Below are 70,852 nucleotides of genomic sequence, written 5' to 3'. Positions count from 1 at the left end.
ATATATATATATATATTGTATTGAGTTTCATTTTTTTGACAAAATGTATTTTAAAGAAATTTGTACAAACATTATCATATAAATATATAATAATTCAACATAAATTATCATATAATTTTTTTACAAAAGCTAATTGAAAATTAATGTTTTTTTTATTTTAGTTTATAGTAAAATATGAGCAGTAAATTTATTAAAAGAATTCTAATTTTATGAAAAAAGTGGACAGTCATCAACTGTGAAAATAGTTAAGCTCAAAATAATTTTAAAATATATATATATATATATATATATATATAAATTTATAAAGATATTTTTAAGTATATTTTTATATTTTTTTCGATTTGTCATCAAACGCTACTTTAATATACTCTCAATATTAAATTGTGTACACACATTCTTAATAGCACAGTGAATTTTAAGAGTTGTGTTGATTTAAAAAGCATACAAAAAGAAATGTAAGTGAAAAAGAAAAGAAAAGAAGATAAAAGAGATGTGTGGGTGCATGTTCTCTACTCAAAATGTAATTCAAGTTTCATTCATGGTTCTTAAACCGGACACCTCACTGATGAGTATGGAGGGAGATTTTGTAAAAGTATTGGAATTAAAACATAAATATGGGGCCCATTTACTTGCCTTGGAATGGAATATATTCATATAAGTAGGGAATATATTCATTCCTAGCCCATAAAGATGCTTGAAACTCAAGCAAACAGGGCCTTAGAACACAGACCCAACCACTTTTTCCACCGAGTTCTACCTTTTAAAAAACACAGCAAATGAACGAAAAGCGATACTACTTGCTTTGCTTGGTTAATCACAAAAGCATATAGCAATTAACAACCATCATATAAGTACTAACTATATAGAAGAGTATGTTATTTACTTAGGTCGATTTGTTTTATAGTTTAGTTGAATTAAGTTTATTATAATTACGTTTGGCAGAATTAAGTTTTAGAGTAAACTTGTGTTTGGCAATTGTATTACAAAAATAAGTTTTAAGAAATAATAATTATTTGAATAATAAGATATATGAATCTCACACTTAATATATAAATTCTTTTTAGGAAAAGAGAAACAAATCTCACTTCTATTAAACCTAAATTAAGTTACTTGTAAACTTAATTTTGTCGTCAAAATGAAAAAGTTCATCAAACTCAATTCACATTATACAAAATTAATTTGATTAACACTCTAATTAACTTAATATTTTCAACTGTAACGGTAAAAGGGTTAAAAACTATAACCGTCCCTGAACTTTGAGCGAGTTTTGAAAACCGTCCCTCGCCGGAAAATTATCTGAAAACCATCCTCAGACTTTTAAAAACAAATTTGACCCGTCCCTCCGACAGCCTCAGGTCCGGCAATCGCTGACTTGGCCGTCCACGTCAATTAATGAGACCCGACGTGGAATTTTTTTTATATAATCGTCCCTGTACTTTAAGCGAGTTTTGAAAACCGTCCCTCGCCGGAAATTTATCTGAAAACCATCCTCGGACGAAGAACACGAAGAACGCCGAGGCTGCGATGAAGAACTGGGAAGGAAGCTTGGAGGTTTTTTCTCAATCCTTCTCGTTTAACCGTTGAAAGTTAGGATTTTTGTTGTTGAGAGGGTGTTGAATACGAATTGCGAGCAGCATGTGTTGTTGTTGGTTTTGCGAGTTGTGTGTTGTTGTTATTGGTTTCTAATTTGGAATTGAATCGGATTGTTTCTACCTTGTTTCTATTTTAGGGTTTCGTTTGTTCGAATTGACATGTGCGATTAGGGTTTAGTGATGCTTGAAACTTGAAATTTGCTTGAAATTATGCATGCTTGTTCATCACCATGTGTTGCTTGTTCATGACCTGTGTTGCTATGCATTTTGTAGGATGAGTTGAAATTATTTTCAATAGTCTGAGGACGGTTTTCATATAATTTTTCGGCGAGGGACGGTTTTCAAAACTCGCTCAAAGTGCAGGGACGATTATATGTTTTAACCCAATTGACGTGGACAGCCACGTAAGGAGCTGGCCGGACCTGAGGCGGCCCGAGGGATGGGTTGAAATTATTTTCAATAGTCTGAGGATGGTTTTCAGATAATTTTCCGGCGAGGGACGGTTTTCAAAACTCGCTCAAAGTACAGGGACGATTATAGATTTTAATTAATAATTATACATGTTTTTTGTCGTGTTGATTACAAGTTGTGTTGGATTGGTTTTGAAATGAATGCATCTTGTAATGGAAAACAAAAAGAACAAAGGTTGGCCGGGTTTGTTATTCGAGTTGATCGAGAGTCTATTGTGACTTATGACCACAAATGAACAGTGAGTTTCATCGAATAATCTTTTGCTCACACCTTATTTTTGAGTTGGGAAGAGGTGGAGGAAGAGAAAAATAAAAAGAAATGAAAGAAATAAATAGAAAATGAAGGTGAAAATGAGTGAAAATGTGTATGAATCATAACTCATTTCCATTGCTTAAATATGCTTAAATATATTTAAAGTCGGTAAAAGAAATTAAATTGAGTTTCTTGAAAAAAAAAACAATTAAATGGTATTCTTGAATCTTGAGAATAGTTTTATTAATCAAATTAAGAATAAAACTATTTTATGCTTATGCATCACAAATTTTTCATAGTCACCAAACTCACGTGGTTTTCACTTATCCTATGTGTTTTTTTAATCCTACATGTCATTTTTTCCACTCTCCTCTTCCCCTATTCATCCTCATCCTCTTCATCATCTTCCTTCCCCCACCCACCACCATTCTCTTCCTCAATCTCCTCCCACAAAAATTCACCAAACCTCAAATTGAAAATTAAGCTACACCCTTTTTTAGAAAACAAACTTTTTTTAGAAAACCAAAAAACTTGAAAACTTTGAGTCGGACGAGCCAACGTTAACTTGCGTCGGACAAATGATATTTAGCAAGAGTTTAGACTGACGCTAAACCCACCATCAACCTAGCGTCGGCTTCTGGTAAAATCGCGTCGGTTTCAAATCTACATTATAGTTGCTAATGTACTTTGTGTCGGCCATGACCGGTGCAAGTTTGCCAAAGTACGATCCATTGCACAGGGCTTGAGGCTTATTTTCCAAGAATTAATTTGACACAAAGATGTGCCTTACGCAACAATACTCGTAGTGTTGCCAAGTCGAAGCTAACGATTATTGGTTTCTTCGCCCCACCTCCATTACAATCCTTCACCTCTATTCTCTCACTTATCCCTCCTTACCCCTCTGTCGCTCCCACCGTGAATTTCTTCCCTAGACCCTCACCCTCCATTACTCCATGCCTCAATCAATCTCATCCGTGCCTCTTAGGGGCTAGGGCGAAACTTAGATCGATCTTCTCCGTGTCTTCTAAGGCTGGGTTAGAGGTTTGGGATGGGTCAGAGGCTGGGCGGTGGGAGAAGCATTACAAAAGAGGGGAACATATTGAGGTGGGTGAGGCGGTGCAAATGAGGGGAAGGGAGGTTGAGGGTTTACGGAAATGTGAGGGAAATGGATAGTGAATTGGGAATTGAACCGCGTTAAAGGGCGAAACGTGAATTTTTTGCAATTAAAGGGCTTCAACCGCTGACAATATCAAAACAGCCGCCGCTAAGTCTAGATCTTGAATCCTAGTTCAAACTTTTAGTGGCGGTTTCACAGACCGCCACTAGAAAACCGCAGCTAAAGCCCGTGTTTTTTGTAGTGAAATAGCATGAAATAGTACCCATAAATGGTAAAAAGACGCGAATTGGACAGCGATGGAGGGACGAATCGAACGACAACAGAGGGAGTGAGAGGCGGCGTGGTGCTATTTTCCTTGGGAGTGAGGGGCAACCTGTTGGAGAAGAAGGAAGACCGTGAATATGAAGAAAGTGAAAAATGAAAATGTGAAATAAAATTAAGGATCTTGATTTTACATGCAGGATGAGTAAAATTATTAAAAATATATACTAAATAATATATTATTAACTATTATATTTTTGGATTTCGATTTGGGTTGGGTAGATTGTTATTAAAACCGATATCTAATTCGAAGATGATTGGTTGTAATAAAATTCATCTTATCAACTCGTCCGCGCAATTCAACCCGTCTTTTACTATCAGAATGAGTTGGATCGGCGGATTCATTGAATCTACTGGACATCTATGGTACGATCGTAGATATAGAAGAAAACAAATGAATGGACAATTACCCATTATTATCAGTCAAAAAATACCAATTATTACAAATTATGTATTAATGTGATGTATGCGGGGTGGGAATAGGTCAGGTTGTTCGTAGGGGCCTATGGCCTAGCCTACCACGGACCCAGGCCAGGCCAAGCCAAATTGGTAAATAGACAAGGCTTAGGCTTTTTGAAAAGCCTATTTAGTTAAAAAGGTCAGGCTCAAGCCATTCATCAACAAGCCTTCTAACCCTTATAGGCTAGCCAATTTAAGTAAATATGATTAACATTTTTCTGGTACATTGTAAATATGATTATTACAAATATAGTTTACCATTGATGATGTCTATATATTATAAATTTATCATAATATCTTGATATTATAAACTTATTGACATTTTTATATATTTAATTAGCGAATTGACTTATATAATGATTCAAAGTTATAAGTCTATTGAGAAATAGATATATGATGTATTTAAATATCTTAATATGAAGTGTGATTTTAAATTGGCTCTCTGACTCTAAGAAATCAATATAATCTCGTTTAGGTTCATCTATACCTAGTAGCTTATAATATTATAAGTCTGATAAGTTTGTTAGCAAACGTAAAACTCTTGTTGTGAAACAGGTTTTTAAACAGGCTAGCAGGCCAAGCGAGACTTTCAAGAAGACCAGATCAGACTCGAAAAAAAGCCTTTAACAGACAACAAACTAGACTCACATGCTTTAAAATTTTTAAACAGGTTAGACCTATTTACGCAAAGGCTACCTGGACCCAGCCTATTTCCACCATGTATTCGAGAGAGGAAAACAGAAGGAATTTTGAGTCTTAATCATCTAGATTTCCATTGTCTTAAATCAGATTTGTTGTACAGTTGGAAATCATGGATTGGTTTAGATGGTGGGATCAAATTATGCAAAATATAACAGTTTTGGAATAAAAGGCGAGTTGAAAATTATACTACTAAAATAATGAGCGTTTTTCTATCACAATCAGTTTTACGCAGTTGGGTTGGAATCTTCCTTTGATTGTCAAAGAAGAAAAGCATTTGTTCCCATTTTGATTTGGGAATGTATTTACTTTCCTAGCTATTGTAAAATAAAAGGCTTAAAAACTTTGTAAAGTATAAGAAACATTCAATAAATTTAAAATTTAAATTTTACAATCAGTTAAATTTTCTTTGTATATAAGACCATGGATTTTATAATTTCTTTAACTTTGTCCAGTCTAAGGTGATTAGACATAACCTTTTTCTATCATTTTCATTATTTTAAATTAATTATACTGAACATATCATAAAATATACACTAAGTTTAAGTTAGCAACTACATATTTGACTCCTCATTATTTCACTAAAATAAGAATGTGCTCATTTAGCATCGGACGTCGAGTTGGCCGAGCCAACACAACATTATATATGTCAGTTTAATGATCATCATTCATCAGTATCGGTTAAAGTTTCCCTATGATCACCAACATTAACGTTCGTATGTGTAACGACGGCTTAAGCGTGATGTTACTTTTGTCGGTGAACTTTGTGGCGGCGGCAACCGTGACCCTACTTATAAGTTTATGGTTTCATTACACGGTGCTTGAGGCCTATAGCGTCAGCTTTGACCAACTTTAATGTGGCACTGTGCCCAAAGAAACACGTCTTTACAAGTGTCAGCTAGGTCGATGCTACCCGTTCTTGGTTTCTCCGCCCCACCCCCATTATAAGCCTTCTTCTTCCTTCTCTCCCTACTCTCTCAAACCCTACTTCTCACTTAGCTTCTAAGCTCTCTTCCTCCGCCACCCACCCCACGCTGTTCCCATCGGTCGCATCGCCACACCTACGCCCAACTCACCCTCAGTCCTGGCTCCTCCATCCTCCGCCACGCCCATCCCGACCCTCTTCCCTCAGTCGTTTCCCCTACGTCCTTTAATGCCCTCACCCTCGGCCCCTTCGTCATCCACCACCGGGTCCCTCATCTCTTTATCGCCCATGCATCTGTCATCGCTGACGCTATCGCCTCCCACTACCGCTACCGCTGCTGCTACCACCAAAATACCATTACAAATTTTGGATTTATTCATGTTACTGATAATAATTGTTGTTGTTATTGTGTTAGTATAAATTTGGTAGACTGAATGAATAATGTTAGAAGTTATAATGTGTACATGTTAGATTGTCCGCAGATTTATGAAAGAGCTTAGTAGAGACAATGTCGTTGGAGCACCTACAACTCGAGCAAAAAAAAGTTGTCTCTGCTCTTCAGAAACAGATCACGAAAGTGGAGAAAATGATGAATACACTTATAAAAGCTAGAGTTGCAAAGAAACAAAGATGAGAGTGTAGGTTCATGTGCGCACATGAACGATTCATGCACATACCTAGACAAAAGATTTACATTTGTTACTTAATTTATAGCGGACAATCAATTTTTACCTCCATAAAATTAATTTCTTGTGGGAATAGTTTTACAAAAATTTCTTGTAACTTTTTTTGCCGAAATAATTATATAAATGAACTTTTGTGAATTTCTCCAATGACTTCATTTTAGGAAAATTCTGAGAAAAATTCAAAACTAGTTTGCATGAAAGTGGTGTCGAGGGTGTCTCACGCTCCTTAGTGATATGCTAAAAGTGAGTTATATTCTAAAACGGAGGGATGTTGTCAATTACACTGACAAAGAACTAAAATTAAATCTCGCTTCACACCCTAATTAACTCTTTTATTTTCAGTGTCGGGTAGGACATAACGCTAAATCGCTAATGGAAAAATGAATAAATGGAAGGGAAAATTTTCAGTTTCAGGAAAGTGATAAGGGTATGAGCTCAGAATGTTTCACAGAATAAAAAGGTCCCCCACTCCCACACCCCTCTAAAAGGAAGCTCCACATAGCAATACCCTTGTGCATTTGATGTTTACCTCAAATATTACCAACCACAGACTCTAAAGTTGGGTTCCATATTACGTTGTTTTTTTGTGCTTTCTCATCGTGGTAACAACACAATTTTGTTGTTAAAATTTGACTTCATTCTCTTTATTTTGAATATGATGTAGAAATTCTTATCTTGAGGGAGACCTGCATGTAGATACATGTATGTCTCCAATTTGAACTCTCTTTGGTGCCAAAAACGTTTAATTTTTTATAAAACGGCAAAATAAAATCGTAAGTTTTATGCACATATGGATGATTACAAACAAGTCTTCTTCCACCCCATTAAAACTATGTTAGATCCCTCGGCGCTCCTATCAAGAGTGGGTCTCTACTGGCTTTTCCAGCATTCCATTAATGTCATTCTGGTAGTCTGAAGGTATTTTTTCTCTAATTTACCGTTTTAATCACCAAAAAATTACGTAAGAACCGTGCTAACTTTTTATATGGCTTCAGTTCTTATCTATCTCTTGATCTTCTCTTTTCCCCTTTCTTTGTGATTGGATGGTGTGTTATTTAACCCAAACTTTATCATGAGTCATTTAGACAACCCATTTTTAACATGTTATATATGGAGAATTAATCCTGCTCTTATTTATGTAAATATTAAATACAGAAAAATTAATGATTAAATGATGAAACTTGACATCATCAAATTAATAATTATGCTTGTTAAATGTCATATACCCTTTGAAAGAGTTATGTCTTGCAAGAGTTCACAGCAGATATGGGGTAATTCACAAATTGAAAATTCTACTGCTTTATTCCATTATGGAAGTGCAGTTAAAAGTTATATTCTACAACTAAAAGGCCATGCACGCTTATGGAAAAGAGCATGCATACAAATGTATACTCATGATCACTTCCATGCATGTCTTCTTTTGGAATATAGCTATTATTTTTGTACTTCTCATTTAAGAGGAAAATTTGTTCAAGATCCCACAATAAAATGAAGGTGTTAGTTTCAGGGCCATGCTCATGGGAGTATCCAGGATTTTCTTGTTGGGGGAGATATAAGACTAAAAAAATATTCATCATATCGAATATTATATAAATTTTAAATAATAAAAAATTATTTATATACAACTCTTCGTTCTTTCATAGTACTAATCTCACTTGGGAGATATTGTTCCCAAGCTTATTGACCTTCCTTTTTATATATATATATATATATATATATATATATATATATATATATTTCCCTTTTCAATTTTTTATTATCTATTATTGTATTAACAGAGACTTTTTCAGCAATTTCTCTCTCGATATATACATCTATTTTCTGAGAAGATCATTTTCAATTTTGTTGAGAAGCCGAGTCTTAACAACTTTCATTACAGAAAAAAGATCGCTATGTAGATGCTATTGAAACAGGAGTGTTTTAAATAATGAAGCTTTGTGATAACTGAGGGACTCGACTAAAATTTCACAACACCAACATTTGGGGGGAGGGGGGGGGCAAGACTATGACTACAAAAAAATACCTATAGTTAGTGGAAATTTCAAAATTCTTGGGGCGATGACCCTTGCTAGCTGCTCCTTAGATACACCCCTAGCCATGCCCCTCCATGTTACAAAAAAAAAATGAAGGTGCTAGTTCAAATAAATATTTGGGGATTCAGTTGATGATTCGGGGGGGGCAAGACTATGACTACAAAAAAATACCTATAGTTAGTGGAAATTTCAAAATTCTTGGGGCGATGACCCTTGCTAGCTGCTCCTTAGATACACCCCTAGCCATGCCCCTCCATGTTACAAAAAAAAATGAAGGTGCTAGTTCAAATAAATATTTGGGGATTCAGTTGATGATTCGGGGGAATGATTTACTTATGCTCTAAATGATTTTGGGGACAAGGGCGAAATATTATTCAACTTTCCTTATCTTCAGAAGGAGGAGACTCTTCATGAAAGATAACACCAATCTTGCTCGTCCGATTGAAAGAGGTACTTAAGAAATCCAATCTCCCATGTAAAAACAATTAATGCATGAGTTTTAGAATAAGGGAAACAATGCAAATGAAATAAGGTAGAGAACTGAGAAAGATCCAACCAATATCGGAACTCACTTAGCTTCTGGTTTAAGTGAACACTTGGAGATTGTAGGAGAACCTGACATGAAAAAGGCGGCCCTGCACTTTGAAAAAATTCAAGGAGTAATTTCTCATATGAATAAAACTTAAGAATTAGGGTCTTTGATAAAATGACGAAATCAGCAATGTCTTTAATTTGTTGTAGTGCTCGAAACTCTAGCTTCGACGAAAAGATATGTCCCATTGCTCTCACTCCAGGAGGAGGAAACATAAGGAAATATATGCATGAAGGGAGCTTGATATGAACGAATTCATCCTTGATCCATTCTAGCATCATATATCTATCCAGTATTTTCCCTTGCTTCTTATTTTTGAAGCATACGAATCCTTTCATCCCACCAGGCGTTCAGTTAAGTTGAAAAAAAAGAAAGAACAACAAGGGGCTCCTCGAAATCAAGAGGAAATCACAAAGAATTTGGATTTTCTCACTACGCACCAAGAGGTTAGGTGAAGTTGACAATGAGTGACCTAAACGTGTGAAAGGATGAAGAGTTTGAAGTCGGTGAACGAGTTTTCAAGCCTTAGTTCAGAAAAAGTAAGAGAATACATTAAAAATCCGCTAGGAAATTCCAGACATACGCGAGCGTCCATGTTAAGGATGCTAAAGGAATATGAGCTTGATTTGTGTGTATCCTTGGTAACGGAAAGATCGCCAACATCTGCCAAGGAGTTGTAGAGCGACAACTAGTGGATTGAATTTCTTTGTCTACCAACAGGGATTAGAGAAAGAGCTTACTTACTACGTTGGGCCATTTGAAAAGAAGCTGAAAGATTAGAAACATAGACGTTAGAAGAAGCTTCTGTCGAATTTACCACTCCAACCTTCCCCAAAAATGATCTAGATTGATAGCTTGAAAAAGAGTTCAAGCTAGATAGTGAGTTGGTTAATCAGGAATCCTTTGAAAGGAGAGGAATCCCGTATGGACCTTCAGGAATTTGGAGAAAAGGATAAAGAAAGGAAGAAAATAAAAGGGGATCTTCATCCTCGTAGCCATTCTCTTTAGAAAGGACGAGAAAACCATTTTCAAATTGAAAGAGAGAAGGGGGGGGGCAAACGTGCGAAGCGGTTGGAAGAAACTGTAAAAAGTGAGTGGCTTTAAAGAATGAACAAAGAGAAGTGAAGACTGTGAAAAGTCTCTCTCACGAAGCCTGACCTTCGCTAAGTAAGAACATGGAAATGTTACGAGCTAGATCTCGAAAACTGAAGAAACCGGGCAAGAATGCAAGCAAGAGATCTCAGACATTGCAAAGGGGTCTCAAAAAGGATCGGCAGCTTGACATGCCAAGCTGAGGGCCTTCTATTCCATTCGGCTCTGAAGCCATAAGGTTTGAAGGGGTCGTAGTTGAACCCCAAGGGTTTGGTCTTAAGTAAACACCATAAGAGTGACCTGCACGACCTTGTACATGAACGGAGCACCCCGACCCATTTTGAAAAATGTATGAGTGGCCTCACAAAGGGCTAAGATGAAACACTCAAAGCATGAAGGTGCCAAGCTATCCATGCACTCGAAAGCTCTGCTTAAGGACTTCCCTTAAACCTACAAGGACATTGAACACAAAAACTAACCTTAGAAATACTGGTTCTATCATTCATTTACATAACAGGCTATTCATTCTTAGCATTACTTGAGTTCTTCTAAGACTCATGGATTCCCTCATAATTCAAACACTGGCTTGAGCGTCAGAGTCTCTTTTGCAGGTACTTCCCCCATACTCTCATGCCGACCAAGATTGTGGACCGCCGCAGAGCTCAAGGAAAACAGCCAGTCATAATTCTCGGAATAACAAAACCTTCCCATCGTGTTAGCCATCTTTTCCAAAAATTCAATGTTCTAATCTTGAATTAGACCCCTTTTTAGTTTGATCCAAACAAGGTGATCATAAGTCACTAAGCTTGGAGAACATAGCCTAATCATCTCAACTTTATCTGGTAAAATATGTGACCATTTATTCGGATTGATATCATTTCCTCTGGACTTTCAAATTTCCGGATCATTTATCCCCCCCCCCCAATGGTTTAACTTGAATATAGTTAAGTTTCATGGCAAGAATTCATGGATCGATTACCTTACAAAACGTTGCTTCAACTTAATTATCTAACCTTTTACGATATTCGTCATCTTGGAAATACACCAATTTATATCTTGATTTTCACCAATATCATCTTCAATGTTCATTACGTTCTTCTACCTCCATACCAAACTTCTTATAACCAGATTAAAGAGTTCTTTGGGAAGATAGGGAGAATTATTGAATTGTATGTTAAAAAGCATAGAAAAAGTTGGGAGAAGATTCACAATAAGAAAGGTTCGTTTAAGCTCTAAAAGTTAGTATGGGTCATGAAGGGATCAATGCCACTTAACGTAGGCATACAGCCAATTAGTATTGGTTAAGTCAGATGCCAAAATCATCGGCCAACGTAGCGTATGCCTAACAACAATTAGTGGTGGCTAGTGGCAGACACTAAAATCACCAACCAATATAACCCCAACCAACGCTAATGCCATGTGGGCACAACTAAATTTTAGGATGAAATTTAGGGCCGGCCAAGCTGACACTGATGCCCATTGGTTTCTCCACCTCAACAGCATTATAAGCCTATCTCTATCGTTGTATAATGCTCAAAATGTCCATTTCACCTTCCGCTTTTGATCGACCTAATTTCCCCTTATCCTCGGTCGGTGCCCCATCCCCTCGCCTTCCTTTGGAAACCTCCCCCTCCTGCTACCACCCCCTCGTCCGCCACCCCTCTCATACTCTCCATAGGTCCCTCCCTCCGCCATCCTCTCCCTCGACCCCTACCTCCTCCCCCCCTAACTTCTCCCACACACTCTTCCTCCTCCCTCAGGCACCCTTTTCCTCACCCTCTCCTTCAGCCTCTCCCTCGAACGCCAGATTCACCTCCCTCTTCCATATGCGATTCGATCTCACTTTAGCGATGCCGCCATACTAGTAATTTGTCGTGAGCCATCACCCCACTGTCGTTCCTCTATGAGAAACCTTCCCACTACCGCTCTGTCACGCGACAACTCACTCTTGTTTCTTCTTCGTTGCTACTATCATACTATGCCTAGAGGGAACCTCAATTTATGTTGGGAAGCTCAATTTTGTCTTTGTTAACTAAGAATTTTGAACTCATTTAACTAGGTTCTTCATTATACTTTGTTGTTTTGTTGGACTATTCAGCTCACTACACCGCTTATATAATGACATGAAATAACTCTTATAATGATTGTTTTTCTTAGGATCAATTATTTTAATTTGATTATATATAAAAATGTTTGGATTATGTGTAAATGGATATAATAGTTTGTCTTAGAATCGGATAATGTGTGTATGTAATGAAAAAAAAAAATTGAACTAATTAATATGATGGTTGTAGTTTTGGTAGGTTTCTTGTGCTTTGATCTATTGTGTTATCTGAGAAGGTCTAAATTCTTGTCATGAAAAGAAGAATGAACATTAAGTATGGTAAAGTGTGGTTAGAAGATAGTCTTGAGTATTGAGTCAGACTTTCATGACAATATTAAGGATAACTGATATGTCATATAGACTAATTGCAATGTTCAGTTACAATGCGTGCTCGGATCACCAATGACATATGTGTTCCCAATGCTGAAAGGGAAGGATGTGGATCTCCTTGCTCAACTAACAATTCAAGTAGGAGATATTATAATCTCATTTTTGGCTGATGCTAACCGAATTGAACTACAGAACACAATCCAACGTGTCTATTACCCATGCCATGATGCTTGGTCAATTAATTTCTATAGTACACAAGGATATGGCGATTGTTAACTACTCGCAAGTCATGAACCAATGAATAGAAGATTGAGACATGTGTAAGAGTATCCAGTGACACGAGTGAGCAGCTACTTGCCATTCGTGACGTAATTAAGGTGGAGAAATATACATTCAGTTTTTTGAGAACAATCATGAATTTTGGATCAAACACATGATTCAGATTATTTGTGGTTGGACTGCTAACACATCTCTTGGAAGATACTTCAAGAGCATTGCTAGTATCCACGACGACATTGATATGAGTAGTTTCAATTAAATTGTTAATTAAGACACTGAGATATTCTTATTACCCTGTCTTAATGCACCTCGACGTTCAATTTTGGGTTGGATCATTTTTCTTTTGCCTTCAATTCCATGATAGCTGGTGTGGAGTGTATTCATAACTTTAAAATCTTGGTAGAACAATCTGTTAACTAGCTAATTGGTAGAGTTAGATTTCCAATTCTATAATATTTGCAGAAATATTGGATCGGGAGCAAAATTTATTTTAGGACCATATTAGGAATAAAAGGTCATCGGTGAACACCCTCGTCCGGCTTCATAAGCGAGCATTGTATGGAGGAATTATTCAAGTAGAAAGACCATCAATAATGCTTTTGTACTCTGTCCATGTTGATGATGCAACATGGGTGGTAGTTTTTCCAAAATCGCGTTCTTTGTTTGTTTATTGTATATTTCACTTGAATTCTCTTAGTAAATGACAATGTAATTTAAAGTTATGTTATTTGAACGGTTACATTAGAGTATGAGAAGAGATGGATTTCAATGACTGTACAAATGAGTTGACATGAGAAATGTGATGGAGAGACTTTTAATTACTTTTATCATTATGTATTAATTTTCTTAGTCATGTAACTATTTGTGATTAATTTTGAACTTGAAATAATTAATTGATTGACATTGTCATCTTGTGTTGGCTCGGTGACTAATTATATTGATATGGTGTTTTATTATGATTGGTGCATTATGTTATGAGTTGCGCTCGTGTTGTCAACATTACCTTTAGCTTGTTGATTGTGATTGTCAATTTAAACTTGGTAATGACTTACATTATTTATTAGCAGTCTTTGAGACCGCAAATTGGTGCGCTAGAGCAGGCCACTACCCCTAATTTGGAAATTAATAGTAATATAATAACTTTAAGTTAGGGGTAGTGTTTGGCTTGAGCGAGATCAACAATTTATGAGTTTGTAAATTGTGATCAAATGGTTACGTCATATATACATTGAAAGTTCAAATTAGCGTCGGCCTAACCAACGCCACGTAGAGTCAGTCGTAGCCTATACGACCAGCTCAATTATTTAAGAGTTTGCGTTGGCTAACGTCTCTGATGTAGTTGCGTCTAAGCTGACACTAGCACTTAGCATCAGTCACTTGGTCAACTCTACACGTTAGTTTCAACCTTTTTAATGTCCGCCTTAACACTAACGTTATGCTGACACTAAATTAATTATTATTGCGTCAATTTTTTACTTGTTAGCGTCGGCATTTTAACCAACGCTAATCCGAGCTTTTCTTTAATGTTTCAAATTTGGTATTGTCAAATTTGTTCGTGCCAGAGACTATCAAAAGATTGAATGAGACTAAGATGATCGAATAAGTCATAAGTCATTCGACGAAGGGTTTTTTTTTTATGTAAAGCCAAAACGTTTTTCATCATAAGTATAAAGATGGTTAAACTCATTAAAAAAAGTTCGAGAAATTGCAGATTACCTAGTTTTGTGGATGGCTTTTCTGCAATATTAATAACTAAACTAAATCAAGTTAATTGCATATATGAGCCTGCACTCAAATAATTAACTGAGCACAGTGAATCTTAAAATATGCCAATATGCTATGTTGTATATGATTGAGAACTTTTTCATGGTAATAATGACATAAAGCCAAATGCTTTCTATTATTACCATTGTAGTAGATATGCCACTGATGATGGGGGTTCGTACTAATAATTATTCTAAAAAGGGTGTCGTACCACGAAATGGCCCATGCATGCATAAACGGCCAAATGTGAGATTATGTCCATAATTCATTGAGCAAACGTTGTTCAATGTTCACATATATGAGGTAGTGCAGTACTAGTTTCTGTAGTTTATATTGTCCATATATCATCATTACACGAGGGGCTCCCTGAAAAGCTATCTATGCATACCAAATTTAATAACAATAAATCTTTACTCATATCCCACTTTCACTCACACCCACACAAAAAAGTTAAAAATTTAAATATATGATGAATGAGAGATAATTGATTAAAGAAGAGATAATAAAGAAAATAAGTAAAAATATATGAAACACAAACCGAGTTATTTTTGTCCTGTCACTTTTAGCATAGTATTGTACCTTAACTTTTTTAATCCTTGCATGTGAATTGTTTGTGATACGACAGTAGCCTCTCATAATAAGTAATTTCTTTTTTTGACCTTAAATAATTTCTTTTTCTCACATCGATCCAACGAGAGAAAAAAAGAGAAGAAGGAGAACTAGAATATGTGATATATAATGAATATTAATAAAATAAGAGAGAGAAATGTCTGCACTGTATAATACGTCTGTATAAATGTCTAAAGTATAATCACTATTTAATTAATAAAGGGTATCTTTAATTGACATGTATTTAACTATGCAACCCACAATATAGTAATCAAGGTGAGAATGTTAGAGAGAGAAGAGGGAGTAAGGTGTCTTTGGACAAAGGAAGGTCTGCATGTTGGAATAGGGTAGCTTTATTTTTTATTTTTTGAAAAAGAAATTTCATATTAATATTGAATACATTCTTTTAAGTAAGGCTTAGCTCCTTCCCACATGCTTTATACCTGAAGAGGGTAACCAAAGCCATTCACCACCCCCTTCTCTTCTTCAAAACGCACCCTATTCTCCTCTATTTTGCATCCGCATTTGTTCTTGAATCTCTTTGGTATTCCTCAGAGCCTCTCATCAGAGAGAAAGAGAACAAAAAAAAAGGTGAGAGATGGAGAGAATGTTCCCTCCCAAGAAGCCCTCAACTATGAATTCCCATGACAGACCCATGTGTGTTCAAGGAGACTCAGGTCTTGTTCTCACAACAGACCCAAAACCTCGCCTCCGCTGGACCGTCGAGCTCCATGAACGCTTTGTTGATGCTGTCACTCAGCTCGGAGGCCCTGATAGTACTACTCTACTCTTAATTTATCCTTGTCCTTCCATATAACCGACTTCACTTATTATTGGGATAAGGCTTTTGTTACTGTTATCTGTATATGGATCTCATATATGTCTCTATTGAATTTGCAGAGGCTACTCCTAAAACCATCATGAGGGTGATGGGTGTGAAGGGTCTCACCCTTTACCACCTTAAGAGCCACCTTCAGGTTTGAACACAAACCATGTTAACTAATTTCATGCTACCTTCTTTTGCTTTTTGTTTAGATCACTTTTTTATATGAAACTGATGGTGATTTCCTCCCTTTATCTTTAATTTTTTTGTTTGTTGATTTATTTGTTGTCTTCTTCATTCCTCAGAAATTCAGGCTTGGCAAGCAGCCCCACAAGGAATTCAATGATCACTCGATTAAGGATGGTATGAGAGGTGACTCTTCTTTCTAGGGTTCTCTTGATTTTTTTACCCTTTTGAACTTTTGTGATCTTTACACTGCATGATGGTTCTTTTGCATATTGACAAAATCTTTTTGCACTGGCAGCTTCGGCTTTAGAACTGCAACGAAACACTGCCTCCTCTTCTGCCATGATCGGCCGCAACATGAATGAGTATGCAACTTTACTTCTTCCATATATATCTAATATCTTCTTTATTGGAAAACCAACATGTACAAGAATTTGAAGAGAACATTTCGCTCCTTCTTCATCTAGCCCAATTCTTACCTTTGATTCTTTATTTTGTAATTAGGATGCAAATTGAGGTGCAGAGAAGACTGCATGAACAGCTTGAGGTAAACACACAACCCTTGATGAAAGTGAAATTAACTACACGAAGGATTCTTAGACATCCAAACAGTGCAGATAGTCAGTCACACACTGCGACATCTAAAATTTCTTTTGATTTTTATTTTTCTCTTCTTATCTTCCCTTGGGCTTAACTGTCTTAAATGCATTTTGTCTTATCAAAATAATATATTCATTACGTCTCTTTCTTCTCCTTCTCTCACCTTGAGTGTCTGTTAGGTGTTTGTTGCAGTATGCGGATAACTACAAATCATTTTCCTTAAAATTATATTTTTTTAAAGTCTATGCTATCGACATGCATGTTCTTCATGGGTTTAGGTGTGTTTGGCAGGTCCAGAAGCATCTTCAGCTAAGGATTGAGGCTCAAGGGAAATACATGCAGAGCATATTGGAGAAGGCATATCAAACACTTGCAGGTGAAAACATGGCCTCTGCAGCCACCAACTTGAAGGGTATAGGACCTCAAACCATCCCTGACATGGGAATCATGAAAGAGTTTGGTTCCCCTCTTGGTTTCTCTTTTCAAGATCTTGACCTTTATGGAGGTGGTGGTGGTGACCAGCTTGAGCTTCAGCAAAACATGGAGAAACCACCCCTTGATGGGTTCATGCCAATGAATCATGAGAACCTGTGTCTGGGGAAAAAGAGGCCTAACCCTTATAGTGGTAACAATGGGAAGAGCCCTTTGATGTGGAGTGATGATCTCAGGCTTCAAGATTTGGGATCATGCCTTCAAGATGATCCTTTCAAAGGTGATCATCATCACCAGATTCAGATTGCACCACCATCATTGGATAGAGGCACTGAAATGGATCCAATGTCAGAGATCTATGACTCAAAGCCTGAAGAGAAGAAATTTGATGCATCAATGAAACTTGAAAGGCCATCACCAAGAAGAGCACCACTTGGAGAAAGGATGAGTCCTATGATCACTACTGGTACCATGGCTCAAGGTAGAAGCTCACCATTTGGCTGAGATTAATCTTAATTAATTAGTTTTGAGAATCATTAATTTTCTCATGTGATGTGTAATTTGACATGATGTGAAACTCTCTTAAGTATGATACCTAGGGTTTTGAATTTGGTCTTTGGTTGGGAATCTGCAGTTCATATGAGGGTTATTTGACTTATTTCCTCCTCTCAAAGTACTGTTATATGGTATAATGCCTTTGCATGGCAACCCAATGTCTTATTCTAACTAATGTAATTAAAGCACGTATGCTTGTGCTTAATATTGTGAGCATTCTCACTCTTTTACATCTACCATTATGATCTCACATGATTATTTTGGCAGGGTACTATTCTACCACTAGACCACTGGCTTAACAAAAAAAACATGATTATTTTGGAATTCATATTTTATGCAGCTTCTACCTTCTGTTCAGCAGTTAATAAAAATCATAGCTATTTGTGACAAAAATCAAAGATTTTTATAATTATGCATGATAGACATGTAAAAAACCTATGTTGCATAGGATCCAAATTATTGGTTTTGCATTTGATTTTGTAGGTTTATTAGTTTTTTTTTTAATAGACAAATGTTAGTTGTTAGTAATGATTGTAAATTAGTTTTTTCATTAGCATTTAAACTCTAACCCCTTCACCCTCCATTCTCCCCACCCTTATATCTCTGACTCTTATGATGAGCTAATAGTTGATTTGCATCTAGTGATGAACACTTGTCATCTGCTTGCATGTTATTATGATCTATGAGAAAAAATCGAAGCAAGCATAAACTTTTCTTTTTATCACATTGGAGATTTTTTCTTTTATCTTTTCTTGGACCCCACTTCTCCTTTTATTTATTCTGACACCATACAAGAAACATTCTCTGCGTCAGTATTAAGCAGAATTTTCATTGCATATATTTTTTTTGAGAGTTGATTTTTAGTAATTAAATTCAAATCCAAATAAAAGCTCCATTAAGGTTGCATCCAATTCAGGTGGTACCCAAACTGTAGATTTACTGTTACATTGATAATATAAGGCTTAGAATGAAGAGGATAAAAAATTAAAAAATAAGTGATCTCATCTCTTCATATGAGTGTTTAAATCCCCTCCACTTAACATTATATTTGGTTGGCAATTAGCTTCAATGAGTTTCTTTAGCGCTTCTACCTAAAGGTGATTATTTGCTGATCTATTCATTAATTTTGGAATACGTTCTCTCCGTTATGTCATTTTAAAATTAAATTAGAGAGAAATTATTGAGAATTGGAGAGTCACCAACTTTAAATAAGTAATTAGTTATATTCATTGGATTGATACAAATTTCTGTTTACCTTGACCATCATGTGTACTTGTTTGGGTTTTTGAGCCATCAATTAACCTTTATTATTAACGGTTTCTAATCATTTTGAGTTAGTTGGTACAAGTTAGTTACCCAATGATTGAAGACAAAATCTCTTGGGAAAATAATCAAACCACCCAAATATGTATATTTTTCTTTAAATTTTATGAGAGAAAGACAAATATCCGAGGCTCCAGGTGTATATATAAAATGTAATTTGGGAAAGATAGAGCAGTGAAGGGAAAGTTAAAAGAGAGAATAATCAACTTTAAAATGCTAAGTCATTTTCAAAGTATAGAGAGAGGTACACTGCAGGCAGGTGATCCTTTCTCTTGAAGTTCCTAAGGGGATGAGTTGAAACCGACACAGAGTATCTGTCTTTCATTAGCTTTTCTCTTCTTTACTGCTCTATATTCCCTGAGAATAAGATGATCAGGACATCAAGGGTGCATCTTGTCACACAAGATTTCACTTTGAAATTCTTTTTCTTCTTTAATTTTTCGTCTTGTGAAATTCTTTAATATCTTAGTTCTCTGGACGAAGAAAAACATGATTTACAAGTTAAAAAAATATCTAAACATATAAATTTTAGTAGATAAGGACTATATTGCAAATATTATATTCAGAATGTTTATTATAAAAACATAGTGTGTGGGAGCGCAGAACCGCCTTAGTTTCGTAATGTAAATAAATACAATCTCAGTATTAGATATTGAATTATTTTTCCAGTCACGATATACAATTGAAACAGTGTCCATCACTCTTGGACACCACACTTTTAATTGGAGATGCTCTAGTTGTGAGATCTTGTCCAAATCTTATTTTAAGATCTCACATTATGATCTTCATTGGAGATGCTCTAAGAGACATATGTCGTTTGTGACGGTTTTACCTTAAAAATGGTGGAGAAAGATATATTAACATCCAAATCTAATATTTTTTCAATACCAAAATGATTTATTCAAGCCAAATATAAGTTTTACTAACTCATGTTTGAATCATCTTATGCAACTCTTAAAATCGATTTTCACTTCTAAAAGCTACTCTTATCAGTTTTAGACCCAACACCGTTTTTGGTATAGACTTGGTTACAAAACATATAACCAAACATGCACTGAGTCAATTAGCTAGGTGCAAATACAAGCGGTGGAAGGGAGGGATGAAGCTTTAAGTTCATGTGCGATTATGTAACCAAAAGAGGGAAAATTTAAAAGATAAGGGACAATCTTTTGCTGCTGTTAATCTTTAGATAATATGTAGCATTCTTTTGGTACATTTTCTTCATAGGTTTACCAAGACCCTACATCTAGACTTGCCTTACAGAGTGTTAATCCTTGCTTTAAAACAAGTATATATTTATATATACAAGCACAGACACATGCAGAAACCTTCTTCCTGTCTCCATTCTTGTTTGTGTCACTCTTTTATTTCTGATATTTGCAAGGTGAGATCCATGACCGTGAAGCTTCTCTCTTTACCAAGGATAAAAAAAAGGGTGCATGGCGCCACAACCTTTATTGGTTGCAGAGAAATTTTAGGCACTGCAACTTGGCAGGAAAAGCTAGCTCCCTTGCTATCTCCACTAGTGTAGTGTAGTACTCAGAGAGAGAAGAGAGAGCGAGAAAGAGGAAAAGCTAATAAAGCCTAAAGTGGAGGAAGAATACAACGCACTTCCATGCGTGCGCTTATCGAGGAAGCTTCTATCTTTATGTGCACAAAGTTATCAGTCTTAGCATTCAAAGCTGAAGTGTGATGCATCAACAAATGTACCACCTTTGTTTTTTTTTCTATAAAGAAATACTATTACTACTTTCATACTAACATTCACACTGAGTGGGGGCTGAAACAATAATTAAAAGTGACTGTTTAAATCTCAAGTTAATTAGAATGTTCGATCTACAAAAGCTACATTGTTGTAGAGACAATTGCTGTCTTCCAATATTAGTTCAAGTGGTAAGAATTATGAGGTATAAGAATTTGATAAGATAAACGATTGAAGTTCAAACTATAAGAAGAGACTAATTTACTAACCTTACCGCTACCATTACTTTTATAGTTACAAATTGTATTTCACATTATTACAAATCTTACATTTACATGTTAAAAAAAAGTGTAGCAGTGCACTACCTAGATTAAAAAAAAACAATCTTACCCATATGATTTTGGAAACAGGTCTTTGCATAACTGACAGTGTTTTCTTTGTGGATTAAGGTAAGGTAGTTGAGCAGTCAAGCATGCACGTTCTTCAATGCACATGTAAATCATTAGAAGTGATCAATTCAGGCGCTTTGTATTCTGTTTACTATCCCATTCACAGCTTTGGTTCTCGTAAAAAATTTCCCATAGCTCTCACAAAGTAAAGCACAGAAGCTTCTTTTGTCCCCACACTCCTTCCCTTATCCCCCTCACAAACACTCCAACTTAATCAACCGTCTCAAAGAAAATCGGACATAGGAAAAGCAGGCAAGAAACATTCATTCTTTTTTGTGGTCTTTATTTTTAGAAAAAGTTTTGCTAACACCCCAACATACCCCACACTAAAAAAAGAAAGAAACGTGATGTGATAGAAACACTACCATGATGTGAATGAATCAAAATCCTTATTGATAATAGAAAAGAAACCAAACAATCACGGTGTGGATTAATTGGCGGGATTGATAAAGTTTAACTAGATAGCTCGAATTCAATTGCTATGTATGTATTATTTAACAGGTACTCCCTCCGGTCCTATTTATAAGCATGAAAGAGAAGAAAAATCTTGGTCCTTTTTATAAGAACCAAATGAAAGTTTGAGTTATATTAATTAATTTTTTCCAATGATGCCCTTATTAATTCTAACTTGTAAAATGTGTCTCATTAATTCTTCTCTCTCTTTTCCACTTTCCAACACTAATAACAAAGGGTAATTTTGGAAGTTCATTTTAATTTAAGACAAATTTAATGCATTTTATCTAGTTTAACTACATTTCTTAAACTATGTGAATTTTTTTATTGTTGCTTATAAATAGGACCGGAGGGAGTATTTAGTTTCAGTCGTAAAAAGTAATTGTTTGAACTCCTATGCCAAACTTTAAGAGTCACACCCTTGGGGAGACCTTTAATCTTCACCATGCCCGAGTCATAATTGTGAAAACAATTAAAGAAAAAAATGCTAGTTATGAATCAGAACCTCATGGTTTCAAGTTCAATAATTGGGTATGCAGGTTTACTAAGTTTGTGTTTGGCCTTAGCATATTGATTATGGACATATGTAATTGATTTTACTACAATTCTGTATGATAAAAATGAGTTAAAATGATGTGATTTACGTTTGGATGCTTTGATGAAGCAAGTGGGTTTTTTTTTTGGGTAAGCCAAAATGAATTAGAATAGAAATACTAGGGGTATTTCAACCCATAAAGAGTACAAGAGGTGAAGAAGAAAAGAATTTACAAGGGACATGGTTATAACAACCATAAACCAGCAACGGATACATAAAGAAACAGGGCAAGTGTAAAAGACAAGGCCCAAAGCAAGTGGGTTTTGTGATGTAATAAAATTCAGTTGTAAAGTTTCATATTTAATTGCGTTTGATGTTGAAACAATTATTTGATGTAGCAAGTAAAATTGATTATGCAGAATTGATTATACTTTACAAAAACATCCAAACATATCATTTCAGCTGGTATGATTTGATTTCAACCCAGTAGAATCGATTCAACAGAATGATTATGCTTTACAAATTAAAGAGGCTCTAAATACTTTAAGAGAAAAGTTTATCATCCGTAATAATCCTATTCAGGTTAAGCAAGATTGTCTCATGTGCTCTACATGTGGTCTAGACAAAGTAGAAAAGAAACCCAAACAAAGAAACAGGAAAACAAGCTAGCCCTAAGCTTTGTATAACATATAGTCTTGAAGTGCTTTATCACCGCAAATACTGCCTAGTTGTTAGCCAATTAGAGGATTCAGTTTATTGAATTGAAAGGGATGTTCAAGATTTACATGAATAATATATATGCTTTTATTTAAAAGCAAAAGGAACAGGACAAGGAAACAACTTTTGATTGAAGGGATTATAGTAATTTTGCCTTGATGAACTTTATCATTTATCTTGGAATTTTATTTCCTCACATAGTTATTGATCATCTCTATATTTTTTGGTCAAGTAGGCTTTTAATTAGTCGCCTCCAACTCCAAGTACTCTCCAATAAAAGGTAATATTTGTCAATTAAATTGAAGTCGGTTGAGGAAAGATCGAGATTGTTGTTTCAAGTCAATTGTTATGATTGATAGATAAAATAATTTCAGTGTTGATTCATAAGTTACTTTATATGTCTTTACTTTGAACTCAAGCAATGTTGGGATTTTTCCATTAGATGTAAAACTGGTGTAACATCAAAACCGACATACAAATTGGTCAAATTTAGACAATCTATCACAAAGGAACAATTTAAGCCCGGTGATCTATATCTATTTGTGCCGTTTTGATAGTGTGACTCATACAATAATTTATCTTGCTTTAGAAAAGTATATTGGGCCAGAGGCCCATTTTGAGGTTCAAACAAATAAATTGGCATTCAGCACATTTAATACTTATGTTATGGCCCATGGCCCTAGCTCACAAGAACTTAAGTACCGGGCCGAGAGAAGATGCACAAAAGGATGTGCTGAATAAAGAGATGGTCTCGGTTGAAAATAGCTATTTGGGCCAACAATATTTCATTTAGTGGGCTGGTAGACTCTGAGGGTGAAAAAAAAGACTCCATATTTGCCTTCATGCTGAGTAGGGATGGCAATTTTGCCCAAACCCATGGGTACCCGCCCGAACCCGATCCGATTTGACGGGTAAAATTTGAGTTGACTGGATTTGGGTTTGGGTTTGGGTTTTGCCCGTTACTGTAGCCATTTATGGGTTTGGATTTGGTATTAGTTAAATCCGTGTCCATACCCGCCCAAACCCGAACCCAAAGATACCTGAAACATAAAATTACAAAAAAACCCTCATACATATATATATTTATAAACTTTGTTCTTAGTGTTTGATGATTAGTTGTACTTTTGTATGTTTGAGAAAGTAAACTTTAAACTATTGTTGTCTCACTTTAGTGATGGATGAGGATGATGAATAGTATTTATTTATTTTTTCTTTATATGAATTTCACTTTTTTTTTATATGAAAGTAAGTTCTGGATTGAGTTGCTACGTAACTAATGGGTTTGGGTTTGGGTTTCGGGTAAATCCGAAACCCAATGGATTTGGGCATGGATTTCATTTTATCGCCCATAAGGGTTTGTGTTTGGGTTTGGGTTTGGGTTCTGGAATTTGGGTTTGAGTTTGGTAATTGTAAAACCCGTGCCCGATCCTACCCGTTGCCATCCCTAATGCTGAGTTTCTTACAGGGTGGTTTGGTGGGTGGTTGCAAGGTGGGGTTGTGTTTATTTTTCGTAGGGGTTGGCAGGGTTAAATTGATAAGCAAAATGTATCAGGCTTTAAAGTGGGTGGTGCTGGTTTAACTATCTGATTTTTGGTACGATTCGGGTTGTTTAACTAAGTTTATTTCCCTTAATTAATCACAGGTATTACAGTAAATGCCTTGTTTTTATATCATTTCATGCTTGTTTTATGCAATCGCTAATCAGAACTCATTTGCTTTTAAGTGTGGGAGAGAGTGGGCGGCTAGCCCTATAAGAAGAGAAGAATTCAGATTTTTCTCTTCTCCAAATGCTTAGCTCATGAGCCAGGAACAAGTCACTTTCAAGGTAACCAAAATCCTTCTCTTTTAGTGCATAACTCTAGTGATTAGGGCTAAATATCATAATTCTTGCTAACCAATCTAAATCAACAAGTCTTGGGGGAAAATCTGCCCAGATTTTGAAATGGTTCATTTACGAGTCGGTAACACTGACTGTCGAAATTTTTCAGCCCCATGAAAATATTAAAGTCAAAACTCATCAAATTACGCGTACATTATCGTATTGATACGGAAAATATGTAATTCTCATCCGAATAATAATTTGATGATTAAATGTCGTTCTAGACAAATTCACCCACGACTCTAAGAGTGAAACGCGCGGGAAAATAACTACAAATCTCTCTAAATGTTATAATAGTAATACTCATTCAAATCCTAAGGTTTTTTAGGTCAGAAATTAGAGATGTATCTATTCCTAAATAATATGAATTGTGGTTAAGAGTGGATCCATTTGATACACTTATGGAAGACCAAGTCTTCAACTGACTAGGATAGAGGTCTAACATCAAACCAAGATTTGGAGATAGACAAGATATTTGGACATTGGAATAATATGTTTTTTCTTGTAGGTATTGCATTCCAGCTTGAATTCATCTTATAAATAAGGGTTAACACCATTTGTAAAAGCTATAATTAAAACCATCAATACAACTACAAATTTATCCTACTTGTTATTTTTCTTATATTTACCAATCGTTTACCAGTTACCTTGGTTGTTACTAAACCGTTTCTAACTAAATTCTATATAACGAGTAACTAAGAGCTTTTTTGAGTATCCTAACCTGAACTGAGAAACATATATAATTCATTCCTTAAACAATCGCTTTGATTAAAAAATCAATCTAATTGGTTATTTCACCGATCTACATTGGCTAAGTCCCTAAACAAACTTTTTGAACCAACACCGGCCAAGTTCATAATCTTTATTCCATTCCCTCTTGAATTTGTCATTTGAGCTTAATGACTTGGAAGACAAACTACTGACTACAAACATACATTAATGAACGACAACAAAGATAACAAAATTACACCCCCCACCAATACTTTCATTATACCCCCCTCCAAAGTAAAATTACAATTCACATTAACATGGAAAAAAAAACTAAGAAAGTTAGTTTATCTTGGAGAATCAACATTCTCTAGGTTTAGTTTGTCATGGAGAATTTACATTCTCAAAGATATCAGCAGGAGGAATGAAGTGATCCATAGAGAGTCCAGGCACATTAAACATAACATCATCAATGGTCCAAATCTCTTCCATCCTAGTCCTGCTATGCTGCATTGAGAGCTCACCAAACCGAAACACCGTCGCGATGGATCGCCCTTGATGCGCGATCAAGACCCCATCAACGTCTCTATAGTCGCCTATGCTGCTGCCTATGGTGGTCTCCCAATACACTGTATCATCATCCTGTGTTGGGACCCTTGTGAGGTGTGAGTCTTCAAGGTATATGAGGAGTCCACTTTTTTGGCAAAAGTAGCCGTATAGTATGTGCCTTATCACCTCTGCGGGGCCCTCACTTCTTTCAACCACAGCCTCACGATCGGCTGATACTTTTAACACGAAGCAATCAACGGTCCCGATTCGGTTCTCGCCTAAGCACTGTGCGTTGGTGAATAGACTTGCTGTGCTCTTCGGGTCCAAGCCCTGAAAATGTGAGGCAACAAAAAACACAAGGCCTTGATTTAGTTGTTTTGAATAACTCAATTAAAAAAATACAAATCCTAATTAAATAACTTTTTCAATTTAATTAATACATAATATATAATTATCAGATTTGATGTTCCAAAAATTAAAAAAAATATTCTAATTAACATAAACGTTTAAATTTGATGAACGGTAAGTATAAAGAAAGAATAATTCAATTAAAAAATACAAATATCCTAATTAAATAATTCAATTTAATTAATACAAAATATATAATTTATCATATTTAATGTTCTAAAAATAAAAAATATTCTAATTAACAAAAACGTTTAAATTTGATGTACGGTATGTATAAAATTCTTTTTACTAACATTTACTCACATAATATCACATATTCAAAAGCAGTTACATTTTTTATTGTAATTGTAATTAAAAAATAACCTATTTTTTATGATAAAATATTTTAATGACAATTATGTGTTCTATTATGTTTAGTTTTGATTTTAAAATTAACTATTAATTATTGAAATTTCAAGTGACAAATTTATTTCAATCATTAAAAATGAAATAAATTTGTATTAATTTGATTTGAATTTTTTTTCAGCTTAGAGTATCCACCGCCGATTGTAATAACTAATTCTCTCGTTGTGTGTGTTCGCACTAAGTCGTAGACGGTAGACCACAATATGTAATTCATTCTAATGGGTGATGGTCGAACTCTGAACCTCATAATTAAGTGATCATGTGAGCTTACTACTAAGTAAGAATAATTGTGGTTAATTTGATTTAACATGAAACACCAGTCACAATGCAAGATGTAGAGGTTAATTAGTCTAAAAATCACAAAGAACGTACTGAACTTATTTTATCATTTGATGTTCTATTTCTATCTAACTTAAAGCCATAAAGGGAAATCAAACTGGCTGTTCATAAACAAGGATTAGGAAGGACCCGATATCCTAAGCAAAACATTGTTTTGAGAAAAATGGGAAAGTGGAACACGAGGGCAGGAAAGCAGGGCCAATAATGTTAGTGGAGGAAGGACACTATTCATTAAAGTGCAAAAGGTAAAGTAAAAGCAAAAGGGATATAACTAAGGTCAGGTACCCTTGGGCCTTGGCCTTATATCTACCTGCAATAAGCAGCAATCCCAAGATGATGACTCATGACCTATACAATAATCATAGTTGACGTCAGATCGACAATCACGTGGCATGTAAGTATCCTAATTCCTGAAGAAAACTAGTCCTCGTTGTAGGGTAAAGCATGGGACAGTTTCTCCATCAGTGTCAGCTCGAAATATACCCTTCACTTTGGGTACTACTATTTCAATTTGTTTCTCAATCTTTATCTTTGTTTGGTGGTACAAACTACTTTGAACCCTAAGGCTTTGTCCCCCCTATAATATAGTCTCAATTCCAACAAATAATTAATTAAAACCTACCCACCACCAACCAAGAAGCCAAACACAAAATACAAATCGAGTCTTCAAAAATGTTATTTGGAATCCAAGAAATAAAGAAAGAATGGGCTAGCTTTTATTTTTTAAGGAAGAGAAAACTTTCTCTTAATACCAAGACAATCTTGAACATATATAGTTCTCTTTCTGAGTGTACAATCCAAGCAATCAGACACTTTTTAGTAGCAGCAATTTACGGGAATCTATATATATATAAAAAATTAAAAACAAGTTTCATATAAATTTTATTTAATTGATAATAATATATTTTGAATTTAATAAGGTATAAAATATAAAAATTTATAACTAAAACTAAATATATCTCAAATCTTAATTCATGTTTGAAAATTTTTATACCATTAACTTTGCAACCAAAACCAATAATTTGAGTAGAATTTTTATGAATAGTTTTTTATATTAAAATTGATTTTGAGATAAAAGGTTTGATCCAATAGTACACACTCAAAGATATCAAATACATTTAATTGTATTTTCTTTAATCAATGTATTTTCACAACTGATATAATAGTGACATTAGAGCGCACTGAGCAGTGAGAAGATTGAGCAAGGAGTTATATTTTATTCAAAAAGAAAATCAAAGACTTAACTACTTAGTTTTTTTTTTTTGATAGTAAGACTTAACTACTTAGTTAATTGTATTTAATTGTATTTGTCCTATAACTATATTATTTGGAAAATTTTGAGCTAATTAATAAGAGATAATTGTACTTTGCCATACTTTGTGTTGTTATGTACCTGAATAATGCGACGAAGGGGGCGTTGTGGGCCTTTGGCAGCGTGTGTGCCTAGCCACGGCGTGTGCCGCCACACCGTCTTGCCATTGCTGCCAGCAACCACCTTGTGACTACCTACAACCAACTCAAGAGACCACATTCCCGGCAGCATCTGCCAAAGCACAAAGCAACCATTTTCACTGCTCCTTGTCCCCAAACACTTGACATTCTTCCCAGATGAAATCTCTGTTTCACAGCAAATCATCTTCACCATCCCAGTGGCATACATGTTTTTAGTGTCCTTTTGCTGCTTCAGGCACCCTGTGGCCGCCAAGTACTGTTGTATAATGTACTTGGCTGTTGAAGTTTCCTGTTTCAAGTTACATTAATTGAAAAAAAGTTACTAAACTATCAACATTTTGAATCACCTTAAGCAAAAGTATGTAATTTTTTTTTGGCAGGGGAACTAGGAAAAATATGACACTTCAAGCAAAACCAATCAATGCTAATTAAAAAAGACAATCTAAAAATTTGTATTGGGCGGATATAATATTTGAATACTGTTATACTAAGGAAATTTTTTCTCTTGGGGCGACCGCGCTCTTTTACTTAGCCTAGGTATGTCCTTGTTTCAGGGTATTTACCGCCGACAGTAGTAACTAATCTCCTTGCGGCGGATGCTCGCATTAAATCGTAAATAATTGCTATTAAATGTGTTTCATTATCATGGGTCTCTAACCTCATCGTTAGAGAACGAGGTATTCAACCACCACCAGCAGGGTTACAGGCTTACAACTCATGGTTGTCATAACTAATATCAAAACCTTAAACTTCTCACCAAAATAAAATTAGTTTTAACTTCAAAATTAAAATTAATTGTAGGAGAATCTTAAAAATGCTACATATTATACCAACTTGAGTGGTACAAAAATGAAATTAGTAGCAAAGATGACATGATTTTGATGTGTGGAGAGAGCTTACAAATGAGGTATCTTTGATGTGATTGTGAATGCCAAGGGTAGTATCTGGGGCAGAGGGGATTGGAGCCAGGGGACAGCCCAAGACACCAAGCAACAACCTCAAATCTTGGGTCTTGGCATGAATGGTTCCATAAAATGACTGTGAATTAATGCTGCCTGATCCACCACCAGGGTTGATCTTCTGGGCCCTGAACCATTCCCTTATGGTTTCCCATGAACTCTCCTTCTTGGTTCCTTCCTCTTGCATGTCAGGGTCAGGGCCTTCCATTAAAGGTGTCAATTGCTGTGGAGCCCAACTCTGACGCCATCGTGCTCTAGAACCCATTAAGGATTCTGAGAATTGATGAAGGTTGTGAGAATGGAATGGGATAACAAGAAGGAGAATTAAGAGGGTGTGTTTGTTAGAATGTGGATTGGTTTTGGAGAGTTTAAAAGAGTGTGAAGGAGTGAGATTTAGCTTATTGAAATAGGTGGGGAGGGATGAGACAAAAGCGACAGATTATCTGTTCAACGGCAGAGGAATTTATAATAGGCTTAAATATGTTGGAAGTCCCTCTAAAATAGGGGTGCTTTGGTTAAGGCCCCTACAAATTTTTTTGGGTGGAATAAGCCCCTAATGTGAAAATAATATATGGTGATAAGCCCCTACCGTGAGGTTCCGTTTAATTTATGATGATTCTGTAAACGGCGTTGGCGTGTATTATATTTTGTGAAAATTATTCAATTAAAGAGGGTGCCACGTAAGTAAATGAGGGATCAAAAAATAAAAATAAAATGAAAATCCAAAGTAAAAAACACAAGTACGTTTGGGGATTTTACTTGAGTTTTTTACTTGGGTTTTTATTTTTTCAACCCTAATTTACTTACGTGGCACCCTCTTTAATTGAATAATTTTCACAAAATATAATTTACGTCAGCGTCGTTTGCAGAATCATGAGAAATTAAACGGAACCTCACGGCAGGGGTTTATCACTATATATTATTTTCACATTAGGGGCTTATTCCACCCAAAAAAAATTGTAGGGGCCTTAACCAAAAGATCCCTATTTTAGAGGGACCTCCAACATATTTAAGCCTTTATAATAATACAAACTCGCATGTTGGGCTGTCTATTTGCTTTATTCCACTTGCTTTGGGACTCACCCTTGTCGTTTCATTTTTATAACTATTTACGGCTTAAATATGTTGGAGGTCCTCCTAAAATATGAGTCCTTTGGTTAAGGCCCCTATAAATTTTTTTGGGTGGAATAAGCCCCTAATCTGAAAATAATATATAGTGATAAACCCTTGCCGTGAGGTTCTGTTTAATTTCTGATGATTCTGAAAACGGCGTTGATGTGGATTATATTTTGTGAAAATTATTCAATTAAAGAGGGTGCCACGTAAGTAAATTAGGGTTATAAAAATAAAAACCCAAAGCAAAAAACCCAAGTAAAATCCCCAAACGTACTTGGGTTTTTATTTTATTTTTTATTTTTTTCAACCCTCATTTACTTACGTGACACCCTCTTTAATTGAATAATTTTCACAAAATATAATCGTTTGCAGAATCATCAGAAATATAACGGAACCTCATGACAGGGGCTTATTACTATATATTATTTTCACATTAGGGGCTTATTCCACCCAAAAAAATTTGTAGGGGCCTTAACCAAAGGACCCCTATTTTAGAGGGACCTCCAAAATATTTAAGCCAACTATTTACTGTGTCTTTTATTCTCTTGAGCTGATCAGCTACCCATTTCCCATGGGGATTGGCCTACCACCTTTCATCAATTTCTAGTATCTCTTTCCATTACTAAAGCAATCCATTTTGTTTGGCTTATAAAAAAAAACTAAAGTAATCCATTATTTTTAAATTTGATTTTCAGAAATGTCTTGATAACTTGTCATATATACTATTGTTAATAGTACTAAATTAAAATTCAAAACAGGCGAAGTGTTAAGGTAAACCGAACATATATGGAGAGTTAGATTTGAAGAAAATTTTGCAAATGTGTCAATTCAAATAAAAGGCTAAAGATCAAGAGTGGTTTAAAATACAAACCTCCATAACTAACTCGAAGAGTAAGAGTGCATTTACTATTCTACATAGTATAAGGTGGTCTAAGAGCATCTCCAATGCAAGGTTCTTAATTCTTATTTTGAAGTTAAGAACTAAGAACTTTACCATTGGAGGTGCTGACATGGACTCCTTAGTTATTAAAAATAAGAACTCAGTTCTTATATAAGGAGTTTTGCTTTTTGAGTTCTTAGCTTAAAATATTAATTATTTCTCACTCATCCAAATTACTTTATTACCTTATGAGTTTTGTTTTATTACTTTATGAAAATAAAAAATATAAATAATGTGGTTGGTGGGACCAAATGAATAGTGGTAAGAACTAAGAACTAAGAACTCAAGTTGGAGCAAAATTGCTTGAGAGTTGCTTAAACACATGTGGCAATACGGGCCCACATAAATAGTGATAAGAACTAAGAAATAAGAACTAGCATTGGAGATGCTCAAATAGGAATGATTGAGCTTGATAAAAAATGAAATAAATCCTAAATTATAATATAAGCGTCTACTCACATATATAGATACATGTAGTGTTATTAAATTTGAACCGATGATAACCTCGGTTAGAATAATATTGAGCTAATGGGTCTAGTTGTACCGTCTGACCCGCTTACTAATTTAAAATAAAAATAAAAATACAAACTACATCTATTAATCTAATAGATTTTTTGTTGAACCAATGTATTCTCATAGTCCGCAGCTATTAGATTAATTGTTTCGAGTCTTTAAAATTACATTAAATGAGTAGATATCTTCCTAACATATCATTCTTCATACACCGCTCAGGAATGAAAAAGATGATTAAAAACCTGTAAAATTTTTATAAAAATTGATAGGAAAACGAACATTTGAAAATATAAACATAAAAATGATGATAGGATTAGTAAAAACTATATTACACCCTCCGGTCACTATTATAAGCAAAAGTTAGCTTTTTAGGTTCATTCAATAAATGATGTATGTAGTCATTAAAATGGTCACATACATCATTTATTGAATGAACCTACAAAACTAACTTTTACTTATAATAGTGACCGGAGGATGTATTACATATCATATAAATATGAAAATTTATTTATTTTATCTAACATTCTTTTTTCCAAGTTCAACCTTTTTTTTATTCCATGGACATAACATCATTTCTCTACTCTTTTTGGTGAACGCTAATCTAACAGCTTTTTAAGTTTTTTTTTTGGTCAACAACAGCTTTTTAAGTTTTAAAAGTTCATTTTTCAAAATGGGTTTTTATTTTGTTGGGCTTTTAGCCCATGTTGCAAACGAAACCCCAATACCCATTATTTGAGACTAGTGGTGAGGCGCCATAAGAATAGCAGCGCACCAAGACACTCTTGTTGTTGACAAAAAAAAAAGGACACTCTTGTTCATCCTGGGAGTTGTTTGACCAAAAAAAAATAATCCTGGGAGCTGGCCTCGTGATACAGATAGGAGTGCTACAACATCAACAGGGAGAACACTCATATGATCTCCATATACATATACTGATATAGAAGTAAACATAAAAAGTTTAAGAGGGTCATGTCCATCTTATTCCTCAAGAAGATCCACCACAGTTTCATAGTATTTTGTTTAAGAGGGCCATGTCCATCTTATTCCTCAAGAAGATCCACCACAGTTTGATAGTATTTTGTTTGATGATATTAGGTCTGATAAAAATATATTACCATATCATATACCGTATAACTTGTCATATCGATAAATTAATATTATCATATGTTTCGTGAAACATTAAATAATAATAAATAGTATAAAAATGAGGATAGTGTAAGTAGGTGGTAAAGATAGTGGTGGGCGGTGGTGGTGGCATCGTGGTCGAGGTGGCGGCATCGATAATGGTGGAGGTAGTGGTGGTGGGTCGTGGCGTTAGTTAGTGGTGGCGGCTATGGCAGTGACAATGGAAGCGGTGGTGGTGGTGGTGGTGTTGTTGTTGTAGGGTAGTGGCGGTGGTGGTTATGGTGGTGGTGTTGGAAGGTGGTGGTGATGGTGGTGGTGGTGGTAGTGGGGATAGCGATGGCAGTGACAGTGGTGGAAGCGACGGGGGAAGCAGTGGTAGTGGCGGTGGATTAAATATTTTCATGTACCTTACACATAACACTCTTAACAAGCCTTATCCACCATCTATATGGTGGGTTAAATACTTCATCATTTTATTGTACATGAGTGGGTTGATGGATAAACTTATACAATACATTAATGTTGACACCAATTAATAGATAAGTTCATCATGTATTGTAAAAGCTTATTATCATGTCTTATATGACGTACCAAACGAGTCATAACTAAAAATATAAGCCTAGCAATTGAACGAAAGACAAGTTTCCAAGATCAGCTCAAGCGCAAACTCACAAGGCTAGTTCGAAGTCAAGTTCAAGACAAATCAAACACAAGTTTTCAAGACCAAAATAAATGTAAGGGTTAAACGTGAAAAATATCTATGAACTTTGAGTTAAATCTGATTGTCATTCCTTGCAGGAAAGTATTCCTAAATAGGTCCTCAAACTACCTTTTTTGGTTGGAAACCATCATTACTGTCGATCAAGCTCCGACCGCCAAGCCCAAGTCACTTTGGAGCCTATGTGGACATACCACACCATTTAATGAAATGACGTGAATTTTTCTAAAAATAAAATAAAAAATAACATAATTAAATTTTAATTAACCCCCCGAATCTTTCTTATTAAAACTCTAACCCTAAAACTAAAACTAACACTAACCTAACTTCATCTCCGAATAAAATCATATTAAAACCCCAATTTCATCTCTTCCTCCTTCAGAATTCGAAACCCATTTCATTTCTAGGGTTCTTCATCTCCTTCTTCTCTCTTGTTCTCCTCTGATTTCTTCCTCTCATCTCCTTCGATTTCTTCTTCTCTTTGCCTTCCGTCGATTTCTTCTTCTCTTTTCTAGTGGTTCGACTTCCTCCTTCTTAAACCATGAGAAGGCCATGTTCATTTGCTTCTTGTGCATCTTTGGGTACTTACTCCATGCTTCCTGGAAGAATCTGTGTGTGTGGGGAACTAACTTTGTACCTAACATCCCACACTCCAGAAAACCCAGGAAGAAATTTCTGGAGATTCATGAACTTCAAGGTAAATTTTCTCCCACGTATCTGTCAATTTTATTGTGATTCCATTTTATCAAACCCAACCCTTTTTCACTTTTGTTACAGAAACCAAAGGACTGTGGATTCTTCTTGTGGGATGATGATGTTGGAGTCCAAGGTTCAGGAAGACAAGGAGGTCTTGATATGTTGAAGACAGAGTTGGAGGATTCGAAGAAGAAACTGGATGAAATGAAGACTAAATTGGAGGACACAAAGAGGAAACTTGAGGAAAGCAAGAAGAAGATTAACAAGCTTCAAAGGAAGCTTGACTGTGAGATGCTGAATAAAAATCTGGCCTTTGCCACCATTGTGGTTGTTGTGCTAGATTGGGTAGTTAGCTTTTGCTTCATTTATGGAAAAATGTAACCTGAGAAGGTAACTTAATGTAGGTAACCTATCGTAGGTTTCATTTGAGAATCCTGTAAGCATCATCTAGTCCCAATAAAAGATAATGATTGTAGGGTTAGTTTTGATTTGCTCCTAGTATAGGTATTATTATGATTACTTCTTGTTTAATTCCAACTTCCTGCGTTAGATAGTGAAATGTCTCTAGGATACATACCTCTATGAGTTTCATTCCTATTTTTACTAATCACCTTATGATGACGGTTTGCTTGTAAGTTAGTGCAGTTTGGTAGAAAAGTTAACAACAAAGTAATCATTGAGTTACAGTTTTAAGAGGGTATCGTTGTCACGATATGTAATTTAGATACATATGCTTGTAAGTTAGTGTAGTTTGGTTTAAATTTTTTGTTTTCGATACTTTTTTAATTTCTATGTCGTACAGGTGCATGCTAACTCGTTCTTGTGAGTATAGTTTAGAGTTTGACAAGGAAATTGAAAGAATAACTCACAATGGTCCTGAACGCTGAACAATTTACTAGCCTACAAGGTTAGGATCCGTTGAACCGGTGATCAATTAACCCGTTCCGAGTTTTAAAACACTCGTTCTGAATACTATTGATCGTCCCTTATGCTTAGATGATTTCATGATCAAATTGGGAGACTTTTTATACATGACTTACATTATAATGAATCTAGTTCAAATTATGCTAATATGATAATTTTCCTCTAAATTGCGCTTTTTTTTTATCGGCCAATTTTTTTAGTTTTGTTTTTTAGGGGTTTTTATCCTTTGTAAGGATCGATCCTTACACCTGCATATCCTTAAGCGCTTACCACTTGAGCTATCATTTAGAAACCTGTAAGTTACACTAATTTGAGATATTTTAGAAAGTGATATTTAAGAAGGATGTGAGGGTAGACCTTGGAATTGGAATGATGACGTAATATTCTTTAAAGTAAAACTTGTGGCATGAAGAATATAATACGAAATCGATTAGTTAGAGTTTTGTTTCAGTGAAGTAGGCGATTTGCTCAACGAAAAAAAAAGTCAAGTAGGCAATTATTTTGTGATTTAAGTAAGTGATTGAGAATTCAATATTTAACTCTTATCTTTAACTCTTATGCGTTATTAACGATTTGATTCTCATTTAATTTCTCATGAATGAAAAAAACTTATTAACTAGTCAGCTAGCCCCAAATCAATTAGTGCAGTAACCGCGAATGGGAGATTAATATCAAAGCTACTTATTGTGATTCAAGACCAAAAGTTTGAGAGCATATAATTATACTCTTATATATTGAATATCACTATTTTTGAAGTGGAAGATTGATTGTTCAATAGGGCACTTCAGCATCAAAGATTTATCATCTGTATTTCTTCTATATCGAAGGGTTGAAAAAACGTTTCGATCTTTTCTCCTTTCTAAATGTATACCCTTATATGTGAAGCTTTCAACTGCTATATATCATAATAATACTAGGTAACTTGCCCGTTAATTTTATTGAATTTAACTTATTATAGATGTTATTTCGACTTCTGGACTTCAGTTACATAAATTAAGACTCCAAGTAACATGTCATATGAAGAATAAATTGTATAAAATAACTAGAACGAGTTCATTGATTGGGTTTTAAAAAGCGAATTACTTAACATCTTTGAAAATGATTGTAACAAGAAAAAAACAATCCACCTAGACAAGAAAACATGCAAGGACGGACGTAGCCATTTAGTTATTATTAGTGCAATGAAAGTATCGAGGGAGACGTATAAGTATTGAGGGAGACGTACGTAGCTATTTTTTTTAGTTGGATTATTTTATAGTGGATTGTTTGGTCATTTATGAACCATGTTTTTAGTATTAACGATTAGTACATGTTCTTTTAAAAAAAATTTAGTACATCAATATCAATATCAATATCAATATCAATATCAATATCAATATCAATCAATATCAATATCAATATCAATATCAATATCAATCAATATATATTAGAAAAGAACAACTTCTAGCATGACGTGTCGCTCTCACAGGCCAAGTTAGTGACGTGTCGCTCCCAGATTAATTCTCACCTAATATTTTACATGTAAGCTCTTTCTCCTTGACCCCACTTGCCACATGTGCCCTGATTTTTCCTTACCTTATTTCTCCTTAATAAAAAAATACATTTTTAAATTTAAGATTTGATTAGGATTTAGGTTTTTTATTTCTTGATTTTATCTTAATTAATTTTTGATTTATTTTTAGAGTATTAATTAATTTTTATGGTATTTTTATTGAATTTTCGGATTTTTAATTAATTCCGGATTTTATGATTTTTTATTGTGATTTGCTAGATTTTGATAGTTTTTATCTATATTTATTTAGTACATTTTTAAATTTTAGATTTGATTAGGATTTATGTTGTTTATTTCTGAATTTTATCTTAATTTATATTATTATTTATTTTTAGAGTATTAATTAATTTTTATGGTATTTTTATTGAATTTTCGGATTTTTAATTAATTCCGGATTTTATGAGTTTTTATTGTGATTTGCTAGATTTTGATAGTTTTTATCTATATTTATTTAGTACATTTTTAAATTTTAGATTTGATTAGGATTTATGTTGTTTATTTCATGATTTTATCTTAATATAAAATCTGTGATAAGTGATTTAAATCAATAATGCATCCCATCACCAAAAACCCTCTTAAAACCCTGCCTACCTCCACCATCTCCTCCATGGAATTAATCTCCTCCATGCAATTCTCATCTCATCTCTCCACTGAACGGAACCACCCCCACAAAATCGTCTCATCTCTCCACGGAACCACTTTGCCATCGACTTGCAATCGGATCCCTCCGATTTGCTGCCTTGGACTGATTGGGAAGGTTGCAGATGGAGGTTTCAAATTATTTTCTTCCTTTGCTTGCATAATATGTTATGGTTTTTTTCAATTTTATTTTACTTTACCTTTAACTTTTAGTACATATATGTTATTTACAATATATATGCTCCTGAATCATTTGTTGCCTGACTACCACACTGACAGGAAGACTTTCCATACAAAAAGTTGTCACAGTATAGTCATATTTACCATAAACTCTTATACCACTTGTTGGAAAAACAAATGAGCCCAAAGCATGAGAGTTTGTCCCAATGGGCCACAATACGTAAGACTACTAAACACCGGTAAAGTAACTTGTTGGAAAAACAAATGAGCCCAAAGCATGAGAGTTTGTCCCAATGGGCCACAATACGTAAGACTACTAAACACCGGTAAAGTAACTTTTTTGGCCTAGTGCTTAAGACATGAAGTTTATATCTTATCTCTTATATACGGGTGAACTATTATATTTTGAGGAGTGCTAGCAACACACTCTTTAAAGACACACTTTAATACGCTTATATATTTTGATGGATTGATTTTTAAAAAATTAATTAACATATTTTTCTCATTTCTTAAAAAATGTATTGGTTGTTTCAAAAAATAAACAATAACAATATGTATATTAGAGTGTGTACTTAAGAAAACGTGTTATTAGCATTTCTCTCGTGTATTAACCAATGTGAGTTGGATTCTCAACAATAATTGCTTACAAAGTAACAGTGAGGACCCACTATATATTTTCTAAGTTTAAGAATATATATGAATGACTTCTTCAAAGAACAAAATCCTCGAAGGTTGACTCAAGTGGAAAAAACTATGGGATATAAGAGTTTGAGGGAGTGAAGGGTGAAGAGTACTCCCGGGTTCGAACCCTAAGAAGAACTAATTTACTAACATTACTAACAACTAACATTTTTTCTATAAAAAAACACAATTAGAAATGAATTTAATGGTAATGCACTGACAGTGTAAACATTTTTTACACAGACATCAATGATGAGTTGCCAAATCAGAAAATAAGTTTTTAATTTAACTAAAATAAAAAGAGTCATAAATGCTTTTGAATATGTGACACTCAATTATTGAATGTCCGTGTAAAACATTTTTACACTGACAATACACAATCATTAAACTCATTAGAAATATATATGACGGAATCTAATGGGACATAGTGAAATGAAATGCAATAAATATTTCATTCCATTGTGTACATAAATAGAAAGTTTTTTTTTTGTGTATAAATCCTTAACCATCACTTTACTAGAGTTTCTGAAGTCATCATAAAAATTGCCTTCCCACGATGAGAGATTAATTTCAACATGCACAAAAAGTCCTTAACTAAACAAATGAATTGTCCTAACATGATTCTTAGAGATCATTTACACTTTCTTGAAGAGATAACATACCCACCAAAATGGACTTACTAGGAGGACACCATTATTTTCAAAGTCTAACGTGCAAGTCTCATACATAAATTAAATTATTCATTCAATCTGATCTGTTTCCTCGTTGTTGAACTTGAAATGCACTTGTGTACGTACGAATTTCTGACTCAAAACTTGTGTTAGTACATTCACTTTGTATGGATTTTGAAATTGTTTTTGTCCATTGTCGGGGTGCAATCAATGATACTGAACTGGCCAAGGGAAGTTGTTAGTGAATTTTTATTTTCTATGCCTTTGACACTCAATAGACCTTTCAGAGAACGCCATTTCTCATGAGTGAACCTGAAGATTCAAGTCCAGCTCATATCTCAAAAATCATTATTACTTTCCTTGATTATTGTATGTTTTGAGTGATGTCCGAGCATTTGACTAAATATGGGATGAACAATAAAACATATCGATACATGTAGCTATTAGGATTCGGATTAATTACCCACATTTCTGCCGCAGAAACTAGCTCAGATGTGAGAGGTATTTTACCATTTATAAAACTTATTTGGTCACATCTCTGGTCGATGTGAAGTTTCTCAACACAATCTCTCACCTCTAACGCTAGAAATTTGAAGCGTTAAATTTGCTGTAATGAGTATATGAGGATTAATGGGTGATTTTCAACAAACGAATCTAAGTTAGACTCAAATATAATATTAGAATCTGGAAAATTCCTAAATTTTATCCCATAAACTAGTTTAGGGCCGAGAGTTGTTCTACCATTTATTTTGTCACTTTTCTCCTTATCTCTATTTAATGTACTTCTCACACACTCTCTCACACCTAAAACTAGACATTTGTAGCGTGGAAATTTTCAGGACCAGACATATGTAGATGGCCTATTATGGGTCATAAACGGAGTAGAATAGGCTCTAATACAATCTTATAACTTGAGTCAGGCTTAATCTACCACAAAAACTAACTTAGAGGTGAATGCTCTATCCAATATATATATATATATATATATATAGGGAGCATATCAGGTGAGAGGAGTGGTTTATAATGAGAGATGAGAGGAATAATTAATAACCCTTGGATCAAAATAAAGGGTTCAGATTAATTCTCACTTTTAAGTTCTCACGTGACCACCTCTCTCTTCAATTCATTCTTTTCGCACATACGCACACCATCGTTCGTTCTCTCCCTCTCCCTCCCCGTCTTCCAATCCTGCATCAGATTCAAGTCTGTTCTTCCCTTTCCCTCTATTGCTGACGAATATGGGTTGGTTCTGTGTTTATTCGAGTTTCTTCTAGCTGTTGGAAGCAAAGGCAAACACGGTTTTCGTGTTCACTTCAGTTCAATTCAATTCAATCTGAAAACCCTAAAGCTTTAGGTGGTCGAAGATGGAGGTGGTGGAACCCGTAGAGCCACAGTCACTGAAGAAGCTATTATCTATATTCTAATTCATTATTTGTGCCTCCTTTCTCCTTTTCTATTTCAAAAATCGTAACTTTTCACTATTTTCGGGTACCCATTATTTACCATTGCTGATTCTAATTTATTATCTTTATCTGTGTTTTTTGCAGATATATTTCCTTGGAGCTTATTTACGGAGTATTTTTGGCTACATGTGAAATTTGTGTTATGTTGGTTTGCATAACTTGCTTTAATTTTTTTTTGCACATACAAATTTCCTCACGAATTTTGCAATTTGTGTGATGCTATTAGTGGTCAGATTCAAGTGATTCAATGAAGCCTTAGAGAATGAATCAGCATCTCAGATTGAAGTGATTTAATGCAATGGTGCATCTTTGGAAGCTAATGGAAGAGTCCTATGACAGTTAACTAATGTTGATAGTTTATACTTGGTGACAATGTATTAGGTTATGAATTGGTTTATACTTGGTGACAATGTATTAGTTTATACAGTGGTCTCCCCATGAGATGTATTCCCCATGAATTGATCTGCTGGGTTATAAGTGTATTCCTCATGATTGCTGAACAACAATAGGCTGTTGTCTTTTTTGTAACATATTTTTCTGGTTCTTCTCTTGTTTCTCTGTTACTTGAGTCCCTTGTACACACCATGGGTTGAGGTACCCCTAGTACCTCTTTAATACAATTTTGTTTATCAAAAAAAAAAGTTTCCAGTCTTTATAAATATTGATCCACAAATGTGAAAGTTGCTTATGTTGTATCAAGTGACTAATGATTTCAAGTTATGATTTTGTAATGAAATGGATGTTAATTTTTTCTTTTTGCCCATAACTGTGAAAGTTGTTTTGCTTCCCCAATATCAAATGATTATGGAGCAACTTTGAAAACTTTTACTTCATTTCATTTGTCCCAGATCATCAATAAATTTACCTTAAATCTAAATATACACTCTGCTAGTACAGAGGAATGCATAAATACTGGGATGAAGAGAAGTTCTGGCAAGTCTAATTCATAATCTGCACTTCTAGCACATGGTCAATGTATCAGTCTCAATAACACATGAGAAACAATTATTTCAAACTTCAACTCTAAACAAAGCTACTAAACTAAATGATCCATAGCATGAGATCCCTGAGTACAATTCATCTTCAATGAGCTATCACCATTGTCTACAACATAATGAAAAATCCAAAATCAATTTCCTATTTAAAACATTGAATTGACGTGTTCTTTTAAACTCCAAAATGTCCAAACTTGAAGGTTGAATTGACTTCTTCTACTTGAATTGAGTTCTCTTTTACGTCTTCTTTTCATGCCATTCTTCCCTTTTGACAACAAACACATCTATTTGCATGTGAAATAAGAAGAAGCAACACAAAATCCCCTGTTTAATAACAAACAAGATTCTTAGTTAGAAAGTTTTTAAAAAACAAGAACAAAAAAGCAGAAAGAAGTAATTGAAATCATATACGAAAGTTTCTTACCAAAACTAGGAAGATGCTTTTGAGGGACAGTTACGACTGTCATGAATTCCATGTTCGCCACAAGTTCTACAAAGCCTTGTTCTTTTCTGTTGTTGTTCTACAGCCTTCTCTTTTCCACCTTTGATTCGTCTTCCACTTCCCTTTGTTTTTGAAACCCGTGGGGGAAGGATTTCCACTTCTTTAGGAATATTGGATCCAACAAAAGTTTGCAAGTCATCAGCCATATCTTGTTCAGGATTCTCTTCAAACTCGTTCAATTGCTTTTCAATGTCAATAACTCCATTCATCACGAAAAGCAATTTTTCTTTACTATTTCCCGCCTTCTCCACACACTTGAATAAGTGATCCCATACATCTGAAATGATCTTCCTCTCATTTTCTGGTTTAGAACACATTTCCAATGCATTCTCAGCAGTATCAAAAATAGGTTTTCTATTTGCCAACTTAGTCCACCTATTTAAAATGTAATTACTTGGGATCTCATTTAATCCTTTCCCTTTTAGAACACAAAGTATGTGTCTACAAGGTATTCCTTGAGATTGATACATTTTGCAAGAGCATTCTGCATTGTGATTAGAAGGATTATAAGCCACTTCTCGCATTTTAGCATTGGCGTGACTGTTATCGATTATATGCAATATTTCCAGTCCACCCTCCTCTTTCTTGCTTTCAACTCCACAATCCACACATGCAATCCATAACTCTTTCTGAAACTTATAAAAGTTCTCATGAGTATAAACATTTGATCCATGCTTTTCTAAATTGCGATTCAACTTCAGTTTTGGTTGTGAGTGAAGTGAATCATTATCTGCAAGTAGTTCCTTTTGCCTCTGTGCTTCGATAGCAGAATCAAATCTCATCCAAAATTCAACCAAACTAACATTAGGATTCAAAAATTTACCATAGAAAGAATTCTCACTTTCTGATCTTGAGGTTGTTCTCAATATCCCAGCTAAAAAAATATCTTTAAAGTAAGCTGGGATCCACATGCTTCGAATATCATACATATGTGAGAGCCAATCATTCTTTTGTAATTGAAATCTAATAATGATAGATTTCCATGTTGTTTCAAATTCATTTGCTGTCTCCGATCTCCAAATACATGACTTGAAATCAGTGTTGAACTCCTCATTGGCATTCAATGAAACACCAACTTTTTCAGAAACTTTCTTCATAATGTGCCACATACAAAATCTATGAGCAGAATGATTAAAAATCTTCTCTATAGCTACTTTCATTGCAGGATCTTGATCTGTTATTATAATGTTTGGTTGATGGTGACCCATGGCTTCTAAAAATTTTTCAAACAACCAAATGAATGAATCAGCTTTCTCATCTGCTAAAAATGCTGCTCCAAAAGTAACACATTGCCTATGATGGTTTACTCCAGTAAATGGTGCAAAAATCATTGAATATCTATTTGTCTCATAAGTAGTATCAAATGAAACAACATCCCCAAATAAAGAATAATTTTTTCTAGAAAGACCGTCTGCCCAAAAAACACATTTTAATCTACCTTCTCCATCTACATCATAAGCATAATAGAAGGATGGATTTAATTCTTGCTTCCTTCTAAAGTTGTCAATAAATACATGAGCATCAGAATCTTTAATTAAAGTCTTTAAATCTCTTGAGTAATTCTGAAGATCTCTTTGTGTGCATCCAACATTTTGATAACCCCCAAATTGCTCTTTCAACAAGTGGTAAGTTTTCGAAGGCCCAATATTTGCTCTATTATATGCACGCAATAAACTCTTGTGCACAGGATTCACTTTTCTTGCTGATCGTAAAAATTGTCTCTTCATAGGTGAAGCAAGTGCATGTGTATTACTTTCATGAAATTTATTAAGTTCATATTTACCTTCCTCTACCAGTTTGAAAACAGCCCTTGCATAGCATCCTTCTCTTGTTAGACTCCTTCTTCTAGCCTTAAGCTTAACTGTGGATTCACTTTGCACCACACTTTCTGTCTTATTTGGTAGGTAACCTTCTTTTGAGCAAACAAAATACTTCCAGCGCTTCACGCCATTTTTGTCTTTAGTTTCAGATGAGCAGCGAACACTAAATCCAGCATTATGTGCATACCTTTTGTAAAACTCTTCACCTTCTTCTAATGTATTGAATTGTTGTCCAACCTTCGGCTTTAATTCTTCAGCACAAGTTGGCACCCATTCGTTTTCCTAAAAAACATTACCATATAAGAAAAAATAACTTAATTACACAAAACTGAATATAGTAACATAGTGTAGAGAGCTTTATACCTCTTCAATTGAGCTGTTGAGGGCAGAATCCATCCTTAATGGGGATACAATTCTACTCATTCCTGCATATAGCAATGTCGCCCAATTAGCTCATTGTATTTACCAATTAAAATTGAGAAAATAATAACTAATTCAGAACAAGTGGGATGAGATTATTCAAAAAGGGCATATACGTGGGATGCATTACAAAGATAAGAGTCAATTGAAATATATAAAATGCATACAGTGGGAACATTTTCAGCCAAGAAACAGTCAATTTTGGAAGCATTAATGTAACTTAATACCCTTTTACTCAGATTTTGCAATGAAAAGCAATGAAGTTCAGTGGAAGATGTTAAAAAATCGAAAGGGGGAAACCTGGGAATAAAACTTGATCATCACTCGAAAGGACGGTGGAGCGAAATAGAGCCTTGGTCCTCCGAAACGCTGCGAGGGTGGAGTGGGCAGAAACGTCGTCGTGGCCGAGGACGGAAGGAGACGTTGCCCGACGGCGAGAGGATGAAGTGAAATCGTCGGAGAAGAAGGCAGTGACGGGTCGTGTAATTCTGCCCGGCGGCGGAGAAGATGAAGTGAACTCACGAGTCGTGTTTCTGGGGAGAGAACGAACGATGGTGTGCGTATGTGTGAAAAGAATGAATTGAAGAGAGAGGTGGTCACGTGAGAACTTAAAAGTGAGAATTAATCTGAACCCTTTATTTTGATCCAAGGGTTATTAATTATTCCTCTCATCTCTCATTATAAACCACTCCTCTCACCTGATATGCTCCCTATATATATATATATATATATATATATATAGACTTATTTACAACTAAATAATACAAATACATACTTACACCTCATTTTTCTTTTTAACTTTCTATTTTTATCATATCACGCGTGAATGACAGATACAATGTGAATCAGTGACATTAATTACAGTGAATGACTGATATGGTTTGTGTTGTGATAGAAATAATAAAGATAAGAAGATAAAATGGTGAAAATAAATTATAAAAATAAGTAAGGTGTGAACATATTATAACTCGATAAATGATTTACATATCAATTTTAATTATAATAGATTTTGATAAGTTTCAAAAATATGATATTAGCTATCATCCATTCATAGTTATATAATTTTTCTTTTCATTTTTTGTTCTTCTAAATGTAAATATACGCAGTTCTCATCGGTAAGTGCGGCGGTGCAAGGTCAACAATGGCTTTGAGTGCATAGCGAAGCTACTGGTCTATGGCATGAGGTGCTTGCTGAAGACACTTCGACACTCAAGTCAATGAGAGAGGCATGAAATAATCAATGAGGGTGCCCACTAGGGTGGGCAACTTTCTTTTTGGTCTACCGGTGGACCATGATTTATCACCATTAGATTTTAGCATTTAGGAATATTCTTTAATTGGATGGTCAGGATTTGATAGAAGACAAAAGGGTAAAAATGTAAGTGTAACACTTCTTCCCCACCCCTTCCCCTCCTTGCTGAAGCTGAATCACTACTTTTTTTTTATGAGGTTAACTACTTGCATGAATCACATCGTTCGTCATAATTTTTTGAAGAAACTAGCAAATCACCACTTCCAGAATCAAGAAACTGTTACAAGATCCTTAATTTTTTTTTTTAAAGTTCAATATATATTGATGAATGAAAAGGTCAGAGATCTGTACAATAGGAAGCAACAGACAACACATCAGAAAACAAGATGAAGATTCTAAAAAACAAACAATAGGAACAGGCTCCTAAAGATACAATACGAGTACTAACAGTGACTTTCATAGCCTACAAAGCAAGGAAATAGCTAATAAAAATCAAGGGGAAGAGCCACAAAATGGCTAACAGAAAAGATCCTTAATTTTGTCCTCCAAATCCCTAACTAGAACCACCACAGTCTTCATCTTCTCCGTCGCTTCTCCCTCACGAGAAATTGGTCCTTGCCACAAAAACCACAAAAGCTCCAACCTAGACTCAAATCCATCTCCATCGCACCCTTCTTTGCGTAACCAAGCCCCAGACTCACTAAGACTGAAACACAGACGATGGAGAAGATGAAGAAGCGAGCCAGCCACCCACACCCAGATTTCTCCACCACTGCTCCTCGCCGTTGAGAGCCGGATCGGAGCCGTACAACCACCGTCGGACCAGATCTGGCACTCTCCCCTTCGATTCACACCAAATCTACAACTCTTCACTTCGACCCACTCCTCTGCAACGTTAAGCTTTGGTTAGGGGAAACAAGGAGAAATAAAAATTAAAAAACAAAAAGAGAGAAGGAAAAGGAGAAATTCACCTTGACGTTTTCTTCTTGGTAGTGCTACTGCTGCTGATGGTGCTTGTGCTGCTGGAGATGGTTGAAGTGAGAGGAGGGGAGAGTGGGAGGGAGAAGAAGGAGAAGGGGAAAAGTCTAAAATATCCCGAATGCAAAGTCTGAAATGCCCCTGGTCCACCGGTGAACCAAAATGAAAATTCCCCACCCTAGTGGGCACCATCAATGAGTCTTGGAAAAACTCAAAGATATATTAGAATGAATAATATGTTAAATAAATGAACGACCAATAAGCTCGGAGTGCGTTGTGGTTACCTATGCAGGTCCTACCGTCCAAGGGAAGTCCGAATATTGCAGGAGCTTTTGAGCGCATGGGCAACTCTGAACTTCCTTTCTTTGCTTGTTGTATCTCGATGCCATGTGGTCGCTCGGATATGGGTTGGGATCGACGAGATGTTCCTTTACTATGTTTTCTACTTTCTAGTATGCCCTTTTGGCATTTGCTTTAGAGCAAACTCTTTGGTTCACCCGTGATGCGATTGGACCTTTTAGCCTAGAAGTTGCTAATACTATTTCTCCATTGATTGTCTATCTACTTCTCTTTTCTTTTTCAATCATATCACTAATCACATATCTTATTTTCTCTCTGTTTTCTTTCCATCTCGCTTCTCTCTAGTCTCTACTCCATTTCCACTCTACTCCATTTCCACTTATATGGAATGGAGTGTGAATCAAACTTTTTCCATATGTTTTGGAAAATTGGCTTAATTTAAAAACTAGAAAATTGTAATAGAAGGCTGCGATCGAGGCCAAAGTTAAAATTTTAAAATAAGACCAATTTCCAAAGGTCTCCCTTTATAAATGGTGTGCTCAAATGCTCAATTCTCTGAAAAGACTGTTCGGAAAGAACTGAGAGAGAGATGGGGCACCGTTGCTGCAGCAAGCAGAAGATCAAAAGAGGATTGTGGTCTCCTGAAGAAGATGAAAAGCTTCTAAAATATATCACCATTCATGGCCATAAAAGTTGGAGTTCTGTTCCAAAGTTAGCAGGCATTTTTCTCTCCCTCACCCTTCTCTTCATGTATGAGTTAGTGTATTTGTGTGTTTTTTGCCACCTCTACTCATGGCCTCAGAGTTTAAGTTGATAAGGTCCAAAGTTTGTTTGTGTATATCAAAGTTGGAGTATGAAGGAATTTGAACCTTTCGATCAAGATAGGACAACTAAGATGTTCCTTCAAAATTGGAGAGCTAAGATAAACTCTTCGGTTTGATCTAGATTGTATGGTTCCAGTTCCTTAATTGCGCGAATATAGGATTTTTTTAACTGCAGTGAATCCAAATCTGTCTTGTTTGCTGGCGTTTCTTTTTTCATTCATTACATATGGTTTTAGGAGTGTGTTTGTTTGTTTGTGTACTGATAGTACAAACAAAATATTATATTATTCTTGATATGTGCAGGCTTGCAGAGATGTGGAAAGAGTTGCAGATTGAGATGGATTAATTATCTGAGGCCTGATCTCAAGAGGGGCACCTTCACTGCAGAAGAAGAGCAGATTATAATTGACATTCATAGAATTCTGGGAAACAGGTAAAGGATACATTAATTACAAGCAAAGGAACTGAGACAGAGAAACCGTAATGATACTTAGCTTAAACACTCAAACAGTGCAGACACCAAATAAGTCATAGATAACTTTTCCCCCTTCTATTCCTTTCTAATTATAATGTGTCTATGACTATGTGCATGAATCATTTCCTGAGAAAAAATAATGTTTTGGTAAAAGGGTTGCATATTCATGAATGCATGGATTACTTGTCTGTTGCAGATGGGCCCAAATAGCCAAGCATCTCCCTGGAAGAACAGATAATGAGGTCAAGAATTTCTGGAACTCTTGCATTAAAAAGAAGCTCATCTCACAAGGGTTAGACCCACAAACCCACAATCTCCTCGCTTCTCATAAGAGAAGCTCAAGAAATATCATCTCTCATAATAACAATCAAAATTCCAATTCCATTTTCATGTTGAGTTCACAGAATATACCAAATGCTGATCCCTTGGGAATTAGTCAATATTTTTCATCACTACCTAAAGCTCCACCAAACATTGTTCAAACTCCCTCTGCCATTGCCTCCTCTGAATACCAAACACCCAACAATATTCTTTCAAACTACAAAACATTAGATTTTGCTAATGAGCTATTATTAACAGAGAATTGTTTTCCTTCCTGCCCAAATGTTTGGGTTTCAAGATTTGATGATGCTGAGGATTTTGGAGTTCAAACAACACTGGAAGAAGGGACACGAGTGCAGGTGCAGCAAGAGAAGGAAAAGAGTTGTGTTGAGAAGGGAATTGATGTCAGGGAAGATAATTATAAGGACAGCCTTGAAATGAGTTCTTTTGAGAGTTGTAACTTTGATTTTGGGTTGTTGGAGAGTGTGCTTGCGTCTGAGTTTATCTCTGATCACGATGTCAACTATATGGATGAATTTGCATGGAACTTTTAGACCATGCTAGCTCTTCAACTATCCATAGTTCATGAATTTAAGTTTCCTACATATCACTAAGATGTGCATTCTAGAACTATCTTTGATCTTTCAGAAGTTATGGATAACCTTTCGTAACTTTAGTTGAAAGAATAAAATGAACTCAATGGCTATGTTTGGCATGTTTAGCTGATAAGCTAGCTGAAAGCTGAAAAGCTAGCTAAAAGCTTATAAGCTAGCTGATAGCTGAAAGCTGATAAGCTAGCTGAAAGCTGATAGCTGAAAGCTGAAAAGCTACGTGATTGAAACAAAGGTGTTTGGTAAAACTAGCTGTTAAACAAGCTGAAATTGTAAAAGGACATAAAAGGACATACTTGTATAATTATTTTTATATTTAACATTACATTATTTTCACACTAATACCTATATAATATTAATATTAAAATTATTATCACTTTAAATATTTGTATTAACTCAACTTATTTATTATCTTAAAAATATAATATTAATTTTTACTTATTTTTATTAATATAATATTTATAATATTTGTGGTGCACACCGGTGTGGCGGGAATGGTGGCGGAAACTGCATACGTAAGTGTGAGGGGAAAATAGGTTTAGTGTTTTTATAAATATATAAGGGTAATGGTGGAATTTTAATGAAATAATAAGGATAAAAATGAGAATAAATTTAATAAGCTATAAGCTTTAAGCTATAAGCTACCTGAGATAGCTTATAGCTTAAAGCTTTAAGCTTTAAGCTACCAAAATAAGCTCCTTCACCAAACATTTTTGAAGAGCTTTTAAGCTAGTCAAATAAGCTTTAAGCTAGTCAAATAAGCTATAAGCTAGCTGAAATGACATGCCAAACATAGCCAATGTGTGCCCGTTACTGGGTTAAAGGTGTGATTGTTTAAACTCCCAACGAGATCTAAAATTTGAGATCTGGTTGTGCAAACGTAAAAAATACATTGAGTGTGTGAGAGACAAATTAAATTTTTAGATCCATCATTGAGTGAAAGTTCACGCGTACCTGAAAAAATGGCCACCATCTACAATATTTTCTTGCCCGGTCCCAAATTAGATGATTAACTTGATTTCATTTACTGGGATATATTGATGTCCACCCACTTTTGTTTTTGTTCAAAGGTAGAACTTTCTTTAATGCTATGTTTGGTTGGAGGGAAGGAAAAAAGAAAGGAAAGAAAACACGGAAATTCACTCCTCGATTTCCGTGTTTTCTTTCTTTCCATTTTCCTCCCCCAACCAAACAAAGCCTACGGGACTAAGCCCAGTAAACAGAATACAAGACTCAAGCTCCAAGTCTAACCATACAAGTCTGGGCTCTAACGGCCCAACACTAATACATAAGCTTGAAAGTATTCTTGCTTAAGGTCCATGAGAAAGGAAGAGCATGACCAAAAGAAAAAAAAGTAAGATTGCAAAAGGAATAAGATTATTCAATTTATAGCAAAATTGCAAATGCCAAAAAAACCAAGGAAGCGTGGGACACATTGAAGTTGTCATACAAAGGAGTAGAAAAGACCAATAAATCAAGATTGCAATCCCTGCGTAGAGAAAGGTATGAGATGTCAGCTTACTTAGAATCTTCTGGACAATATTTTTCTCCTCTCACAAATCTTGTCAACAAGATTAGGGTGTGTGGAGAAGATATCTCAAATGGTATATAAGATGGTGGAGAAAATTATAAGCATGATGGCAAGTAGTAAGAGTTATGAGACATAAAAATTAGATGATATAAATGGTGAATGGTTCAGGGTTCAAACGCCGATGAGAAAATGATTTATTTATTAACATTACTAACAACTAAATACTAACATCTCGTTATAAAAAAAATGGGCTTAAAGGGTCCAAAGGCCCCTGAAATTACAAAGGGAATCAAATCCAGGACCTAGAAAAATTTTGCATCAAATTGGAAACCTAGAAAAAGATTTTTAATTCAATTAAGGCCAAAGTGTGCCAGAGCCCAATTTTGTCCTAGTCAGCTTATCCACGTTGGCTTTTTTAATTTTTTTTTAATTCCAAGTAAGTTAAATAAGCAGAAAAAAAAATTAATAAAATCATAATCTAAATAAAATTCCTAATCTAAACTAATAATATCAAATTCCTAATGTAATTCCCCTCAATTCAGCTTCATCCTCAACCCTTCTTCAACCCCTATTCTAACTCTTTCCCCTAAACCTAAACCTAATCTTCTTCATGATATACAACAAAAACCAAGATCCATTGAAACATTAACTGTATCTGCTTCTTCTTCCTCTGGTCCTCTCTCTCTCAGTCGTTCCTCACTTCCTCACCAAAACAAAACCCTAAGTCGTGAGATCAGAATCCATGGACGGTGATTCTCTTGGAGTGCTCGGCGATTCAAGTACTCATGGCGACAGAGCAGTTAATGGTCGCTGGCGGCCCCCACTGTGTTCAGATCGCCGCCCTCGCCTCCGACTCCGAGGGAGAAATCTGAGCATTTTCGGGATTGGGGTTGAGAGACACCAAGGGAGGGTGAATGGGAGGTTGGTTGCGACAATGGAGTGGAGTTTAGAGGGTTTCAAGGTAAGAGTTTTAATCTGATGTGTGGGTGACCGGATCTGGGGTCTAGGGTGGGTTTGGGTTTCGTGGTGTTGGTTGTGATTGAGGCGGTGGCGCAACGAACTTCACGGTTAGGATCGTGAATTCAGCCTGGTGTATCCCCTGTTCTTCAACTTTCCATTCCTTTTTATTGCTATTCTTCTTTTCTTGCATTTTCCCAGGTCAACAACACCAATTTGACAATCCCGTGTTCATAGTTGGATGATAGTGGCTTGGAAATTTTGGGTATTTGAGGTGTCTTCACCTCATGTTTCCAATCCATTGTATTGTTTGGTGCACCTCTGATTTCTATTTGCGTGTTGGCATGAGGAAGTGTTTCCGGCTGTGATTGTTGGTGGTGCTATGGTGGTTCTCTGGTGGTGGTGAAGGATGGCGGTGTGGGAGGAAGAAGATGTTGGGGTTAAGAAAGGAAGAAGAAGAGGCTGAAGAAGATGAAGACCATTTTGTCTGGGTTTTGTTCTTGAGATGGAGATTGAAAGAAGAGTGAACGAGGGATGAGGGAGAGCAGGGAAGGGAGTGGATGAGATTGACATGAAGAAGATGATGATACAAATGAAGAAGAAGAAGAAGAAGATGAAGATGAATAGATGATGATGATGATGATGATGATGATGAATAGATGATGATGATGATGATAAGGTTTTTAATTATTTTTTTTAGATTAGGGATTTATATTTAGATTAGGATTTTATTAAGTTTTTTTTTTCTGCTTATATATCTGACTTGGAATTAAAATTTTAATTTTAATTAATTTTTCTAATTAAAAATAAATTAAAAAGCCACGTGGATAAGCTGACTAGGACAAAATTGAGCTCTGGCACACTTTGGCCTTAATTGAATTAAAAAAAAATTTCTAGGGACCCAATTTGATGCAAAAATTTTCTAGGTCCTGGATTTAATTCCCTTTGTAATTTCAGGGGCCTTTGGACCCTTTAAGCCAAAAAAATGCATCATGCCAATAAAGTTTGACCATGTGGTGACTACAATAATTGAGTCCCATGACCCAGACGCCATGACGGTAGCGGAGTTGCAGAGAAGTATTTAAATCCGCGTGAATTGAATCTTGGGGAAAAAAGAAAGTAAGTGAAGAGGCCTTGAAAAGTCATGTCAATTTCAATAGCATAGCTGAATTTAGTCAAAGCGGTGAAGGCAAAGTTCGTGACTTTAGCCACCAGAACCCATGTGCAATATATGTCAATACCATGATAAAATCATGGTTCCATCGTTAAATTAGCCCGAAAGTTTGTAAGCGAGTTTGGTTTTAATCTCTGACGTTTAGTGTCAGTCATCTTTATAATTATTGACGATTTTTTACCGTCACTAATCGTCATTTTTTACTCAGAGCAACTGAAATCAAGCTCGTTTACAAACTGAGTAACTAATTTGACGATTAACCCTAAAATGACATTACTTTTATTCTTTTTATTTTTATTTTACAAAAATGAGGAGAAACTTTTTCCTGATTCATAAAAGATAAACAAAAAAACTAATTTGATTACTTCTATTAACAACCTAAACTTTTTCCTGGAACCTTTATAAGTATCTCCTCCTCATAAACACTATTGATTAAATTAATTAAATTATAAAATTTAGATTGTTAACTTAATTTTTCACAAGCATAAATTTAAAGCTCATATAGATTTAGATTCTGACTCATTATAATATCCTAGTTCAAGTTGAACATTAAACCGTTGAAAATTAAAAAAAAACATTGTATTTCAACGGTAACATATTTGGCGGGGGAGCGAAACACATAAAAGAAACCTGGTTTAACGTTAATAATTGGGAAACGCGGTTTGAAACAACGACTCTATTTCGCGGTAGAGGGAAACATTCGAGTTTTGTCAGAACTCAAAACCCTAATTTCTTCTTCTTCGAAGCGATTTGGTTTTGACTAGAGAAACAATGTGGAGTCTTGATCGTGATTGGTACACTCCCAGAAGCCTTCTCAGCACTCCAACCCATTATCATTTTCCTGTAATTTCCCTTTTCTCTTCTCCATTGTTCCAATTTTTGCATTATTACTAAACTGTTTTGTGTTTTTGTGTGTGTAGGGTGATCGATTCATACCTAACAGGAGTTTGATGGATCTTGATCAAGCTCACAGTTTACTCACCAACAGGTTTAAGGAAACTCCACACAATCAACGATTCAGTGTACATTCTCTCACTCTTTCTTTTTTTGGTAATTTTGTTTGAAGATATTGAATTACAGCAGTAATTTGGGAAAATATTAGGTTTTTACTCCAAAAGTATGATTTTTTACCCATTTAATGCTTCAGATTATGATTTATGAATCTATCTTTCTACTATATATTTGTTTGCCTTGTTTAAATTTTTTGGTAATATTAGGTTTTTACCCATTTATTTGCATCAAAAGTATGATTTTTACCCCAATTTCATTCCAAGGGTCAAGTAAAGTTTACCCATTTGATGATGCTTCAGAGTTCAGATTATGAACCTATCTTTCCACTATTTATTTGCCCATTTATTCACTTGTTCAATTTTAGAGAAGTGGCATCTGTTGTTGAGTCTTTATCTCTTGTAATAACAGGAGTCTTACAGACAGAAACTGGATGAGACACTGAATTTGGGTTCAGATGGCAAGCCATTTAGGATGTTGGTTTTCAGGGGATGTCCAAAATCAACTAGAAAGTCTATTCGGGAAGCAGAGGCGGCAGCATTGCAAAACAGAAGCAATCAGCCCCACTCTCGTGCAATGCCTAAGGTTTTGTTCTTACCGCTGTTTTTTTTTTCTTTTCATTTTGTCACTTATAAGATTGCTTTTTCTGTGCTATGCTCTGCCAATATTTGTTCATCTGCCAAAATAATATATTGTACTGTTCTGTGGATTCAAAATGCACTTTTTACTTGCCACTGCTGTTACTTGTAATTCTGTTTTTCTTGTCTCTTGTTGACTTGCTGTTTATTGTTAGTAAATTCTAATATGACTAGGTGTACCACCCACAATTTGCTGCCTCTTGAAGGAATCAATGAGCAAGTGGTGTAAACTTGTAATGAGTGATGAGAAGAATAAATTCTGATAGTTAAAATTATGTATAAAATCAAAGGGTAGAATCTATCTGACTTGTAATGAGTGATGAGAAGAATAATGTCTGATTTTTAAGATTTTGAATAAAACTAAAGGGTAAGAATATGTCTGACTTGTGTTTTCCTCCTTTTTATTAGCTAGAGTACCTCATACAATGTCATAATCTCATTCTGAACTACTATGCATGCAGAAAGAAACAAAGATATTGGATGTACCAAATATTAGAAATGATTACTACGCCAACATCATGGATTGGGGGAAAAACAATATTCTAGCTGTTGCTTTGGGCTCAGAAATTTTCCTTTGGAACTCCTTGAACAGCAATGTACTTCAGTTGTTTGAAGGCACTGACGACGATTGTCCCACCAGTGTTGCGTGGTCTCAGGATGCCAAACTTCTGGCAGCAGGATTTATGAACTCTGAACTTCAACTCTGGGATGCTGAGACTTCTAAGCCGGTATGCCCCTCTCTATACTCTATGATCAGCAACTAATTATACAATATGAACGGCTGGACTCAATTCTTTGTTTTTGACTTTCAGATAAGAATGCTAGAAGGTCATAGGAAAAGGGTAGCAACAATTGCATGGAATGGTGATACTTTAACTTCTGGAAGCCTTGACAACTCTATAATCAACCATGATGGTATATTCTTTTTAACCCTTTAGAGATATATTGTGAGTATAACAAGCCATTGATATGAATTAAATGAAATAACATATTGCTTTATTATGTTATTATGAGCAGTTAGAGCAAGAAGAAATGTTACTTCACGTGTAAAAGCACACAGAGCAGAAGTTTGTGGTTTGAAATGGTCAAGAAGGGGAAATATGTTGGCAAGTGGTGGTGGTGACAATCATATCTATATATGGGACTCATCTAAAATGAGTTCGTCGAGCTTCTTGCACTGTTTCAAGGACCATCGTGCTGCAGTCAAGGCCCTTGCGTGGTGCCCTTATGATTCAAATGTGCTTGGTTCTGGAGGTGGCACAGATGACAGATGTATTAAGATATGGAATGTTCAAAAAGGAACTTGCATTCGCAGCATAGATACTACAGCTCAGGCAAGATACACACTTTTCCCTAGTCCCAATAATTGTATCACTCTGACTTATTGCTTTAGTTTTATGAGAATTAAGAATTTCCATTCACCATAAAGAATTAATCACCATTGTCTCAATTTATTGCTGAATGATAGTCTGGTATTCTGTGCAGGTGTGTGGATTAGAATGGAATAGACATCATAAGGAGATTTTAAGTGGCCATGGCTTTAGTACAAGTTCATCCCACAACCAACTTTGTTTGTGGAGGTATCCATCCATGACTAAAGTGGGAGGCTTGGGCCCTCATGCTTCAAGAGTACTCCATCTATCTCAGGTATATATGCTCATGTAATGTAATGTTTGGATTTGTTTTAACACAAGTGACATATTATGTTGGTGATGACTCCAACTTGGTTCAACATATACAGTGTGAATTAAACCATTTAAACTCATTCCTGGCAATTTTTTCCTTCAAGTTAACACTTTGTTCTTATCTCTTGCAGAGCCCGGATGGGTTAACAGTGGTGTCAGCTGGGGCAGATGAACGTCTTCGCTTTTGGGATATTTTTGGGCCACCTGCTACTGATACTTCAAAGATCTCATATCTGGATAACCTTTTGTCTTTTAAGATATCCCAATTAAGATAACCTTTTATATAACCGTTTTGCATTCCTCACTTTTCATTCATTTTGTTTTAATTTTTCTGTTTTGTGAAGGGTGATCGTTTCATACCCAACAGGAGTTTGATGGATCATGATCAAGCCCAGAGTTTGCTCACCAACAGGACTGAGAAAATTCACAATGACAATTCAATGTACATTCACTCACTCATTCACCCCACTTCCCTCTTTCTTTTTTAATTTTATTTTTACTTCTTTATCTGTGTTTTCCCCCTTTTTTGGTGCTCAAGAAATATAAAGTTTGAACCTCTAAAGGTTCCTTGGACTCTACCCTTTGTTGAATGTCAACTTTTAAATTTCCTGTCAAGGCTCAAAGAAAAGCCATCCCTAGTGGAATTCTTGAATGTTTTACTCCCCTCTTTTTCATGCTCAAGAAATATAAATTTTGATTTGGAATGGAAAAACTCTTCACTGTTTCTGAAATTTATAACTATTCAGTTTCATTTCAAGCTCAAGAAAACCAATTTATTCTTGTTTAAATTCATGAAGTTTTTTCTTGTTTTTTGGGCAGTTGTCTTGTGCAGAATTTCACAACACATATTTGTGTGCTGCTTTTGAAATTCACAAAGACACTTTTACTTTAGGTGATATGATATTTAATTAATAGCTTCACTGAGTTGTCTCTGAAGTCCTAACTGCTGCAATTTGAGTATATGGCTTTTCTATTATGTGGCTTTCTTTTGGAGATAACAATTTTAACTGCAGGCATACTTAATTATTTCTCATTTTTATGATTTTTGGAGGCAAGTAGCAGTGCTGAATGAGTAAGGATCGGATTATCTGGTTTTGATGGCTGGATTCATTTGAGTAGATTATATGACATATATATTTTTCCATCTTAATTATCGTTAAGATTGGAAACAGCCTTTTGATATAGTGCAATAATTGAAGACAGTTTGGATAGACACCTAGTAACCAGGCAAGGAAGGGATAGTGCTAATTAGTTAGTAGTAATGCAAGGCATAAATTGCTACCGATCAGTAGCATCATTTGCTTTAACATGTTTTGGTATTTTTGTATAGGCCAAATCATTTGGCTAGATTTGATATAAACTATGGTTGATTTGATTGTAATCTTGAACTACTACTAAACTGAGATGAACTTGTTCATAAAAATGGTTTTTTGCAAGAAGATTCCTTCTGTGTCTGCTGCTTCACAAGTAATATTCACACTAATTGTTCATAAAATGGTATATGTATATTTTTTTTCTCCTTTGGCCACCAGTCTCCACGGGGGAAAGGGGCCTCACATGACTAATCTGGCTCGGGATACGGTAGTGATGTCCCTGGCCACAAAGATTTTTATTTTTGACCTCAGAGGGGATCGAACTCGGGCCAGAAGCCTAGGTGAAATCCCTTAAGGAAATGCACAAATGGTATATATTTTAATGTCTCAACAATTGTCCTAAAAAAATATACTAGACAAGGGCAAATACTTTGGAGCTTATTTTTCGATTTTGTTTGAGAATCGTACTTGATAAGGTTTAATGTCTTGTAGTTGATTTTCAAATTTTCAGGTTTTTATTTAACATGATAAAATTTAAGGGGAAAATATCCTCAATTGTTCACATAAAAATATAACAGTCTCTAGTGGCGATGCGTAGACATTCGCAAAATACGGCACCTCGATGACATATAAATTTGAAAAACAAATTGTGGTCAGTGGCGGAGGCAGAAATTTGAGACTAAGGGATTCGATCAAAGTAAAAGATGAAGATGCATGGATTAAGAACAAAGAATATAACATGCTTGCAATAATTTCTACAGCTCACATATAAATGTATGACATGTAAAAAAATAAAATTGAAAAGTTTGGGGTTCCACGGCACCGGCATATCTCCCTCCCTCCATCCCAGATTATGGTGGTTTTTTTTGTCAATTGATTATGGTGGTTTTTAACCGCCACAAATATGCATGCCTTGGGGTGTCCAGCTTTTTGGAATGTTGATGTATCACCGCTCTTTAACGATATTAATTAAACATTCTCTAAATGAAATCACATAAATCAATCAAACGATGAGATAATGATTTTACATCACTTTAAAAGTTTTTGCATTGGAAAAAAATAGAACTTTATAGATTTCAATCAAAGCCAAATAATTAGGAAGTAGTTAAGGAGGTGGTGAACAGCCAAGCAAACATATATTTCAAAAGCAATATTTAGTGATGTTGTGATAGCAAAAGACCCTCCTGATCACCAATTAATTTCACCAGAATATTATATAATCTATGATTGCCTATCAAAAAAAAAATATGTATATAATTTATGATTAAGATATCAAATTGAGGGGCCTATTAAGACTGAATTCAGAACCAGATCATCAGCCGGTGCTAACTTGCACATGATTTTGTTCCTCAATATAGCACCTGTCACTCATAGAAGCAAACTTGCAAGAACACTAGCATTGACAAAGTTTACTAAATAATAGTTTTCTTTTGAACCGTTTAAGTGATCAAATTCTAAGAGAGAAAGATAATAACGATTCACACCAATGAACTTGCACAGCCTCATTTTACTTGTTGACATTGAATAACCCCCTTCTTCACAACTTCACCTAACCAAGAATTTGACAAATGCAAACAAAATTTCAATATGATATCCTTCATCTTTCTTGCACTCATAAACCCCAATTTTAATCAAACAAAGCTTTACTTATAGATTTTAGCTTGCTTTCAAACTCCTATAAATCTTGGCAAACAATCAATGCAAATTCAGACCAAAACATCATCTCCACCGAGTAACCATGAAACTTTCAAGTGCATTCTCTGCTCTTGTGCTTCTCATGCTGCTTGTCTCAGCTTCAGAGGCTGCAATTTCATGCAGTGATGTGATTAAGGACTTGAAACCTTGTGTTAGTTACTTGGTGAGTGGGAGTGGGAAGCCACCAGTTGCTTGTTGCTCTGGAGCTAAAGCTCTTGCCTCTGCTGTATCAACCTCAGAGGATAAGAAAGCTGCTTGTAACTGCATCAAGTCCACTGCCAAAAGTATCAAAATGAACTCACAATTGGCTGAGGCTCTTCCTGGAAACTGTGGAATAAATACGCCCATCAGTGTCTCCCCTGATGCAGACTGCTCCAAGTAACAATCATACCACATTTTCAAATTTTATATCCATGTTTTGATAAGATTTCACCAATTTAATAGAAATACATTTTAACATGAGAAAGTTATGTAACCATTTTACCTCTCCACAATTTTGTTCATAACTAATGTTTACTACTTAGTGCGAGCACCTGCGATGAAAGGATTAAACACAAATGTCTGCGGTGGATGCCGTCTTCTCAATTAAAAAATTATTTTGTTTCTTACATAATTTGCTTCAGTACTGCCACTTTTTTTTTAACCTACCGTATTAATGATTTATTTTCTTTTTGTCTATTACTTTAATTTTTCATTGTTACTTCTTTTGCAGGGTTGGTTAGAGCTTCGAAGTTGGAACTTGAGGAGGGTGTTCAGTGAATGTTGAACATTTTTCTACTGGCATATCATGTGTGGGAATATAAAACAATTTTGTAATAAACAGGAATCTACCCATGGGAATTTCTTTATTATGTCCGTGTTTTTGTTTTTTATATGTTGTTTCCAATCTATCTATTACTCCCTCCGTTCCAATTTGTTTGTTGTTTTAGCTTTTGCTAGAAATTTCAAAATGGTTGTTGTTTTATATATTCAATGCATTTTTTTCCATTTTCTTCCCTCTATACCCTTGTTGAATAATTAATTCAAAGTTTCTCAATAAACCCACCTACCACCTAAACTAACTATCCCCAATTCCCCACTATCTCTATTAATTACCAATGTTCTGAAAACCGGACCGGTCATCGAACCGGTCGAGGCACTGGTTTAAGGTTTAAAGGTCGAACCGGGGTTAAACTGATGTCGAACCGTATTAATTTAAATAATATTTTTTTAAATATACATCTTTAAAATAATTATTTAAAAGTATGATATCTCTATGTTATTTTTCAATATTCTACTGCTATATTATTTTTCAATATATTTCAGTTGTATTTGTTTGGTACTCAAGCAAATCTATATCTCTTCATGCATTCAATCAGTATAAAGGCAGTCTATAATAAGTGTGGATAAGTTTCTTTTTCATTAGAATTAGTTTTGGCCCTTGGAATCACAGAAAACTTTTTCCCATAATTTTTTTTATAGAAACAAAACGCAAGAACATATATTTCTAACTAATATATTTTTATTATTTTACATTTCAATTATTAATTTTAAATATATATCTTTATTCATAATAGAGCAACCATAACAAGATATCTTAAAAAAATTTTTTTGAAAGTATGATATCTTTAAATTGGGTTTAGGGTTATTTTCTCTCTCTACAACCTCTCAAGTCTCAACTTCTCTCTGCGTTTCTACAGCCATTGTTCCTTTCTTCTTCCTCTCTTTGTCTCCATGTTCTTTTCTTCTTCCTCTCTTTACCTCTCCATGCTCCTTTCTTCTTCCTTTCTTTGCGTGTGATACTTGCCTCTTCAGATCTGTGACTCAGGTTCCCTTTTTTTTCTCTTCTATGCTCGTTGCTCCTTCCATGGCCGCCGCCGTCCCTTGTTTCTGGTGGTGCTAGATTCGGTGTGATTGAAGGTTGCTGGCTCAGGGTGGAGGTGCTGCTACGGCCGCCGCAGAGAGGGAGCTTGCCGGCGCTCAAGGAGAACTGGAAATTGGAAAACAATCACCTCGTTCACGTGGTTTCTCTCCTCTGTTTCACGATCTGTTTTTTTTTTTTTTAAACATCATCTAAACGACGTCGTTTTGGCTTGAATGAACATACCGGAAAAAACCGGCCAACCTGCGATTTTTACCGGTTTGGCCGGTTCAAGTCCGGTTTTACCGGTTCAATTACGGTTCGATGTGCAGCCGGTTTTAGAGGAGTTCCGGACCGGGGAGGGGTCCGGTTCCCGATCGAACCGGTTGAACCGGCCGGTTCGGTCCGATTTTCAAAACATTAATAATTACTATCCCTATTTACGAAAATGTAAGTCATTATTCTGATCAAGTTTCTCTTTTATAGTAGTAACTCAAATTTTGAATTCACACACTCTCTCTTATATTTTCAATGGAAAAAATAAGCATACATTAAAATCACTCACATTATAAATTGGTTATGAGTTATGGTTGCTGTAGCAGAAATATACAGGTTAAAAAAATGGAGAACACATTAAAAGAAAGGGTTGAAGACTCAATTGAAGAAATAATTGAAGACTCTATAAAATTAGATTATGAAAATTTAGCCACATCAGTTTTAAAAGAGAAGGAAGAAGTTGCTATCAGATATTTTGATTTAAGTACTGTGAAAAGATGATTAGTGGTTCAAATTTAGGTAAAATTTTGGTGGGAAGCATGAATAGTTTTTTTGGTGCGAGGGAAGTATGTATAGTTGATAAAATTGGAAGTATGTAAAATTTGACATATTTAGGGGAGAGAGTACGAAATTCCAGTGGAAAAACCGAGAGTTTTAAAAAATAGAATAAAAGAATGCACAGGAAATTGAAAAGGCTATACTTGATGTGATTATATAAACAAATCAATTCTCCCACACTTAGCACTGTATTGGTTCTGTCAAAAAAATTAACATTGTATTGGTAATGATGTGAAATTAGTAGTGTGAGTGTGGAAAATGAGGAAGGAATGATTGACATGAATGAAAATAAATAAGGGTATTTTAGTGAAAATATTAATCTAATGATTAGCTCTTAAACTGTGTACAAATGCTATTAAATTTGAAGTGTGATAAATGAGTATTGATTCACTCAGACTTTTATTTCTCTTTTATATCATTTTCATACATTTTTATTTCTATTTTTCTTCTTTTTCTATCACATCATCTATTATATCACTTATTTTTTCATTACCTCTCAAGATTGAGGTGGATATTAGTTGTCAATCAAACATCATTCACGATAAATAGGGTTAGGGTCGTGTATAAGGTAAGGCCAACTAGGACATTTCCTTAAGCCCTAAAGTAGTTAATACGCTTATAAAGCATATGCCACTTAAATTTGAGAGAGATAATAGAACAATTTAAAATTATGTCATATTAATTGTAATGTGAGCAAAGTAACGTGGAAACTGAGAAGTGCAATGTAAAAAATGTAAATCTGACAGTTAATACGTTTTTTTTTGTACATCGGAAAGATAAATTTCACTCACCAGGAATCGATCACTGGACCTCTCCCTACCCAACCCATATGTCCCTCAGCTCCCTTCCACTTGAGCTATTCTATATGTCACTGAAATTGGAGAGATAATAGAACAATTAAAAATTATGTCATATTAATTGTAATGTGAGCAAAGTAACGTGGAAACTGAGAAGTGCAATATAAAAATTGTAAGGCTTAATTCCAGTTTGGGCCCCTGATGTTTCAAGAATGGGCGATCCGCACCCCCCGTGTATAAAAGTTGCGGTCAAGCTCCCCTTTGTTACAAAACTGTGCTAACGAAGCCCTTCCGTTAGCTTCCGTCTGTTGACCAAACGGAAATTGGTTGCAGTAGTTAGAAATTTGGTTTGTTATGAGGAAATTCTCCAACCGTGATGGCTCAGGTAGTGGCTTGAAAATGGGGTTTGAAGGATCTTCCTCAGGCAAAGGCTCCTCCCCGGCAGCTTTGTGTGCCATGTTCTGTGTCCTTCTCTTTTTCATCTTCAACATCTTTCAAAACCCAGATTTCAGAAGCATCACCCCCAACCACCAGATCTGACCCTTGTTTAATGAGAAAAAAAGTTGAAAGCTTTAAGCTTTTCAACCCAAATTCAGATGAGAAGAGGGATTTGAGGAGGCAAAAATTATTCAATTATTCATCATCATCTTCAAAATGCAACCCATCAGCAACCCATCCCCACCCAGAACCCAGAACTCACCCCACCCCATCCCCAAAACTCACTCCATCGAAACCCACCCCCACCGATCAAAATCCCATCGAGCCCACCACCACCATCGCCCCCAACCACCAAATCCCAAAAACCAACCCCTCAAAAATCCATTGCAACCCACCCTCACCATCGCCCCCAACCAAAGCTCCATCTTCAAACCCCCAAATACAACAGCCAACCCACAAAATCATACACCCTGAAATCTAGAAAAATCAGAACAAGAATAAGAATAGGAGAAAGAGACCCACCAACCCCCCAAAAACCCAGAAGCCCTCACCCACCCACCATACACCATGGGCTGGATCTCGTTCAGCAGCTATGACTCCGATCTATTTCTGTCACACCTTTTCCTCCTTCATCTCTGGGTTGTGGTGTTTACTGGGGTGGGGTTGGGTTTATGGGTGGTCGCGGCTCAGTTTGCTGGGGGTGGGGTTGTTGGGGGAAAAAAGAGGAAGAGGTTCTCTGCGGGTGGGGTGAGTGTGTGGTTGTTGGGTGTGGTTCAGTTTGCAGGTTAGGATTTTGGTGGTGATGGGATTGGTGGTGGTGGTGGTGGGATGGAAGACGACGACAAGGAAGAAGAATAGCGTTAGGCAGAAGGTAAATGAAGAAGATGGTGTTGTTAGGGAGAGGAGAAAAGAGAGTGAGAGGTATTGGGTGAAGGATTTTGTGACGGATTATTTCCGTCACCAATTAGTAGCCTATATTTTATGAATTAAATAAGTGACACGTCAGCATTTCCGTTTGGTCAACTGACGGAGATGGACGGAAGGGCTTTAATCGATCGTTTTAGAAACATGAGGGAGTTTGACCGCACATTTTAAACACAGGGGATGCAGACCGCTCATTTGTGAAACATCAGGGGCCCAAACTGGAATTAAGCCAAATTGTAAATAGATAGATTTTGGATCATAGATTCTTAGATTATAGATAGATAGATTCATGACTTTTCACTTAAATATTAAACAATACATCACTTCATATAATTGTTAAATCAATTAATTTAATGCATCACATGAGGCATTTCTTACATCTCCATCCCACATCTTTAGACTATTTTTTAAAATCTTCAAATTCTCTTCGACTACATATGCTCTTCAACCTTGCACATTTATATTTAGCTAGCCATGTGATTTTAACAAAATCAGAAAAACCTGGGTTTATAAACCAGCAGTTCATGACTCTGAATTGTTTTGAACCCCAATCTTGATTCACTACACTCTTCAATAGAAATGGACAGTAATGTGAAACATCTCAACTTAAGACATGGGCACTATTTAGTCAATAATTTAACCATTTGAGAGACTAGGAATCTAGCTATCAAGACTACTATTAGCCTTCCCATTTGATCTATACCGTGTAAATTTCCTCCCCAACATCAGTATATCCTTTACTTACATATTGTTAATGAAGTTATCAAATTTTGCTGCTTCCCTTGAACCAACTCCAGAACATACATGTATATATATTTGGAAATGAATATCAAAATTTAAACACAAAGTGTCTGTTAGAAAAATGAATAGGCTTGATCGTGATGAAATCACTTTCCTTAAAGTATTTCAAGCACTCTCTGAATTCGTCTTAGAGTTTGGATGCAAGAATACCCAGGATAATCAGCCTTGCTTCGAATTTGCACAAGAATAATGAAAACTCGAAATGAAGGGAAGTGGTTTTCTGGAAAACAGAGGATATGATTGTATGTTCTGAATTCTGAACATGCACTCTATTTATAGGCAAAAATAGAACAATTTATAAGGTTGTGACCCTTCATAAATTATGTCTGTTACCAACTAATATGTGAATAGTTGCGACCTTTCGTGAACAGGTGCAAAATTCGAATTCTAAAACGAGCAAAACAAACGGACGTTACGGCAAACGGTTGCCGTCGCCGTCGATGCGTCGTCAAGTGTCGTGCCGTCTACAAGCCGCCACTAGCGCCTCTACGCCCACGCCCACGCCGATGTCGCCGGTGGCGACACCGGCGAGAGGTGGTGTGAATGGAACATGTGACATAAAAGCTTAGGACCACCAAACCATGCACATGTGGCACTATATCCTCTCTTTGTCTCTTTGTTGAATGGTTGACATTTAATGATATATAAATGCTTTGAAAAGTTACTCCACTTTCTATGTGAGACTTCATTCAAATCCATTCAATGCAACACATTTGTCATTTTGGAACACTATGTAATTATTACTCCTTGAGTAATTATTACAACAATCCCTCACTTGTTACATAAATGACAATGCCTATTCTAGAAATAGAAACACCTGAGTGTTAATACAGTTTAGTATCTTTCGATTTGAACTAAACCATAGTAAATATTGTGCAAAGTATAATCGAAATATTAGGTAGCTGTGCTTTGAACCTATATTCCTAATGATCATAACGGCATAAAAAATACACACACTCGTTTGTGATCCTTCGCCTACATTTTCCTCGCCTAGCACTTTTTATGGCCATGTGCTTTCCTGTTTTCGTGAATTTTTATGAGAGAAACTCCAACTCTCATTTGAGACGGCACCATCTCGAAATTCATATAGGTGAAGTTCATATCGTATGTGATTTTCGCAAAAACACATATTTCGATCATGAAGTTCATTAAGAGTATATTGATACTCAACCCTCAATATCTAATAGTCAACATTGTTGCTTAATGTTGCATTGTCATCCAAATCAACGATTTGTTGTTACCCATTGAATCTTAGGTTAAGGTTTTCTTAACTTCAGATTGAGTTGCTACCGTTGTTGGAACTCATACTCAAGGAGTTTTAATTCCATACCTCTCGAGGTATTCTTTACTAAGTCTCTGGCTAGTGACTTAGTAAAAGGATCTGCTAGATTATAGCTTGTTCGTATATAAGTCAGTGAGATAATTCCATCTTTAATCATCTTTCTCACAAGAGAATGTCTCAGACCTATGTGTCTAGATTTCCCATTATATACTTCACTGTATGCTCTGGCTAGGGTGGCTTGGCTATCACAATGTATCAACACTTTTGAAACATTTTCTTTAGCCAATGGAATTTCCAATAGGAGATCTCTTAGCCATTCAGCTTCTTGTCCTGCAGAAGCTAGAGCCACGAATTCTGATTCCATGGTGGAGAGGGTAATACACGTCTGTTTCTTGCTCTTCCAAGAAATTGCTCCTCCAGCCAATGTGAATATCCACCCAGTGGTGGATTTATGATCTCCAGCACTCGATATCCAACTAGCATCGGTATATCCTTCTATTATTGCTGGAAACCTATCATAATGAAGTCCAAGATCTTTGGTTTTTGAAAGATAACCAAATATCCTTGTAACTGCCTTCCAATGCTCACCATTTGGATTGCTAGTGTATCTACTCATCTTACCAACAGAGAATGCAATGTCGGGTCTGGTGCATTGCATTAGATACATTAGACATCCAATTGCGCTTGCATATTCCAACTGGGCCACTGCCCTTCCTTTATTCTTTTCAAGTTTAACGCTAGGATCAAAGGGAGTATTTACTTCCTTAAATCGTAGGTGTTTGAACTTATCTAACATTTTCTCAATGTAATGTGTTTGACTAAGTTCATAACCCCCACTATTTCTTTTAACTTTAATCCCTAAAATGGTATCAACTTGTCCAAGATCTTTCATCTTGAAAGAGGACTTTAGAAAATTCTTTGTTTCTAGAATTCCATCCATGGTATTGCTCATGATCAACATATCATCCACATAAAGACAAAGAAATATTGCAGTATCGTTCTGCACCTTTGTGTATAGACATTTGTCGCAAGAATTCGGAATGAATCCATTTGAAATTATGACCGAGTCAAATTTCTGATGCCACTGTTTTGGCGTCTGTTTTAGGCCATATAGAGATTTTACTAGTTTGCACACTTTATGTTCATTTCCAGGAAGTATGTAACCCTCTGGTTGTTCCATGTAAATTTCCTCATCTAGATCTCCATTTAAAAATGCAGTTTTAACATCCATTTGATGTACTGCAAGATCATTTATTGAGGCTAATGCAAACAATACTCTAATTGTGGTTGTTCTTGCAACTGGTGCATATGTGTCAAAGTAATCAATACCTTCTTTTTGTCTAAATCCTTTGGCTACTAATCTAGCCTTATAGGTGTTTAATGTTCCATCAGTATGAAACTTTTTCCTAAACACCCATTTACATCCAATATGTCTTGAACCTTTTGGAAGATCAACTATTTCCCAGGTTTGATTAGACAAGATTGAATCCATTTCATCTCGGATTGCAAATTTCCAAAAAGAGGAATCCCTTGAAGCCATGGCTTCCTTATATGTTTTAGGATCATCCTCTAATTGTAGAATAATAGGAATTTTATGCACATCATTCTTACAATTACCTTCAACAAGGTAAAAGGAAATGAGTTGAGAATCGATTTCATCTGAACCTAAGTTCTTAGTCTTTCGAATTCTCTTACTTTTTCTAGGTTCAGGTTGTATTTCTACAACTTCTTGAGAATCTATATCTCGAGATTCCTCATTAGTGTGCGTTTCATAGTCTTTATTCTTTGTTATAAGATTTTCAAAGAATTCCACATCTCTGGATTCGACTATGACATTAGACTCAAGATTTAGAAGTCTATATGCCTTACTGTTTGTGGCATATCCGATGAACGCACATCTAATTCCACGGGGACCCAATTTTGTTCTCTTTGGATCCATATTTTTGTAATATGCTACGCACCCCCACATTCTAAAATAAACAATATTGGGTGATCTACCCTTCCATATTTCATATGGAGATATTCCGGTCATTTTTAGGGGTATCCGGTTCATTATATGACATGCGGATAAAAGTGCCTCACCCCATAAATTAAATGATAATTCAGAGTGCATTAGCATGCAGTTTATCATTTCTTGATAGGTTCGATTCTTTCTTTCAGCAAGACCATTTTGTTGTGGTGTACGCGGTGTAGAACATTCATGTATAATACCATGTTCTTCACAAAAAGAATCGAATTATGTAGAGAAATATTCTCCACCCCTATCACTTCTCAAAACTTTGATAGTTTTATTTAATTGATTTTCTACTTCTGCTTTGTATGATTTAAAGGCATTGAAAGCATCATCTTTATGCTTCAATAGGTAAACATGAGTGTACCTAGAACAATCGTCTATGAATGTTATGAAATATCTATTTCCCCCACGGGTTAGCATGCCATTAAATTCACATAAGTCAGAATGTACAAGATCAAGTAAATTAGACTTTCTTTCAACACTTTTGAAAGGTTTTTTTTTATCATTTTAGATTTAACACATATTTCGCATTTTTTAACAAGAGTAACTTTCTTTCCGGAAGTGAAATTTAGTTCGACAGTTCCAGTTCCGACAACCTTTGATCGAACTTCATTTCTCATCTGCACTTCTTGATCATCAGTTGATTCAGAGTAAGTCTTGAACGATGCTTTGTCATATGATACATGAACAGAGGCACATGTATCATACCACCACCCTGGAACTTTACCCTTTACAACCATAACTTCGCTCACAGTAGCGATTAGTTCATCATCAACTTGGACAGCATTCACTTCCTTTTTAGCCTTGTTTTGTCTGCAGTCTCTAGCAAAGTGGCCAGGCTTTCCGCAAACATAGCAGCCACCCTTTGGACCTTTTGTTCCATTGTTGTTTTTGAACTTATTATGTTCTTTCTTTGGTCCGAGATGTTGCTGTTTGCCATCATATTTTTTCTTGTCTTTTGCAGTTACAGTATTTTCCTTAGAGAAACCAGAAGACTCAGCCTTGTCTCTGACCTTTGATTCCTCCTCGATTCGAAGGTGTTTCTGAATTTTCTCCAAAGAGAAGTCTTCAGAATTGTGCAGCAGTGTCTTCCTGTAACCATTCCAGGAAGGTGGCAATTTTGCAATGATTGCACCAACTTGAAAGGCTTCAGGAATATCTATTTTCACTGCCTTTATCTTATTTACGAGAACCTGTAACTCGTGCACTTGTTGCACAATAGGTTTTGTATCTAACATTTTGAAATCGAAATATTTAGATATTAAGAACTTTTTGGTACCTTCTTCCTCAGCCTTGAATTTGAATTCCAATGCTTTCCATATTTCCACTGCGGACTGAGTGTCTGTGTACAGATCATAGAGGCGGTCGGAGAGAGTGTTCAGAATGTGTCCACGGCACAGCAACTCATCCTCTCTGCGCTTCTTTCTTTCGGTCTTAAGTTCATCAGAATCATCATCTTTTGGTTCAGCAATTGGTGTTAGATCAGGTCTAACACATAATATATCTTCAGTGCAGTCAGGATAAAAATCATCTTGTCTTGCCAGCGAGTGAAATTCGTTCCATCGAAGCGATCAAGTTTGACAAAATCCTGGTTCATAACTTTGATACTGGAGACAGAAGCATCGGTAGCCATTTGAAATTACTTTAAGATTGTTAGAAAAATGAATAGGCTTGATCGTGATGAAATCACTTTCCTTAAAGTATTTCAAGCACTCTCTGAATTCGTCTTTGAGTTTAGACGCAAGAATACCCAGGATAATCAGTCTTGCTTCGAGTTTGCACAAGACTAATGAAAACTCAAAATGAAGGGAAGTGGTTTTCTGGAAAACAGAGGATATGATTGTATGTTCTGAATTCTGAACATGCACTCTATTTATAGGCAAAAACATAACAATTTATAAGGTTGCGACCCTTCATAAATTATGTCTGTTACCAACTAATATGTGAATAGTTGCGACCCTTCGTGAACAGGTGCAAAATTCGAATTCTATAACGAGCCACTAGCGCCTCTACGCCCACGCCGGTGTCGCCACCGGCAGGTGGTGTGAATGGAACATGTGACATAAAAGCTTGGGACCACCAAACCATGCACATGTGGCACTATATCCTCTCTTTGTCTCTTTGTTGAGTGGTTGGCATTTAATGATATATAAATGCTTTGAAAAGTTACTCAACTTTCTATGTGGGACTTCATTCAAATCCATTCAATGCAACACATTTGTCATTTTGGAACACTATGTAATTATTACTCCTTGAGTAATTATTACAACAGTGTCTACATAAGCACAACAAAAACCATGAAAATTGTAAATTTTTCTCATCCATTTGCTTTCCGAAGTAGACAAGAGATTTGAATACCATCATATAAGATTACAAAATAAATTAAAATGAACCCCCATAAACAAC

The 70,852-nt window shown here is 35.5% G+C and overlaps 8 protein-coding genes across 10 annotated transcripts in view; 4 read left to right on the top strand and 4 right to left on the bottom strand.

Annotated features, from left to right (window-relative positions):
* Nucleotides 1-15,740: 15,740 nt before the first annotated feature.
* Nucleotides 15,741-18,160, top strand: LOC130748775 (myb family transcription factor IPN2). 2 transcript variants are annotated; one of them, XM_057602020.1, is made up of 6 exons: nt 15,741-16,101; nt 16,226-16,302; nt 16,454-16,511; nt 16,633-16,699; nt 16,839-16,881; nt 17,226-18,160. In XM_057602020.1, exons 1-6 carry the CDS (start codon nt 15,924-15,926, stop codon nt 17,868-17,870), a joined length of 1,068 nt encoding a protein of 355 aa, XP_057458003.1. In that variant the 5' UTR covers nt 15,741-15,923; the 3' UTR covers nt 17,871-18,160. The 2 variants fall into 2 exon arrangements, with proteins under 2 accessions (XP_057458003.1, XP_057458002.1); XM_057602019.1 differs by having other exon boundaries at nt 15,743-16,101; nt 16,454-16,520.
* A 7,546-nt stretch (nt 18,161-25,706) lies between these two features.
* Nucleotides 25,707-30,237, bottom strand: LOC130749134 (uncharacterized). The gene is made up of 3 exons (XM_057602429.1): nt 29,741-30,237; nt 28,782-29,129; nt 25,707-26,566 (listed from the first exon to the last, which is right to left on the bottom strand). Exons 1-3 carry the CDS (start codon nt 30,062-30,064, stop codon nt 26,072-26,074), a joined length of 1,167 nt encoding a protein of 388 aa, XP_057458412.1. The 5' UTR covers nt 30,065-30,237; the 3' UTR covers nt 25,707-26,071.
* A 12,204-nt stretch (nt 30,238-42,441) lies between these two features.
* Nucleotides 42,442-44,730, bottom strand: LOC130743684 (protein FAR1-RELATED SEQUENCE 5-like). Its single transcript, XM_057595915.1, has 2 exons — nt 44,698-44,730; nt 42,442-44,616 (listed from the first exon to the last, which is right to left on the bottom strand). Exons 1-2 carry the CDS (start codon nt 44,728-44,730, stop codon nt 42,442-42,444), a joined length of 2,208 nt encoding a protein of 735 aa, XP_057451898.1.
* A 1,591-nt stretch (nt 44,731-46,321) lies between these two features.
* Nucleotides 46,322-47,176, bottom strand: LOC130743683 (uncharacterized). Its single transcript, XM_057595913.1, has 2 exons — nt 46,978-47,176; nt 46,322-46,893 (listed from the first exon to the last, which is right to left on the bottom strand). Exons 1-2 carry the CDS (start codon nt 47,174-47,176, stop codon nt 46,523-46,525), a joined length of 570 nt encoding a protein of 189 aa, XP_057451896.1. The 3' UTR covers nt 46,322-46,522.
* Nucleotides 47,177-47,847: 671 nt separating this feature from the next.
* Nucleotides 47,848-49,518, top strand: LOC130749791 (transcription factor MYB86-like). Of its 2 annotated transcripts, XM_057603161.1 has the most exons (4): nt 47,848-48,003; nt 48,412-48,541; nt 48,780-48,875; nt 49,203-49,518. In XM_057603161.1, the coding sequence occupies exons 1-4, from the start codon at nt 47,874-47,876 to the stop codon at nt 49,456-49,458; spliced, it is 612 nt and encodes a 203-aa protein (XP_057459144.1). In that variant the 5' UTR covers nt 47,848-47,873; the 3' UTR covers nt 49,459-49,518. The 2 variants fall into 2 exon arrangements, with proteins under 2 accessions (XP_057459144.1, XP_057459143.1); XM_057603160.1 differs by having other exon boundaries at nt 48,780-49,518.
* Nucleotides 49,519-53,734: 4,216 nt separating this feature from the next.
* Nucleotides 53,735-57,912, top strand: LOC130748525 (cell division cycle 20.2, cofactor of APC complex-like). Its single transcript, XM_057601754.1, has 8 exons — nt 53,735-54,020; nt 54,098-54,199; nt 54,597-54,770; nt 55,285-55,551; nt 55,636-55,738; nt 55,841-56,157; nt 56,309-56,470; nt 56,640-57,912. Exons 1-8 carry the CDS (start codon nt 53,949-53,951, stop codon nt 56,781-56,783), a joined length of 1,341 nt encoding a protein of 446 aa, XP_057457737.1. The 5' UTR covers nt 53,735-53,948; the 3' UTR covers nt 56,784-57,912.
* Nucleotides 57,913-59,519: 1,607 nt separating this feature from the next.
* On the top strand, nt 59,520-60,482 carry LOC130749067 (non-specific lipid-transfer protein 8-like). The gene is made up of 2 exons (XM_057602350.1): nt 59,520-59,894; nt 60,229-60,482. Exons 1-2 carry the CDS (start codon nt 59,560-59,562, stop codon nt 60,236-60,238), a joined length of 345 nt encoding a protein of 114 aa, XP_057458333.1. The 5' UTR covers nt 59,520-59,559; the 3' UTR covers nt 60,239-60,482.
* Nucleotides 60,483-70,659: 10,177 nt separating this feature from the next.
* LOC130742399 (NAC domain-containing protein 54-like) overlaps nt 70,660-70,852 on the bottom strand; it is a 4,035-nt gene continuing 3,842 nt past the window's right edge. Inside the window, exon 4 of the mRNA XM_057594500.1 lies at nt 70,660-70,852. This exon is cut by the window's right edge and continues 491 nt beyond it. The gene's annotated coding sequence lies outside the window, so the exon portion shown is untranslated.

This window comes from Lotus japonicus, chromosome 3 (genome assembly GCF_012489685.1).
Source record: "Lotus japonicus ecotype B-129 chromosome 3, LjGifu_v1.2".
Lineage (NCBI taxonomy): Eukaryota > Viridiplantae > Streptophyta > Magnoliopsida > Fabales > Fabaceae > Lotus > Lotus japonicus.
Note: the sequence above shows the minus strand (reverse complement) of the source record. Positions and strands in the feature narration are given on the sequence as shown.

What these genes read in the sequence shown, in the direction of transcription:
- LOC130748775 (XM_057602019.1), top strand. Translation starts at nt 15,924, where the DNA reads ATGGAGAGAATGTTCCCTCCCAAGAAGCCCTCAACTATGAATTCCCAT. An exon ending in ACCTTAAGAGCCACCTTCAG is followed by an intron (nt 16,303 to 16,453) that starts GTTTGAACACAA and finishes TTCATTCCTCAG; the next exon opens with AAATTCAGGCTTGGCAAGCA. An exon ending in ATCGGCCGCAACATGAATGA is followed by an intron (nt 16,700 to 16,838) that starts GTATGCAACTTT and finishes TTTTGTAATTAG; the next exon opens with GATGCAAATTGAGGTGCAGA.
- LOC130749134 (XM_057602429.1), bottom strand. Translation starts at nt 30,064, where the DNA reads ATGGGTTCTAGAGCACGATGGCGTCAGAGTTGGGCTCCACAGCAATTG. An exon ending in ACATCAAAGATACCTCATTT is followed by an intron (nt 29,130 to 29,740) that starts GTAAGCTCTCTC and finishes AACTTGAAACAG; the next exon opens with GAAACTTCAACAGCCAAGTA. An exon ending in CCCTTCGTCGCATTATTCAG is followed by an intron (nt 26,567 to 28,781) that starts GTACATAACAAC and finishes TCACATTTTCAG; the next exon opens with GGCTTGGACCCGAAGAGCAC.
- LOC130743684 (XM_057595915.1), bottom strand. Translation starts at nt 44,730, where the DNA reads ATGGATTCTGCCCTCAACAGCTCAATTGAAGAG. An exon ending in TCAACAGCTCAATTGAAGAG is followed by an intron (nt 44,617 to 44,697) that starts GTATAAAGCTCT and finishes AATGTTTTTTAG; the next exon opens with GAAAACGAATGGGTGCCAAC.
- LOC130743683 (XM_057595913.1), bottom strand. Translation starts at nt 47,176, where the DNA reads ATGGTGCCCACTAGGGTGGGGAATTTTCATTTTGGTTCACCGGTGGAC. An exon ending in ACCAAGAAGAAAACGTCAAG is followed by an intron (nt 46,894 to 46,977) that starts GTGAATTTCTCC and finishes TTAACGTTGCAG; the next exon opens with AGGAGTGGGTCGAAGTGAAG.
- LOC130749791 (XM_057603160.1), top strand. Translation starts at nt 47,874, where the DNA reads ATGGGGCACCGTTGCTGCAGCAAGCAGAAGATCAAAAGAGGATTGTGG. An exon ending in TTCTGTTCCAAAGTTAGCAG is followed by an intron (nt 48,004 to 48,411) that starts GCATTTTTCTCT and finishes TGATATGTGCAG; the next exon opens with GCTTGCAGAGATGTGGAAAG. An exon ending in CATAGAATTCTGGGAAACAG is followed by an intron (nt 48,542 to 48,779) that starts GTAAAGGATACA and finishes TGTCTGTTGCAG; the next exon opens with ATGGGCCCAAATAGCCAAGC.
- LOC130748525 (XM_057601754.1), top strand. Translation starts at nt 53,949, where the DNA reads ATGTGGAGTCTTGATCGTGATTGGTACACTCCCAGAAGCCTTCTCAGC. An exon ending in ACTCTCGTGCAATGCCTAAG is followed by an intron (nt 54,771 to 55,284) that starts GTTTTGTTCTTA and finishes CTATGCATGCAG; the next exon opens with AAAGAAACAAAGATATTGGA. An exon ending in ATGCTGAGACTTCTAAGCCG is followed by an intron (nt 55,552 to 55,635) that starts GTATGCCCCTCT and finishes TTTGACTTTCAG; the next exon opens with ATAAGAATGCTAGAAGGTCA.
- LOC130749067 (XM_057602350.1), top strand. Translation starts at nt 59,560, where the DNA reads ATGAAACTTTCAAGTGCATTCTCTGCTCTTGTGCTTCTCATGCTGCTT.